Raw genomic sequence first — 72,089 nt, 5'->3', positions numbered from 1 at the left:
ATCAAATTTATCATTCCATAACACTATTTTTTGAGTTATGAAATTGTCAGTACTTTTTTTTTGAAATTCCAAGGTAGTTTTTGTACTGACAGATCTCAGATATATATCACTCATGTCAAGATGTCAGCTCCTCAGCTTTTTTCCTTAATATAGGACATGCAGGTTTTAAGGAGCTGTTGATGCTGTTCTGAAATGTGATACAATGGTAGGAGCTGCTGGTGGCTTGTGCCTCAGCTTGCACTATACTGGCTAGAAAATTAATCCATAAACCTTCAAGATCACTTGCACAGGGCTGTGTTAGTGGCTCAGACATATTCATGAACTTGAGCAGGTATATAAAATGGTACCCTTGTCCCTTGTTCTACAAACCCTGATTTGTCGCATAGCTTGCTCCTTAGTGATGGGTCCCTGCTGCCTTGAATCTTCAACAAGTGATGCTTTCCAGATGTGTTTTTTCCAAATATCCCTCCTGTATGTGAAGTTACTTTCTTTTCATTCTTCCCTTATCTGCTTGGTTCCAAAGGACGCCAGGCAAATGATTTATATATAAATTCTCGCTGCAGAGTCTCATTCCCTGAGTAATCTGGGAGGGATTAGCTATTTGATGATTTCAGGCACTGATTCTGATCAAAGACCTGCTAGTCATGGCCAGATGGGTCTCAGAGAAACTCTGACAAGCTGAGCAGTACGGCCTGATAGGAGATTGCAGGACTGTCCCCACAGCTTTCTCAAAGGACAAAACTTGAATAGATAATGCACACACACACACACACACACACACACACACACACAAATACTCTTCCAACTCACCTTCTGCAACTGCTCTACTGCTGAGCACATGGTCTGCAGCCAACCCTTCAGAAACTCCCATGTTAGCTGCTCTGTTTGCTGGGCTCAGGTGTTTCATTCTGCTTTTGATTCTGAGTAAAGTTACTTCAATGGCTAAACAGAAGGAATGATGCATGCAATGCCCTTCTGGATTATCCCAAGTTATGAGCTGTGAGTGATGGTGCAAACAGTAATATACATGTATCATGGCAAAGTGAAAGATGGCCCCAGTGATCACAACAGAATGGCAGAGGATAAACAATCACCAGAAGTAACCTTGCTGGCTGAAACAAACATCTGATTTTTACTAAAGCCGAAAGTAGAAAAAACGTTTTCAAGTTTGCTGAAAGACAGATGGAAATGTCTTAGGGAACTTGACGCAAAGCAATTATGGATGCTCAAACACAACAAAGATTTTGAACATGAAAAGAGAATACTAAAAGGATTTTTATACTTGACAGTTCATTTCATTGTATTCTCTTTTTATATTAAATTATTAAAGAAAGATATATCAATGTGTGTATTTTCAATCCCTCTTTGCTAGTTTATCTTACTGGAAAAGTTTAACATTTCCCAACAAACTATTTTTGTAATATTTCACAAATGTTACAATTTGCCAAGTTTTGCCCTCAGCCAATTAGCATTGGTCAGAGCCTCTGATGTGCTACTCTTCCTCTCTTAAATGAAACTTCCTTCTTAATTTAATAAAGTCCTGAGTGTTGGAAACTGATAAGAGAAGTTGCTAATCATCTTTGAAATATCTTTGAACCCTCATCTGTATTATACCACTGAATTCAACAGTACCATAATTTTCAGAAGGTTTAAACCTCCAAGAGCTTTAATAGTGTATTAGAATAAAGTAGACATCTAATTCCATTACTTATGATTCTTCCCTGCTGCTGAAGGTAGTTAGAAGTGTGCTGTGACTTGGGGGTTACAAATCAATTTTCACACTGCTTAATGATTGCCATGTTTTTAAATTCTTCTGTCTCACTTTATGTCATATATCATGTAGATTACAGGCATCTGTTCTGAGCTGTTCACATGGGCCACTGCTATAATGTATTGTGAAGGATCTCTTGAGAGAAAACAAGTTATCCCACCTCAAGATGTCTAAGAACACTAACATTTAACTGGAAATATCTATCTCTGCATTGAATGCAGAAGGAGCTTGGAGATCAGCTTAGCCAAAAGCTAAACATTTGGATTGCTAAAATTAGGTGAGATAAATCCCACTGTAGGATCTCAGGCTTGCTGCACAATGAGAAGGCAGGAGACAAGAGCCTGTGTTAGGAGGTGGTGTCTCTCCTTCAGCTGTGGAGAGACTTCACCATTCTCATGTAAGCTTCTACATGAGACAGTGTAACTTAAATGCCCACATTTAATATGGATACCTGTGTGATCAAAGCACTTATTTGAGTCCTACCAGGACTCAAAAGGAGCATGCTGTGCTGAAGTTATACGATTCTACAGGAAATTGGGGTTGCCATGTGCTTACAAGACACTTTTGCTCTAGGTATACATACAGAGCAACAACAGAGTTAAAATCAGCTCAAGTTGTCATGTGATACTATTGGGAGAACTATTATGTGCTCTTCTCCACTCTACGAGTTATTACTTTCTGCCTAAATGCAGATTATGTGCAGGAACCAGAACTTTTATATGACTCAGAGGTGCTGTGTATTTTCCTGGCACTAGAATAATAAGCAAGGAATTGCATGCAGCCAAAATACATTGATACTGCTAACCAATATTTTAAATTCTCTGTTGGATGTCTGCATGGATCTTCTCACAGGCACTCCCATCCTTGTCACATGCATCTTCTCTGGTAATAAGGCTTTTAACAAGAGCAACAACAAAAAACCTTATTTCAAATTAATGTTTTTTTTCTCCTAGCATCTTGATCAGCTGCTGCTTCTGTTTACTGCTTGACAAACCCTTGGAGTACTGGAGGAGTTGCTGAGTTCTCCAGTAAGAGCTGGAAAGGTTGGACATTATTGCAACTCAGCACTTAATGTGTGTTTCTTGTGGGTAGCTGATCACCAAATAAAGTTTGGGTGAGATATGTACTATTTGCAGAAACCATACCATTAAGGAAAAAAATGAGGTTTAGAAGATGTGAATTAAAATCTCTCTGATTATCTTTACAAAGACATTTTTTTAGCTTTTCTAGGAATTAATTGCATTACTAAATGTGGAATTTTTTTTCTAAAGTAAACCATTTCCAAATAACTACTAGGTATGGGATCTACTTTGCAGTGAACCAACATAGATTAACTCGTCTCACTCATAAAAGAACTTTCTTCACCATTGAATGAAGGTGTTGGGAGACAATATGTGATGTACATTACTGCTGATCTTGGATTCTGTCACAAGCCTTTGCCCAGAATAATCTGAAGCACCGATGAAAATAAGGAGACACAAAGGAATTAAGGGAGGGTTAGTAAAGGACTGTGCTTGGGGACTGAGGTTCAGGTACATTCACACCTTCCATGGCTGTCAGTTTGGTAATCTTTCAGAAAGTATTTAATTTTCTTTTAACTCAAGTGTGTGAATTCTTATACTATATCACAGCTATCTGCAAAGGACGTTTTCTTCCCACCTGCTCCTCCTCCTTTTATGAGAACGGAGACTTCAAAACCTCTCTGAACACTATGTGCCAGTATTTGACCACCCTCACAAAACAAAATTGTCTTGTGTTCTGATGGACTTTCCTGTATTTCAGTTTGTCCCCATTGCCACTAGTCCTGTTACAGGGCACCACAGAGAAAAACTTGGCTCTGTCTTCATTACACCTGCTCTTCAGGTACTTGCAGACATTGATAAGATTCCTCCAGAACCTTCTTTTCTCCAGGTTAAACTGTCCAATCTCTCTCAGTCTCTCCTTATATTAGAGATGTTCAGACCCTTAGCCATAATTGCAACTCTTTTCTGGGCTCTCTCTATGTCCATGTCTCTTTTGCAGTGGGGAACCCAGGACTGTATTCAGCAATCCAGATGTGTCTCATCAATGCTGAGTAAAGGGGAAGGATCAGCCAGTTTTCAGTTTGCCTCACTGTCCATTTATCTTGCCTGTGCATTATCAGTTTGTCATTGATGATATTATGAAAGACTGTTAAATGCCTTGCTAAAGTCTACTTTTGCTCTCCACTCATGCAGATTAATAATTTCTTTGCACAAGGCTATCAGGTTGGTCAGACATGAATTACCCTTCATAAATCCATGCTGATTACTTCAAATCACCTTAATATTTTTTTGGAAATGGTTTCTGGGATTATTTGCTCCATCACCTTAACAAGAATTGAGGCCAGGCTGACTGGTCTTTAACTCCCTGGATCCTCCTTTTGCACATCTCAGTGTGTCATTTGAAATTTTCCAGTCCCTGGGAGCTCTCTTTTCCCCTTTCCCTTTCCCTTTCCCTTTCCCTTTCCCTTTCCCTTTCCCTTTCTCTTTCCTTTTCCCTTTCCCTTTCCCCAGCACAGAGCTTCTATTTAATCCAATGTTTATTAAATCTGTTTTATTGTTTTGCTTATATAATTTTTTCTCAAACTAAATGAACAATGGATCTTTTTGGCCTGAGGACGTTTCCAAGTGGGTCTTTACTAAGCAGACTCAAGTACCAGGGACTATAAAAACAGACTTTTTACAAATTGAATAGTTTATTAATCCATATTTACTATTATAATTTATGAATTTTGAAATCTGTATTTGTCTCTCATTCAGATAAATCTTCAGCTGAAGTGAATGTAAGTTTAGTCTGTGTAACAAATGGGTGATAAATGAGTAAGACCTTCAGGATCTGGCATGCTAATGATTATAATTTAACACTACTATAGCTCTTTCCATCTTCAGAGTGCTTCACGAACATTAACCATTCTAATTAATTTCATTTAGAGTTGTTCCTACTGTATCTTTTCCTCTGCTGAACGTTGTAGTACACTTACTGCTGTATTGTAATTCAAAGGTTGTTATGGTAAAGATTTTGACAAGAACAGAGAATCCCTTGTGAAAATTTGCAATTGTGCTAATTACATCAAAGATCAGATGTCAAGATTATCCTTGAAAAGGATCCTGGAACATACCACAGGTGTACCAATCCCTCAGTAGAAGAGCTAGGTTTGGTGGACCCACCACTTTTTGCCATGCATGTGCTGTAGGGGCAAACAGATTTAATAACTTGCAAAATTGATTGAAAGTCATGTTTATTTTCAGTCTTGGGTTTGAGAAGAGGCAGATGAGGAAACAAAGAACCCATATAACTATCACACTAGTCAATTTGTCAGAGGCAGTTGGACAGAAGAATGACATATGACTGTAAGACAGTGAGGCATCTGCGTTTTATAGTTTCCCTATCCTGAGATGCATTATTCAAAGTGTTATCTTGTTACTCCGTGTTTCTGGGACTTACAAAAGACAGTTTAATAGATGCATATCAGTCATTTGACAGATTGGTCCAACTTGCCCACCGTGGAGAAACTGACTGCTGGTTTTAGGACATATCTTTGCAATCCTCTAGCATGTAGTGGGGGTAGACTGTGAGTGTAACTGCTGGGCCACCCGGAGGTAGAGCAGGAGATGCCCTTCTGCTGAGCCTTGCTGTTGCCTGAACAGCTTTATTTCCTGCTATTTCCTCAGGCAAATCTGCATCCTTTGGAATCATCTTTTGGAAGCTGGCAGTCAGCATGTTGGCATTTTAAGTGTCTGTGATGCTAGGATGTTTGTGGAAGTGTCTGTGGGGAGGAACCCATCAGCCTTAGAGCAACTGTGTGAGCATCTTGCATATGGAGAATGTGATTTGGGTGTCTAACCAGAGCATCTAGAGAGGTCAGTACAGCTTTGCAGGTACAGCTAGTGAAAGTGAGTTTTACATACACTGTTTCTTGTCGGTATTGAAAATGAATAAGCTAAGCACGGATTCATAGAATCATTTAGGTTGAAATAGACCTCCAAGACCATTGATGGCGATGGTGACTCAACCACTTCCCTGGTAGTTGAGTCAAAGTGGGATATGTAGAAAATTCACCACCAAAAAGGACCCTTGGCCTATGGCAGCAGTACTAGTGGAAGGAAGCCAGGCCCCTGGGGCCAGCTGACACTGACTGCTGCCCAGGGCCACTGCTGATCACTAATGCCCTAATGCTCCTTGGAAAGCCTTGGTGGAGAGCTACAAAATCAATAGGAGGGACACTCTAACAGCTTGGGAGTGACCACAGAGCCTGTGTTCAGTCTGCATCCCAGATCTAGTTTCTAACAGTTTTAGCTGAATCCTACTGAATCCTCCTGAAATACATCTCTTTCTAGCAAGCCCAAATATTTTCCTGGAAATTGAGAACAACAAATGTTACAAGCTGGAGGATGGCTTGAACTTCTGAGAGAAATTAATTTCTCTACAGGAATTGTAGCCATGTTCTACACTGGTTTATTTCAACACTTTGTCATGCAGACACCTATTTATGTGGCATATATCTGGAATGATCAAATGCAGAATCATCTGATTAAGTATTTTTCTATGTGCTGGTGGACATCTACTGCTTAGTAGCACAAAGCTGTAGTTCACAGGGGCTCCTGAAACAGCCTTTCTGATTTCTCTTTGTAAGATGGGTAAAGAATCACCCAGCTGTTTTGTAAAACAAAAGCAAAAAAAAAAAACACCATTGTTTTTAAATAATACAGTGGCATTTAACAGATTAGTATGTCCCTGAAATGACCATTTCTCAATAAGGAATGATTCATTTAAGTATTGGTTATCATTGTTAAATCGTAGATGTTTCCGGGACAGCTCCTATAGAATCTTATTACATTTCTAGAGAATCTTATTATTTTAATTTCTGCTCCTTTCCTCTTTTTCCCATCACTGTTCAACTCCTTAACTAACAGTGGCCACTGTGGTCAAGGACCTCAGGCTCCTGCATTTAGGACCTGAATAATACATTGTTCATGATTTGACAAGACAGTAGATTTCTCCTTTTCTATGTACTGATACCTCTCAGTTTTCAGAACAAGACTGAGTACTAGTTGCTAATGTTTTATAGGTTTCTCATTATATCTACCCTGTCTTTTAAGTTCTTGGAACTCTTGGATGTTTCTACAGTGGAATTTTATATAAGTGTGGTTTTAAGCAGCAGTTTGTAGACCTTCTGCACTGCTACACACATTTTTCCAATGACCCCTGGCACATTTAGGACAACCAAATGACAGCATGGAGACTATTAAAGCACAGATACATGAATTTTTATGAGTTGCATGGCTTCCCTGCTTCATGGCAGCAATGAAGTGGGCTGGGACAAATGACAGGTAGGTCAGTGCAAGAGTGCAACTGTATGGTACCTAGTCCTGGATCTGGATAGTTTTATCCCCAGGACTCCCCAGAAGTCACTCAGTTCTTCTTTTACCTGGATTGCCTCTGGGGTCTGTGCTCCTGGAGTTCCTCTGTAAATTCTTTATTTTCCTTAGTTACAGGAATGGGCAGAAAATACATGCCTGGTGACTCATCCCTACAAATTGCACTGTCCTTTTCTGACTTACTGTTGGTGCTCACAATCAGCTGCTGTTGTTGGCACTATTTGGACACTTTTGATTCACAAATTTGAACCTTCTTGATTTTCAAAAGGTTGTACATGCAGCTTGACTATTTATTCTCATTGAATGAGCAAAATCCGTTCAAAGTTCTTTTTTTTTTTGTTTTTGGAACAGAGGATTCATCTATTTCTGAAACAGTAAATTAAAGCCCATGGACTTATGCTAACAGCTCTGCTAACTAGCACCAAATCATAACTGCTGCAAGCCCTCAGAACAAGACTTGCTGATGTCAACAAGTTGCTGACAAGTTGCATGGCTTGCAGAATAAAAAGGTTACAGAAATCTGGAACTTGAGGTTGATGTTCTGCAGTTCAGAAAGTACAGTGCAAATAAGGGAAAAGTTCCAAAAGGTTAAAATCTACCTGCATGCTCTGGGGATCCCACAACACTGGAGAAATTGTTGCTGCAGTATAAAATGGGGAGATCAGATTCTGTTCTGCAAGAGTGACTTTAAAGCACTGATTTTGATCCATGCTAGTATCTTCCACAGCTCACTCAATTTCCTTGCACCAAGAAATTACCCTCAGAATTTTAAGGGTTGTTTCAAACTCATCCTGAGCTAAGGAGGGACCATCCCCAAAGATCAATCAGTCCAGTTTTACTTGTACTAAGTGCACTTCCCACCTTTACCCCTTCAGGATCCTGAGATAATTGACATTTTAATGTTTCACTTTGATTCCTTTGAAGCTGTGATTTAGTGTGTAGAAAATATAGTGAGAAATTATGTTAAAACTGTAATAAAAGGTGTTTACTGCACTTAATTGTCATAAGTCATTCTATTAAACTGCTGAGGAATATTAACAAGGGATATGATAATATCACCATCTAAAATTCATATACATTTTTCAGCAGTTGTAAAATGTGTTATAATTATTTAATAGCTTTGCAACTGGTTGTGTTTGATAATTAACTGCTGTGGGTAAGGAACTGTGGTATTATTTTAACTATCTGGAAAACACAGAAGAGCCACAGTTTAACCTCAGTTAACAGAACAGCCTCAGTTTATCCAATTACCCACAAAAAAAGATCAAGAGGCAAAAAAAGAATTTGTATTGTTTTTTTTCCCCCCACAAAGTAATCATGAGGCAAAGGTAGCCTACCTCTTCCAAATGTGCTTGTTTATTTTGTCTCCACCAACATATGGATTAGATTACAGTAATGCTCTTTACTGCATCTAAAAAAATTCTTCAAAAACAGCAGAAACAGCAGAAACAGGTTTTATAATACTCATTATCTGCTACTTAATTGCAGGCTTTGTGTAGGAGAGAAGAAATGTGTGGAAGAGTCCTGTCATGACCTATAAATCACATTTTCCAAAGTATTTAGGCAGGTGTTTAGGTGTGAAGTCCCACCATGGGCAGTGAAGCTCCCTGCTCTTACATCCTGCAAATCAAAAAGATGCTGGTTCCTCCAAGGAGAAATATGAAGAATTCTGACATCAAAATGTGCAACCTGAAAATCCCTGCTCAGCTCTCATCCAAACCTTGAAAAGCCTCACAAACTGCCTCTAGAGATGCCCCAGTTTTTAACCTTTGAAATCCCTGAGAACCTCCTGCTCTGCTTCTGTGCCTACCCAGAAGTGCTCAGCCTGGGGAGGACGGATGAAAAGTGCTTCATTCTCACCAAAGTCCTCCCAGACAGTCCCTCCTGCCAAGAGGCTCAGCCTGATCAGGCATTCTTAGAAACTGCTTCTGGCATACCTCAGAGATATCTGTGACAAATGTGCAGCACTGGCTGCTGCTTTCCTTGAAAATGTGCACAGAGTGGCCTCACGTCTGAGTATTCACATAGCTATGGGAGACACATTCAACTCACTTCCCCAGCTAAAGCAGTTTAAGCTCACCTTCTTCCCTCACCCCTAAAAGAAATACAGAACTTCCTGGTATCTTATCTCCAGCCCTCAGATATATCTGAAATCCCATTTAAGATACCAAATTCTTATTTTTGAGTCAGGCTGAAATTTAAAATCAGTGATAAGTGAAGAGAGAGGGATGACTGATAATGTTTACTTGCATTTGGTGTCTAATTCATTTTCAGAGGCCATTTAAAACATCCTGTATGGAAGATCCTGCTTTGTGCAGTATTGCCATATTACTGCATGTGCCTTTGACTTCAAGTTCTCTCTGTCAAGCTAGTGGAGACTTTTTGGAGTGGATATCTTAGTAGTGGACTCATGGCTCCATCTGTATATGTTAGAAAAGATTACACTAAAAAACTCCACTTTTGGGTTGACTATGACAGGAAGGTATTCCAGAGAGAAAAGGGATATTTAGCTGCAGGCTTCCTGCTTCCTTTTCCTGTGAGGCCAACACAAAATGGCTGGACAAGATGGAAGCTCTATTTCCCCCTCACTTGACTGCATGGTTTTTCACCTTTTTGAATTATTTGAATGTCACCTAGTGTGGAAAGGGACCTATTTTTGCTTGCTATTTGGTATCAAGTAATAAATCAATTAAGCAATAATCGAGTATTGAATAAAAGTCAGGCAATAAACAGGATAAATCCCTGCTCAAGCTCTTTAAATATGGCCTTGCCACCAGTTACACCTTAAAATGGATCAAGTATCTAATAATTTGAGTTCATTCTTGCATCCAGGGCATTTTCTGAAAAGACAAAAGGACATTCCTTTGCTTGACACTTTTCTGGGAGTTGATTTCTGTAGCTGATCCTAGCACCATCTCCTTGTCTGTCTGCCTTCTTCTCTGACAGCTCAGCTGTGATTCAGCCCTCTCTCAGCTGTGGTTCAGCCCTGTAAACCAGAACTGAGACTTTAAATCTGCTGATAAAGCCATTTGTGACAGGAGAGGGAGCTCTCACAACACTTATGGAGAAATTTTGAGGGTGCTGTTTACCCAAGGCAAGTAAAGGACAGAAACCTGTCCTTGTTTTTATCAAGGAGGATGAGGTGCATGCTCATTTTCCTGTATTCCCTCCTTGTGGAGGCACTCAGAGTTTAGGTTGCCTACTGTACAAAAAAGACATTGGCATTTGAACAGATTCAGAAACTGTGGGTATCCACAAGAACAAAACCATAAGAACAGAAATTATTTGGCCCCTACCTGTGTTCTAACTCATGAAAAGGTTTCCACTCCTGAAAGAGGAAATTCCACGACTTTCCTCTTGCAGTCAGCTGTCCTGCTCCAGTAGTGGTGGTCAGCATGGCATAATGTGACATCCAGCACACGAGTGTTCCAAGAGAGGTCCAAGAGGGCAGTGAAACACAATTGAAGCTCTTAGCTCACTGGGCTTGTTTTGGGAAAACTTACTGAGTAGATATTAGCAGAACTATCACTTGCTTTCCCTCATCCCCTGTTTCCTCCAAAGCTCCCACCAAAACACTAATTTTGCCTTTGCAGAATTATCTCCTTTGTGCTTACAGAGACAGTTAATCTACATAGTTAATTAATGTCTCAAACAAATCCAAATATTCAAATCTACTCTTTTTAAAGAAAAATGAAGAAATATGTTCTTCTATTTAGTAAAAAAGTCTTAGGATAACATACATTAATCTTCTCATAGATTTTATTTCTAGAAATTCCAAGAAAACAAAAGTCTGTGTTGGGCTTTCAGCCACTTGCAGAACTTTCTCTTCAATTTGAAACTTCTGTGTCTTTAAAATACATGTCAGTTGTGAGCTATCTTTGATCTGCAAGAATTGCAGTACCTTTGGTTTAGTAAGAAACAGTATTTTTATCACTGTCTAAATTTTTTGAGAGTATTCACTAGTTGCAAGCCATATCTAGCTCTTTTTATAAAAGAGCTAGATATTATTTATAGAAAATAAAATCTCTCTGTAAAATCTTTATTTATTTTCTGAAGACATATATTAAAGCTCCTAGGTGCTTTGTTAACCTGTAAGAAAATGTGCACCTCTTCCCTGCTCTTTGCCTACATCCCTTCTACAGAAGTTTTCTTGTGCAGTATAGACACAACTCCTTTTGGCTTTTTATTTGTGTGCTCAAATGAATCAGGCAATATGACAGCACAGCTACCAGGGGAAATGAGAACATAAAAATATCTAAGAACCAATCCTGCTCTCAATGCGATGATGTTAACCCCAAGATTCTCCATTTGCTGCAATGAACATATTGCTGACTTAGGCTATAAGATTGCACCACAAACAGTGCATGTTTAAGACTGTGCCAAAGGACATAATTGTTAATGTCAATGAGGCTTTCCTTGGATACCAATGATTTTTCATAGAGAATCTCAGTATAATTTCCAGAGGACAAGGAATGTGTCACCAGAAATAGAATGAAACTGAAAGACTTGATATGTTAATTTCAAACTAACCCTTTTCACTTGTCTTTCTAGATGACAGGAAGAGCAGGGAGTCATAATCTGTCATAAATCTGAGGAACAATGAGTGAAGTCAGAGGGATTCTTCAAAAGGAGATCAAGAAGAGAAATTTATTTTAGATTTACAGTGTACACAGCAATGTGAGGAAAATGGTATGTGACCTGATGAAACACACCCCCATATTTCAAAAAGAGCCCAATGCAACAGAAAATCATTGTCCTAATGGCACAGATGAATTGGGAAACTGTTTTGACTTCATGTTTAAAATCTAAAAATGAATTACAAATTCTCATTTGCTAGGGCAGCAGGAAGCAGAGTGGTTGGCTAAAATGCAGAAAAAAAGTGCTATCTCTTCCTTGTTCTATCTGGAGTGTTTAAATCCTTACCAGAAGTTCATAAATGCCACTCTACTAGGGATTTCCTGATACTGTTTCATCCTGCAAAAATATTTAGATACAAGTGGAGTAAAGATTGAACTCTGTCTCCTGTGCTGTGAGCTGCTCTCTGGCCAGAGATCCAGACTCATTGTTCTGCTATTTCTCTTAGTAAGTGTCTATATGTGGTATATGAAGCAGAAAAGCTCCAATAAAAGAGAGAGCTGAAACCTTTTTTTTCAAAGAATAGTTCATTCTAGCAGTCAAGGACTTTCCCATGGAAAAGCCTGACCTGGATCATCTCTGTTCAGGGAGAGACTCTTGATCAAAGGGCTGTCTTTATTGCTGGGTACTGAAGACATAGCTCTGTAAAATACATCACTAGTTATGTGGTAGAACTTTTTAGTCAGGATAGGAAAACACTCCTGGTTATGGGGTGACAGTCCCTACTCCCTACTTACATGGATCTGTAAGGATACCAAGGTAGCCCAGCATTTGTCCAGTCTCATGGATGGTGGATTAATGTGTCGCCAGTCCACCTAGAAGGGAGCTAAATCTGTATCACCCACACACTTGACCTATGCTCACAGAACTTAAGTTTTGGGTAAAAGAGAGATGGTGATATTTTCTGATAATTTTCTAAATCTAGGTCATTATCATATTTGTTTCTTTCAAGCTCTAGGAATGAGATGCATGGTGTCAGAAAAACAACAAATCGTCCCCGAAAAACATAACATTTTAAGTCTCTTTCTTTGGACTATTCCTTCCAACTCTTGAACTTGCCACCCAATTGAAAAGTCAGTGATTTCCATGTCTTTAATTTTAGTTAGATGTTACAATTCTTCCACACAGAGTCTTCTTCAAAAAGAGAGTTTAGCCTGTTATCCTGTTGTAAAATTGATGTCTCAAAGTAGAGTACAGAGCAACAAAACTGATTGAGGAACTGAGAAGGTAAAATGTAGAGCAGGAGAAAGATTAGAATTTATGTGGGCTTAACTCTGATGGTTAAGAAGGAATTTATTGAACCTTATAAAATCCTCAATTGCATGCATAATATCCCTGTGGTTTACTGTTTTCTTTAATATAAACTAAGGAATTATAAATATGGAACAGATGGTATGAAACACTTGCCATACTGAGAATCATAAGTGCATCTTACTGCAAAAAGGTTGCCGGAGCAGTTTCTAGGGGGAATAAAAAAAGTCTAACTTGTATTTTATCTGGGTGGAAAACACATGTGGGAAGTTTTACCACTGAATTTTGTATGAATTTTGAAAATCAAAAGCCACCTCTGTCTACTAGATCACTAGGTGAGATAGAAACATAAAATGGTTTGGCTTGGAAGGGATGCTAAAGATCACCTGGTTCCCAGCCTGCTGCTGTGGGCAGGAACACCTTCTATAGACCAGGCTGCTCAAAGTTTCATCCAAGCTGTCCTTCAACATTTCCAGGTATCAGACACCCACAGCTTCTCTGGGCAACCTGTTCCAGTGCTTCACCACCCTCACAGTCAAAATTTCATCCTGATATCTAATCTAAACCTGCCCTCTTTCTGTTTAAAACTATTGCCCTTGTCTTGTCACTCTGCCTCTATAAAAAGCTCATCCTACTCCTTTTTATAAGACACCCTAAGGTACTGGAAAACTGCTATAGTCTCCCTGGAGCCTTCACTTCTACATGCTGAAAAACCCCATCTCTCTCTCTTTGTAGGAGAGGTTCACCATCCCTCTGATCATCCTTGTGGTCTTCCCCTGGATCCCCTCTAATGGGTCAGTATCCTTCTTGTGTCGGAGGGCCCCAGACCTGGACTCAGCACTGGTGCTAGTTGTGGCCAGGACAGAGTTGTTTTTTAGAGTAGCAGGGTGTAGTGGCACATACCTGTATCCCACCTTTGTGGGAAGCTGAGTCTGCAGGATGGCTTGAGCCCAGGAGTTCTGGGCTGCAGTGCCCAGTGGGTGAGGCCAACCCCCCAATGTCATTGATAACATCTTGGGTCATTGCCAGGGGGTAGGGGGAAGGCACTCTTTCTCTTGTTTCCAGGAAGAAAGGAGTTCCTTTTCCTGGTCAGGAAAAAAGGCTTCTGTTCTGTCAGGCTCTGCAGTGAGCATTTTTGCCTGTGAATCATTCTCTCTTTTGAATACATTTGTTATTAATATTGTTGCTGTTACTGTTCATTTTCTTATCTCATTGCTGTTCACAGTAAATTGTGCTTATTTCAACCTGTAATTTTCACCTTTTTGTGCCTCCAATTCTCAAATCCATCCCTCAAGAAGGAAGAGGGATTGGAACTTGGGGGGAGAGAATGAGTGGTGTCTGGTTTGGGAGAGTCTTGGTGCCAGGAAAGGTGGCATTAAACTGGGGGGTGCTGTTCCTAAACCAGGAGAGCAATCCAGGTGAGATCTCTTGGCAGAATGGAGGAGGAGGATCACCTCCCTCGACCTGCTTGTCACACAGTTTTGGATACAGCCCAGGCTTTCTGGGCTGTGGGTGCTCACTGTTGGCTCAAGTTGAGCTTTTCATCCATGAGACCCCTGAGCCCTTATCTCAGTTGAAATTCTTATCTATGCTCCTGACTGGATGCAGCACCTTGCATTTGGACTTGTTGAACTTCACAAGATTGCTCACTTCTCAAGCATGTCCAGGTTCCTCTGGATGGTATCACTTTCTTCTGTCATGTCAAATGCTCAGTTTCACCTCATCTGCAAACTAGATGTAGATGTCCAGTTCAGGAAGAAATAATGAGTTGTTCTAGGATTAGAGCAGAACTGGACTGTGGTGAATGCTTGACATGCCTGGTCCCTGTAAAAACAGGAATCCAATGTTCAAGCTTTGAAAGACAGCCTTTTTTGTTTCTCATTTTGTTTTTGTTTTTAACTACATAATTTCTTTTCTAGTGTGTTTGAAATCCATCTTTAATTATCCCCTACAATTTGCATTTGCAGATCCTGTTAGTATTCCTTGAAATGGCATTTTCTGCACATGAAAGATTGATTGTCTCTGAATTGCCTATCTAAACCTCTCATTCAAAAACATTGTTCAGACCTATCTCTGGGGAGATTCACTACAGATTTCTGCTGTGATTGTAGGTTATAGTAAGAGGAAGGACTTTTGAGGCAGTTTTGCAATATGAAAATGAAGTTACTCCCAAAAAACTGCATAGCTAGTGAGGTAAGTGCCCCTTCAGGTTCATTCACTTCCTTTCAGAGTTAAATTCTTCCCTGGAATTATCCTCCTTCCTTCACCATGGGAAAAAAAAAGTCAAAAATCCTAATTCTGAGCTCATTTACACTGAATTTAATTCCAATTTATGTTATTGTAACTGAAAAATGAAATGGTGATAATCAATCATAGTGTTTCCTAATGAGATTAGTCTACTTCTGCTTCCTGTTATGCCAGAGTAAATCAGAAGGGTTTTGATAGTGATTTTTCTGGCATTACTGTAGATAGTTTAGTTGAGACTAATTTGAGCCTGTGCTTCAGGAACTGATGTTATATGTACATTTTAAATAAAGATGAAGAAGTCATATCCATGCTGGGGATTGAATGACCATGTAGTTAGACTTTGATATCACATTCCCTTTGCTTAAACCATTCTTTACTGAATAATTTAGTCTTTATCGTTATTATTTTCATATTGTTTTCACATTATTTTATAATTAGCATGAGATTATTTTCCAGAAGACTGCTTTCTAGAGTGTGTCCAGTGCTAGACACTCTACAAGCACTCAACAGATCTGCTTCTGTGAAAAATATATTGCTTGAGACAAAAAATTGGTGAAATCTCTGTGTCTGTAGAAGTCAGTCACAGGTAGACATGATTTTCTCTTTTCATCATTTGAACTGGTTTAATGTAACACTGTCTCAGAAATACATAACAATTCTAAAATGACTCTGTGCCTGGGAATGTGTTGATGGACATAGTCCTTTGGACACAGTGCTGTCCGAACATGCTCGTGTCTCGCATGGCATCCTGCCAGTTTGGAGCACACGCAAAAGAAACTGGATCTATGTATGCATCAATAAGAGGCAGGCACAACCCTGCAAAAGCACTCAGCACAGAAGCCAAATAATGCTCCCCACCTCTGTGAGACTGTGGGAGAAAGGAATCATGCTTGCAGAGAAGGAAGACTGAGTGGTGTCATTATGAATGATCCATAAAGTATCATCAAAAAGCAAAATTTCTTATATTTATCTGCTTCAATTTACAGCACTTTTTATATTTTGTCTCCCTTAATGCAAGTGCCTTTTGCTTTCATGATATATTCCTGGTTTTAGTCCCACTCCTTGTATTTATTAACCAGATAATCCATCTTTACCCTATAGCCAGTGCCATGATTGCAAATCCTACAGGTTCTCAAAATGGCTATAAAGTAAAACTTTTTTAAGAGCCTCAGGATGGTGACTGGTTGCATAAAGCAGATTATGCCTGTCTAGGGTTTCCAGGAAATTGTTGTATTCCACTTATTACCTGTCTTTGAAATGAAAACATCAAGATAGTTTATCTCTGAAATGCTACACTCCACAATATACGAGACCAAAAACTTAATAGCATCATGAATTTCATATAAAATAACAATACATTTTTCCAAGACAGCTTTCTCCCTATTCCACATCATGAAATCACAGTCAATAAACTTATACACTATTGTGCCATATAAATGTATTAAAATCCTTGATTGACTGAACTAATCTTTTTTCAAAATAGGCCGTAAATAAATAAACACGGTGCAGGGTAAAAACCTTGCCTATATGCCTCTCATAAAAAAAATAGTCCAGTCAGGTTCTGACATTCAAGAGCAGCAGAAGTGAAGCGTTAATGGGCAGAAAGCACTCTTGAAGAGCCCAGCAAAATACAAGTAATCCAAGCAGTCCTTAATGGTCCTCCTATCTATTGACTATCTCTTGCTGTCACATATCTCAGCAATTACTTGGTCTGCAGCAGAGCTACAAGGAGGTGTAGATTTAAATTATGCATAGGCATAGAGATGTGGGTTCATTCTACTCAATTTAGGCATCTCACTGATATTGCAGGAGTTAGGAATTTGGTCACTCTAAACTCCATAGTGAATGGAGACAGACAGAAACCTCCAGAAGACAATGCAGCTCCTAGGTGGGCAGAATTATGCTCTGGAGGTCATTGCCTCTCTATATTTAAGGCAGAGAGCTCTTTGGGCAAAGCTGCCCTTCTGTTAGGAACCTCAGGTTGGATTAAACCAGAGACAGCATTTTTCTCATGTAGTGAAATAAGTAAGTTCTCTAAAGTCACTGAGTTTGCACTGAGTTAAAATACATGTAAGTGAGAGAAAAATAGTTCTATCTATTTTAGGAAGTGGACATAACAGTGAATAAAGTGCTCCTTTAAAGTACTAGGGGCCGGACAGAGGAGAAAAATAGTACATGCATAGGACATAATAAATTGTGTTTTCCACCAATTAACTGCCAACTACTTCCTCAAGCTCATCTTCATGTCCTTCCAATAGTTTATTTCTTCCGATTTTTATGCCTGGGACCCCGATGCCTTGAAATGTTTCTTCTCATTTCACTGAGCTGATGCTGCAGTGGCATCTGAAGATAAAATTGAAATCCCCAACTCTCCCCCCAAATCAGCAACAAGAGAAGCAAAACTAAGCAGCAAGCTCCTCAGCCTGTGGGATCAACAGCAAAGTTCCTGTGGACTCCACTGAGCCCAGGGTTTTACTCAGTGACCCTGCAACAAACATAATCACTTCTGTCATTTTGTCTCTCTCCCACGCTTGTTTGTCTGTAATGCTGTTTGTAATTTTCATGTTTTAGATTTTAAACATTTCATGTAGGGACCCTGCCTGAATATGTCTGTAAATCACCTATCACACAGCTGGTGCAGTAATACAATAATAATAATAATTAATTAATAATGGGCCTCTTCCTTAGAAGTGTCAAGATCTGGCAACTGACATTGATGTCGACCCCTCTCAGAGGAATCAAGTCATTAATAATAAATAATAGCAGGAAAATAATAATATCACATTCTGTTTTTTCTCAATGCTGTGATGATCAAATCTTTCTTCCCATTTGTTAACTCTGCTTGTATAGATCCAGTTACATATAGGACACACGTCTGCAGTCATACCAGCTGGCTGCCCTGCACAGGCTCTGGGCTGCCTGCAGCTCTTTGGCAACTTAGTGACATTTGCAGTCTCCACAGCCTGAAAGGCATATATCTGAGGGGCCAGAAATCCGAGTGTCCTGCAAAGCAGTGATATGAAGGTTAGTTAAGAGCATAGCTCATTATATAGAATCGTAGGAATGCAGAGTAATTTAGGTTGGGAGAGACCCTGGAGCTCACTGAGTCAAACCATTAACCTAACATTGCCAAATCCACCATTAAACCATGTCTCTAAGCACCACATCTAAACATCTGAACCTGAGAAAATACCCCATCTGTGATTTTGTAGAGGGGTCTTCCAGTTCGTTTCTGCTGGCATTTGCAAGGTGTCTGCCAAGGCAATGCTACATGTGAAATATGCATCCTTTGACCTGGATTTGGAAGAGTGCTGTGCAATTCATCAAGCCACATAAAATTAAGATCATTGGCATTTGCATTATCCAGCCCCTCCAGTCTCTCCATGCAACTCAAAAAGTCCCCAAACATTCCTACAACAAAGATTTCAAAATGCAGTCCAGTATTTACACTAAAGAATTTCAAAACTCTCATGAACAAGAGGGAAGCAGTCTGTGACATGCCAGCTTTTCCTCTGTGAGTCTGTAACGCGTCTTACTATGGGTCAAACTAAGCCTCTTCTGCTGCCTTAGCATGTACTGATCCAATGACACATTGGTTTACTGGGCTTGCAGATAAAGGTGATTTTTAGATTGGGACAAGCTGAGGATTTCCTAGGACTTTCTGCCCTTTTAGGCGTTCATGTTCCATATCCCATTTGGTTTAGATTGATCAATGGTGAATAAATATTATTATAAAGGTAAGTAATAATCATTATGATAGTGAAAATTTTTATTATAAATAAGATCATATTACTGTAAGTAAATTACATTTTAATTAAACAGATTTATTTTTAAACTCATTTCATTTAAATCTTAAGTAAACTAATATCCCTACCACCATCATCTGTTAGAATTTGCCTACTTTCCCCTGCCATAGAGCTTCCCCCAGGAAAACCTGTGCATCCAGCCTGCCTACAGATAACCTTGCAATCTAATCTAAGGCACTGGTGTCATAGGGAGAGTATTTGTTTCACTGCTGGCCGGGGTGAGCTTTCTCTGCTGCTACACAGAGGACTTCATTTGAGGCTGTCAATCATCTTTCAGTCATAAAAAGCACTTTTAAAACAAAGGGGTTATTATTCACATAATTTCCTGCTTTTTGCAGCTTCTGTTTTTCTGAGCTCCTCATACTACATTATTACATCAAAGTTGATTGAAAGGAGTTAAATGGCAATCACTTGATTTTTAACATTGCTGGAATCTCCGAGGACTGTTACTTGTAGTTACAGCATTTTTCCTCACTTCGCTTTGAATCCTTGTAGACAATGCTTTCGCCAGTATTGCTGCTTAATCTGCCTTTGTTTCTTCAGCTCATCAATTTTTGCAATGCTGGTGGATAAAACACACAACAGGGAAAATGCACAATAGTAGTGTTGTCTACTGTCCAACAGTACATACATTTTTACACACATCTCTATATATATAGATATTGCCAAACTGTCTAAAATCTTGGGGGATATCTGCATCTTGTTTACAAACACATGTGTGAATGAGGTTTCTTTTGCCTAAATGTTTAGAAGAATTGACATTGTTATACCTTGACATTATTGAGCACAATTATGAGAAGAACAAAGAAAGGGAGAACAAGAGGAAGCCACATATATTAGAAAGGACACATTACAATTACCATCACTGAATTAAATTTTGGGTTCTGTTGTGCCTTACACTGCTTTTGTTGTGTTTTTTCGTGTAGCAAGGCCACTTTATTAATAACCTGGCATCCAGAAGAGAAGCAAGGCAGAGACAGCTGCACCAAGTCACACAGAGAAGGGAGAATATGATGGGATCCGTGCTTGTTCTTGGTAGCTATACAGAATTCAATCCAAATTAACTTACTTCAAAGTTGGAGTGCTGCATCTTTGATAGAAGGAAAAAAATTATAATTTTTTAAGCAGCATGTATTTTCTGTGGTAGCAAGGCTCAACTGGAATGCCTAAACACAGACACCTATTGTCACTTCAGATATTTCCTGTGCTTTGCTGCACCCCCTGTAGCCCTGAAAGCTCTGGTAATTCCTATATTACCTTGGCTCTCTCCTTATCACCTTTTTGGTTACAACAGGCTTTTCAAGAGGAATGGCAGCCCATTTTACCTATAACAGAGTCTTAAGCTTTTTTCATGTCACTTCAATCAAGAAATAATGCCATTTCAATTTCAAGATAAATTTTCACAGAGCAGGGGTATGACATAATTTTTGGGATCTGTATGAATTCTAGATAATGTAGTGACTCTATGGGTGCTATTAGAGGTTTTAGAAAGGCTGTTGTGCTTTGTGGCCATTGTTATATCCCTGTGCTTGCAGATGTCACGTGCCAAAGTGGAAACTCCATTGCTCAACTTGAACTGAGGGTACACATACAGAGTTTCTATTTAAAACAGAAATTATATTTTTTGGGTTTGATATTCATTAGCATGAGGACATTGAAACGTGGTCATGAAATCATGAAATACCTGAAATAATGATTTGCTTGTAGAACAGAAGTGTTGGTTTAAAGCTTTTAATTACTTTCTGACAGCATGAAAACCCACTGTTATTGACAGCAGTTGTGGGCTGAAATTGATTAATTTAAGACATATTTGAGAAGACTTGTGAACCTTATGTTGGTCCCACATTAACAGTCACAAATTTTAACCTAGCAGAAAAATTAAATTCTCACATAAATTTAGGACTCTGCCAGCTCAATCTTTCCTAATTATGGTTTGCTTACATTTTTCACCACTTACACAAGGTGCTATTTGAGAATTAAAGAAAGGTGTCTGACTATTGATGTTCTCAGAGCATTTTTTCACATTTGAAATGTGAATTTTCACATGAATTTGAACATTTTATATTAAGCAGGTATTTGAATAGAGATGTAGACATCTCTTGGAGTGGGAGCCAGAATTCCATCTACCTATCCCCCAAATAATTCAATTCTACCCAGCAAAGCTTGGATCTTTCCTTAGGTCATCTACTCTTTATAGGGCTTAGATAAGGCTTACTTCTGAAAAAGAGTTTTAAACTCCTGCCTTTGGAGTATTGCTTTTTATAACTGAGAAAATAAATTGTTCTTTGAATTTCTTCAAAAGAGTGTCAGTATTGTAGAATACATTAAAAAAATAAATGTCCCACATCTTAACCTATACTAGTAAACAGAAAACCAATTTAATATTGAAATTATATTTTTATAATTTATTTTCTTACACTTCATGTTTTCAAGTGGCTTTGGTATTCACTGCAGTAGAACTGTTTCTTATCATCTGGTAGATATTTTCAGTAGATATGAGATGAAAATTCATAATCAATTTCAGCTAACATCCCTGACAGCAGCATTTCTAGGGATGTCTATCTAGACATGATTTATCAGTATCAGTCTGTTTTAGGGTGCTATTTGATGTATCTTTGATCCCCACAAACAGATCCATTCCCAAGAGTCAGCTGCTTGTATACACGTTTGGCTGTGTAGATTTGTAGGGGAGGCAAAAGACTGAAGTAGCTTAATATAAAAATGGGAGGAATTATAATACATTTTTTTTTCCAATGGATCTTTTGTAATAATTTGGTTATTGTTATTCCCTGGGTTGTCATTGGGCCAAGCTGTAAATCTGTTTCCCTGAATGAGATTGTACCTGGCTCACTTCTACCCACAGAGACCGACAGTAAAAAGCTTCAGCCTTCTCTGGTGTGCTACAGCCAGTGTCACAGCTGAAGAAGAGAGTTGTCACTGGTGTCAAGCTGGTCTTTGAATGTCTTGTAGGCACATCACAAGCGAGCTGTGAAACCTGCACTGCCTTCCTGATTATACTGGATATAGAGTGCAAGTGCAGACCAGTTGGACTAAGGGCAACACCAGAATTTGTGACTTTTTCCAGAGACTTTGCTATGGAATAAATCCCTCCCCAGAGCAAAGGTGTGATGTCCCACCCTTAAAGGGAAGGAAGCACTCAACATTAACAAATACTCATGGTTGAAAGAAAAAACAAAAGTCAGAGGGTCTGCAAAAAAACCACAAAGTTTTATTAGTAAATTACATACTTGCCATGGAAATGGATGTTAGTCCCTGACCTAAGGAAGAAGGAAAGAAAGAAGAAGAGAAAAAGAGATCACCAGTCCTGATTCCAGCATTCATCCAGCTGATGGGATGTCCAGGGTCCTGGGGTACCACCTGGGCCTGGTGGGGGTACCTTTTTATAAATAGGGTTCCCCATCCTGAAGACAGGTTTCTCACCATCTATGCAGATTAGTTCTCATGCAGTATCTACTCTTTCAGATCTTTCTGGAAATGGGTTGGAGAACTTCAGGGGTCTTGGGTGGTCTTGATACCTCCTTACAGTCCATGCCCACTTCCTGGCCATGTTCCTGCACTTGTGCTGTGCTATGTTTACCTCCAGGAACTAGAACAAAGATGTTTGTTCTGGAAAAGTGCTGCCCTATTTCTTCATGGCTCCCTTCTCCAGTCATATATTGCTCCTGCCTGTTATTACAAATAATCTTTAGTTATTACCCAAAATTCCTATCTGTTGTTACCAACACCCCTTTGCTGGCTCCACAGACATCCAGCTATACGTGCTTGGGACATACACATTAACCTTGTGTCTTCTGGGATTATACAAAAGGTTTCCCTCTAAACCCCTGGCTCTGACACTGAATATGAAGTGTTTGCCCATGAAATATTACTGAATTACATATTTTTAATATTATTATGTTATATTCTTTTCCCAAAATGCAGTTGTCCATGAAAGAAAGAGATTCTGATTGTGGTATGCTACATTCTCTTCTCTTTCAGACATTTCTACACAAAATGCTATTTAAGTTTTCTTACCCAGTGCTTCAGTGAGATTTGTGGAGGGACTGAGGACAACTTGCAGAGGTAAGAGCTCTTAGGATCAAAGTCTTTAAAATATTCTGTGCTTGTTAAGTCGTTGATGGAAGTTGAGTAGCACACACACATACAAAAAACCCCAAAAAAGACACAAAGAACTGATTATGAGCAAACCTCATTTGAAAGCAGGTGCTGTTGTAGTTATCCAGCAGAAGACTCGGTTCACAAGTTGTCCACAGACTGCAGAGAAAAGAAGTTTTAATTCAAAAAGATTGTCTCATTGACCCAGCTTGATCTGTGTTTCAAAGGGAAAGTTGTAAGAGCACTACAATAGGCTTCACATATTGATCAGTACAAGGAAAGAATGACATAGCTCAGCCCATAACATTGTCCTTTTTTTTTTACCTTTTATCTCCTGCCCCTACTTCTTTTCAAGGTAAGAGAAATGTTAAGAGTTAGTTCATCTTAAAGAGATTAGACTTCCTACTCAAAATCTGGAAAAGATGCTAAGAAATCACTGGTAACCTGTAAGCATTTATTTTTGCTTTATGTGTGTTTGATTTCACACAACTAATACATGTTTCTAAATGAGAAGGAGGCCATTAAAGCAAGAATTAGAAATGCCTCTCTCTTCCCTTTTTTCTTTCTCTCATGACATACAGAGACACACATTAGTTTTGCAAACTGAAATGAATATGGACATCACTGCAAATAATCTCTCAGTTCCTCATTTTCCATTTTTGTGAGGAGAATGAAATCAATTTAAAAAGACTAACAACAGACTGTTCTCCCATGAGTCAAAACTAATTTTCTGATATGAATGAAGGAATTCTATATAGTGAATAGTGTGGCGTATTGGAAAGATTTTAATGACCTAGTTTGGGTGTTTGTATGTGGCAATGTATGAATTATATAGTCAGCCTCAGCAAAATCAGATAGCTAAGTTTGGTCTTAGCTACCAAAGGTCCTATTTGCAGAGATCAGAGAGAGGAAATGTAAAATTATTTTGTAAGAAATCTCTAATGAAGCTGTTGCCTTGCTACTAAAATGACTGAATGTTGAATGCTGACTTAACTAACCTGTACTTATTCATTCACTCTGTAGAATTTGCAACATTAGGTCCCTTAGACAATGAAGAAGAATGATCAATTAAGCATGGGTTGCACCAAAGACAGCATGACTTGTTACTAGAAAACTCAGACAGTTAATTACTAGAAAAGTCACATAGTTATTGCAGCTTCATTAGCTTCACCCAGGAAGAAAAACAAAACAAAACAAAACAACTCAACTAAACAGTTTTAAGCCTTACTTGCATTTACCAAGCTTCTCTGACCCTCTCAGACCTCTTTCTTACTGTGGAGGATGGCCAGGTCTTTATCCTGCTTGTGAGTTTGACAGCATATCGTTGAAGGATCAAAAGCAACTCAGGCCTTTACCACTGCAGTGCAGGAAAAGAAAGAGATGCCATTTCATTTCTATGTTCCAAAAGGACAGTATGACCATCCTAATAAACTTTTGGAATAGATTCAGGTTTTCTTAGATGGTGGCAGAAATTGAATAAAAGTCTCCAATGTTTGAAGGAGTGCTCCTGGTAGAATTTGTGGATCCTTATAAAGCTGGGAAGGCAGGTAGGCAGTATTGGGATACTGGATGGATTTTGGATCTGGTTTAGCATAAGAGATTTTATAACAGGATGCCTTGGCAATAGCAAACAGAACTTTGAGGATTAAATAAAGATTAAAAGAAGATTCGCTCAGACTGACTTACCAGAAAAAGAAAATGACATCAAGACTTCTGGAAGAAAGAGAGGCTTAAAATGTGTAAGTTTGTTTATGTGATCTTTAACCCAATCATTGTAGTAAAACATTACTAGTCTTCCTAGAATAAGTATATAGCAGTTGTACTCTGCAGTGAATTCATATTCTTTGACCACCTCAAAGTCTTCCCTGTCTCTCCTCATCACTGATAGAAAGAAAACTCTTCAGTGTTGTTGAGGCCAAGCCATACTGGGCTTGTTTAAAAGCAGAACTGCATGTGTCAAAGGAGCTTTGTGTGTGAAATCATGGATGGTTCAAAAGCCTGAAGACTGTGTGTACATCCCTGCCTACGTACCAACTAGGTAATGGCTGGAGGACTTGTACTTGGACAGGAAACATGCCAGTGGCCATGACATGATTATATCTTTTTAAAATTTCTTTGTGAAACTACTACCTGGTCAAAAATTACCCCAAGACTCTATAGAAAGACATCTGCATACGTGAAAATACTGTTCTTTCCATCTGTATTTTCATGTGGAATAAATATTGCCATCTGTGACAAATAGTCTTTTCCATAAAGAAGTCTTTTCTGTGGAACCAAGCGCATGAATTAAATAATTATTCATTTGGGACTTTAGGATCCTCCCCCCCACACCCAGCTCCTTTTTTTTCCCAGTGGCATATAGCTTGGTTTCAAGGTCTGCAGGTCCATCAGACTTTTGACATCAAAGCTGTTATGTTTCCATTCCTAATAGCTTTATTTGACTTATTGTTTGCAAGAAAAAACAAAGCTATGCAATTCAGTCATTATAAAAGGTCATTATTAATTTATTCCTGTTGTGCTAGAACTTGATAGTCTGTCTCTGTGCTTAAAATGCCTTTGTATCTTGTACTTTGTTATCTCCTAGGCATGTAATTTAATTAACACATGTACACTGCTTTGAAGATGAAAGCAGTATATAAATGCTTAAAGAATCAAATTAAGGCTTTTACAGGTGAAACAGTGGGGCAGCAGGTGGGAAGTACAACATACAAGCAGCAGTGCTTGAAGGTAATTACTTCTGCAAAGGATGGGAGCAAGTATAATCCCCCCAAATTGCTGTGGGGAACAAAAGAAACTGTGTCAGCCCTTGAAAATGCACCTGGCTTTTGCTACCATCCAGTGATGAAGAGTCAGGTGCTTGCTGCTATTCAATCTTCTTAAATACAATGGATGATTTCTCATGGTGACTTTGTCATGTAATCCTTGGAATGAAGAAGGAAAGTAACACAGGGGAGTGTAATACTTGTGCATTTAGGCCTATATTGTGACAACTATTAAAACAGGAAGAAAACGGATTCATTAAGTTCATGTGAATAAACACATTCATGCCTGTCAATAACAGATACACTGAGTAAGGGATAGGTGACATTATATAATCTCTCTTAGTGAGCTGTACCTCTTGTCAGAGTTATTTTACAAAGAAAGCTTTTAAATAGCAAAACTACTTTAGAACTTCAGCTGGTCAGAAGCATTAATCCCATAGTGCCACCATAATATGTCTTACATGTGGCATCCAAAGAGCTCAGATGAGAAAAACCTGAAAGAAATTCATTGGCTTGGGACTCAGTAGCTTTGAGAGTTTACAGTTAGGGGACAGTTTTAATCAGCTCCGCAAGGGCAGAGTCAGCTGCCTAAAAACAGACATCTACTTCCATTTGAAATTCTTTATCTGAACCTGGGCTGGCAGACATGGTGCAGGCCCAATGAGGAACATGTGCCCTTCCAGAGCAGCAGTTACAAGTTCAGGAGAGCATTGGTCTGCCAGTCTTGCCTGCCAGCCCTAAATGTGTGCTAGATGATGTAAGGATGTTTCAGAGGGCGTTGGCTGACTATGTTTATGCAACTGAATCCCTTCTATTCAATTTACAGGTCACTAATCTCTCTTCTTCTGGAATATTTACATGCAGCATACATCAACTGAGTGCCACAAATGTTAGTTACAGACTGCATAAAAAAAAGAGATTTCAACTAAATGAAAATGAAATTGCTCCAGTTTATATTTCAGGTGGCATTCCTTGCCAATGAACAGGTTAATGTCATTTTGGCTTTGACAAGCACCTTGTAGTTGTCATGACTTCTTATGACATCCCACTAAAAGTTCAGCCAATTAACACTGATGCCAGATTGTATATATAATACAGAAAAAGATTTTTATTTTTCATCTGTAAACACTTCCTGTACATTTTATTGTGATCTCAAAATTTGTTAACTTGTGTGGGAACATTTTCATTTTTCTGTATTTGCTTTGTCTTGTTTTGGATGGCAGTGAGGAGGAATCAACAAATCAGAATATTTATCACTCTGACTGACACGTTCACTTCTGATGGGTTTTATCTTGCACATGCTTATTATATTATTCACAATGGGAACCTTATTATGAAGTGGATGAATGTGACTATTCATTCAAAACAGATGCACATTAAGTGACAGTCACTGAGTCATTGCCTTTTATATGACAAGGAAATCAGTACAAAGTTGGCTTTCCTTTGACACAGTTACATCAGTCAGTTTGCAAAGGATAGCTATCCCTTAGTACCAACAATATAATCCTATTTCTACTGCACAGGTTGCTGTTGCTGTGATGTCCTACCTTGGTTTTGTTGTTGCTGTTGTTATTTGTACAAGAACCACCAGATATCATGAAGCAAAACTCATTATCAGCTTTCTTGGGCTGCAGTGCTGTATCTCTCTCTCTTTCCTTTTCTGATAAACAGTGAACAGACAGAAGAGTTCATCTTTTATACAAATATGTAAAGCTCTGTTGCCACTAGTCTTCCAGCTTTGACTTTCATTCTAATTGCCACAGGAAAACAATTTACAGATTTTATCTTTTTTTTCCCTCTAGGAATGTGTAAATTTTCAAATTCAATTGTTATAATGATGAACATGTGTTGAAGAAACATACTAAAAGAAGCATATACCTGTCAGGGATTTTTTTTTTCAGTATATCTGAGCAAAACCTATTGTAATCACTGTATCTATTTTTCAAAGGCAACAGAACAACGAGACATTTCTAGAATTGCAGTTAATGATGACAGTTGAAAGATATAAAAGTGTGTGAAAAAGCCTATATGTAGAGTCACATTTTTCTTTTTATTGCTAGCTCAGTGTATCTTGCATATTCTCTTGATGAGCCTGTGTAGTTTTAGTTCCTGTAGAGGTTTGAGTGAAATTAAGGAGGCACTGTTATGTTGTTTTCATCAAAAAATTGAGATTTCTCTAGAAGAAAGTCCCCCCATGCCAACATACCAGCTTTTACAAAGCTATGTTTGCTGTCATGTACACAAATGAAATTCAATTCTAGCAGTTCACAGAATTTCCTTTCTTTCTCACTTCTGTAGAAATAAAAAGATCAGATGTATGTACATGATCTACAAGCAATCCATCTATATTGCCTGCTGCCTGAATAGGTTGACTAATGATTACTGATGATTATCTGCTTGGAAAATAATGGGCAGATTTCCCTTGCTGTAACTTCTGTGACTTCAGGCTGCACTGTTTTAATTATAACACATTCAGACCAGGCTCAGCAAAGAACTAGTAGATGTGCTGAAGGGAGAAATCCTCCTTTCGTCAGGTGTCAGACTATTACTATTATTTATTTAAGTAGTTCTAACGTGATAGTCTCGACCTACTTGGTCTTTTCTTCTGCTAATGGCTGAGAAATTGAAACAATTCACTTGGCATTTTAGACTGTCATTTAAAAAATGCCCAAGAATGCCAGAATGGATGACTTTCTTGCCTGTTTATGTCTCTGCAAGCTGATTAAGCGTTGCTTTGCTGCACTGTTCACAGCGAAAAGCCCATAAAGTCCTCTTGCAACAAGTTATTGTACTCAGAGAACAAAACCAAGGTAAATTCATTTCAGCCACTCCATCATTGGTTTTGAGGATATCAGACAAAATCTTTATCAGAGGATAATCTGGAAATCAGAGGAGATTTCTTGTTTGAGGGGATTGTACTTGAACTTATAGTGCCCCTTCACCTTTCTTTAAAACATCGTGAATTGACAGTTCCCACAGTGAGAAACTCAACTGATGCAATGCAAACATTGAATATCACTGGAGTGTCTTGTGTTGCAAAGGTGTGCTTGGGGTGCTGAACACAGCAGTAGAGGAAGGAGCTGCAGGTCCTGACCCTGACGTGGGTTTCATTTGTGAGCTTTTAAAGGTAATTTCTCCTGCATCCCTCTTCTTTCTTTTTTCTCCTTTGTTCTTTTTTGCTTTTAAATGTAATTAATTTATACTTGTAAATTTTCTCTTTTCAGCATAAGTGATGCTATTTTGGGGCTTAATCAAGCATTTGTCAAGTGCTTTATTGATGAAAGACGACAAAAATGCTTTCTGAAGCGAGTGCAGATCCACAGAAGTAAACATTTAACAAGCAAACAGTCTTTAAGGATACTGATGTAAGACAGGGACAGTAGCATGGGTGTTGAAATCTGCCCAGCAGTGCAAGGAACCATTTGGGAGGCATCTGAACACAAAGACAGTAAGGACAGACCCCTTAAGCTGCTACTCTCAGTTTCCCATTTGGTCTTAGAATCTCATCAAACCTTCCCACCTTCCTCCTATCCCTTTTCTCCCACCTCACCCCCTGTGTTAACCAGGGTCCTGCTAAGCAGTACAGCTCCAGCCTTTCTCAGACTGCAGGCTTTCAGCTGGCCTTGGCTCCTCCATAATTCCATACCTCTTTCTCCAGCCTGCTTGGAAAAGCTTTCTGAGAGAGATTTATGCTTTTGACCAAAGAGCAGAGACAACAAGAATAGAAGTGCTATGCTACCGGAAAATGGACCAAGAGACCTCTCCTCAGTTACAACCTTTCCTCTCTTGTCCCTCCAGTGGCAGTCACAGCTTTCCTTTTATAAGACACAACTGCTCACTTTGAAAATTTAAAGAGGTTTATTAAACCTTAACAAAAATACTACAAAGGACTATATAAGGAAAAAAGCTGCAGTGCTCAGAACTGCCCCTCATGAATACCACATGGCCAGTTCATCTTCAAGGTGGATGTTCAGTCTTTTATACCTCTGGGGGTTGCATCAGCTAACCCTGGCCCCTCCCAAAGTCTGTCAGTCAGCTCTTCTTTGCCATTTATCAGTGGAAACTGCTTTCTTGTAACTTGATTGGAGGTCAGGTGTTGCCATGCCACACCCCCTAAGCAACAAGCTTTTCCATTCCCAACTGCCCCATGCAGGGACATGTGTGCGTGCCTTCTGTCCTAGACAACCCTGGTTGTCTGATGGTCACAATAAAGGGAGGGAAAAGAGGAACTATGGGGAGAACAGAGGACATCTAAACCGCAATAACATAACTATACATCAATAAAGCTTTTCTTAATATTCACACAATAGTTATCTTTTAATTGCGAGATCCAATCATCCATTATCCATCTATAATGCTTTCCTCCCTCTAGCTGCAAAACCTTGTATCTTGTACCCCAGGTCTCCAGAAGCCACCTCACTTTCTGTTGCAGCCCATGAGTAGGTGGAGAAGCATGAGACCAGTTTGAGGCTTACACAGTTTTTCCTCATTTGGTCCCTGGGCCTGTGGACTACCAAATGGACTACAGTGACTCACATCCTCACGTATTCACATGTCAAGCAGGGTTGAAGAATTTAGCACAAGGTGCAGAGGGCTGAGCATTATTCTTTTAACAACCTGGAATAATTTTTCAATTTATTCAAGCTGTCCTCTCTGAAAGTAAACTGAACAATTAAAGGGCATTCACTTATTTTTCATGCACTGAAAGTATGAATTTTTCATTACGTTCCAATTCACATTTTTTTCTCAGCTTCATTAACTGTCTAGTGTGAACTTTATTGTCGACACATTCGTATGCTTTAACTAGCTGGTGTGTTTGGGGGAATATATTTTGCAGACTCTGTCTTCTCTTCCTCTCTGCACAAATCTTGTTATTCTCTGAAAGGGAAAAGAGAAAGAAAGGGAAGAAGAAATAATGATCAAAAAACATGTTTCTTTTCAGGCAGCAACGCTCAGCACTCCACTGCAAACCATGCTGTGTAGGATCTTGTAAAGCTTGATTGGAAACATGTTATCATATTAAAAATGTGTATATCTCTTCCATCCCCCACTCCTCCCAGCTCCTACAATTAACCAAATCATGGGTTTCAAGGGGATTTTCCCCTGAAAAAAACAGCTGTGTTCTCTGCTAAGGTTGCTTTTTCTGTAGAGCCTCAAAGACAGGAGTTTTTAAGACCTTATTAAAGACAGAGTCAGAGCAAATAGACTGGCAGCGTTATGGCTGTTTCAGGTGAAAACGACAGGTCCTTTCAGAGACTCCTCTGGGGGTATGTAATGAAAACTATTTGGGAGATGTTCCTGTCGTGAATGGCCTGCTGCCTAACTCAGATCTATTGCAGCAGTTCGGGGATGAGATAGAGGGAGACCTGACCCGATTAAGCCCTGGCAGCGCCACGCCACCACCAATGCGCGTCCCAAGCGCTGCCCCCGCGCACAGGCGTGCCTGCGCACCGCTGATGCCGAGGGCTCTGTTTACAAAGTCACTGAAGTCACCCTGCTGTTGGACACGGGCTGGAACAGTCTATTCCAATCTAATGCACAAAAAGGCTGCCACACAAGAGGAGAAAGATTACATTCAGTTGCGGTGTAGCTGTGAAAGTGGACTATTAACTTCTAATACAGTCTTTTTTTTTCTTCTCTTTAGGAAAGCTACAGAGACATGGCATTAAACCTGTGAGTGTCAGAGAAAGTGGGAGCAAGCAGGGGAGGGTTGGTGAGATCTCGGGTCAGGGTGTTGTGCTGTGAGTGCAGCCCTCCCTCTGGAGTTGGCAGCTGCTGCCCTCTGTCCTTCTCCACCTTTTAATGTTAATGTTGTAGGGGCTCCTCTCACTCAGACACGTATGTACTCTTGCAAGTCTAGTTCTGTGTGCTAGCAAGTGGGGAGGGAGAAAAAAGGAGGTTTCTGAAATACAGCCAGATGATAGTGCTGAGATTTTGGCATCAAATACTTTTCTTTTGGCTGTTTATGATGATGGCATCTGGCTAATTAGGAAACATCAATGCTACAAGGACCTGAACTTTTAGCACACTCAGTCTGGGACTGCTTAAATCTTAGTCTGGGGTTGCTTGGTCTTCTGATAAGTGCCTGTCACTGATTGCATTTTAACGTTTGCGCCTTTGTATTTTGCTCGGGTAAGCATTTCTGAAGTTTGGCAAAAACCTGAAGAGTTCACAGGACTGGTTCCTCAAATTGTCCCTTCCTTTGCCATTTCTTAGATATTTCCTTGTACTGATTCAAGCTTTAATGTCTGCCAAGAGGGAGATTGAGTGAGGGTTAATGACCAAAGAAAACCCATCCTTAAAACACTGGATTTGTTTTGGACTTCCTAATTCAAAAAAATGCAAACTTCATCAGACTTAAAGCACCTGTCTCTGGTGGCACTTCTGAACAGCAGTTTGGATTTGCATGCCAAACCCCAAGGTCAACCCTGCTCATTTGGGACATGCATTTTGAAACACAAAGTTTCCTGGCATCTGAAACTTAGCCTGAAATGAAATTACTTGAGTGCTATTTAAAAGTGTATAAAATTTTGATGAAAAAAAATTGTGATTAATTTTTCTGTCATAGAAGTGTTCTCAGAGGTCTCTGACTCAAGCCCTCCTCCTAATCTAAGGTCCACCAAGTAAGAGAGGGCAGAAGGTGACAGTCACATAGCAGAGTTCCTGGCTCTTCAGGTATTTATACTGGTATTAACTTTTCTTTCTTTTTTAAGTATCACTTGCTGTTTTAGATGGGGTCTCTGGAATTTAAAAGGGGTCTCAAATTTGCCAGGATTTAATCACATTTTATGAAGATTATATTTCCCACTATACATTTTGGAATAGTTCAATGGAGCTTTGGAGATAGGTCTATTACAAAGTACTCACTTGTTAACTTTAATATTTATATTGCCCCCTAGAGACATCATCTGAATTAAGGATCTGCAGTGACAGCTTAAGCTTATCTATCTATCTATTGGAAGAGACATGTTTTAATTATTAAAGTTTTTTTATGAAACTTAAGTGTTATTGTTACCATTTCATAGCAAAATACTAAGCCCATGGAAGTTAGAACTAGGCCTGAATTCAGATCTTTGGAGTTTTGCTTTGCAGAAATAATCCTGTTCAGATGTATAAATAGATACTTTACAGTTGATGTGTAAGTTCCCTGAGAGCCTTAAAAAACTTGACATTTCAAAATCAGATTCCACATTTCAGCATGAATGTGTGATAAAGAAGTGGGAAGAGCAAGAAAAAACATGTCACATTAACTGGAAGAGTTTACCTCTGACATTTGTGGAACCTGTATCTGACTCAAATGCTGTCGTGAATGAATGAATTTACATTTTAGGCAAATGTTGGGAAGCGTACTTGTATCACAGCATATGGTGAAATGAGCAGTTTCTTACATGTGCTCAGGATGGGGAAGAAGAGGTTTCTGAGAGCTTCATTTCAGGCAGCACTGAATGGTCAAGGCTGTGCCTGCTGCAGGGCTGAGCATGTGCTCTCTTGGGATCTCCCTGTGCAACCCTCACAGGACAATATCTTTTTTGTCTTGCTTTCAGTTGGGTTGCTCAGTTGTAACTAAGGGCAAAAATTGGGCTGCAGTATTTTTATGACTGGAAATTATGCATGTTGTGAAAAGAGGACTTTTTTTTTGTAGCACAGGTTGAATCTGCATACTGGAAGTTGGAAAAAAAGCCATCCTTGTGTGAGAAAACAGGAAATCTTCCTTGGGTGTCTCTGAAGGAAAAGAAGCACAGAGCCCACTGAAGTTGTTTTTACAAAGTCAGTTTTCAGCACAGAAACACACTTTAACCCCAAATTGGTACAAAAGGCTGTGCCAAATTACATGTACACTATCTGAATGGGGAAGTTGTACTCCAATTGTTGGATATAAGCTTGGCTGCCTTTGAATTAACAGTTAAAGCTATATTCATTAATCTGAACAGGGAAGAGTGGGCAGACTGTCACAACATACCTCAGTTCAGTAGTCATGCAGAGCAGGTGAGAGGATGCTAACCACTCACAAAGGGAAGCAGCTGATCTCCATCAGCCCCATCACTTAATGATGAAGAGAAAGACAACCAACTGCAAAATCCAGAGAAAGATTTACCATATATCTGAAGGTTCAGAGGCCCAACAGGCAGTGTATGACCTACAGTTACCAGAATGATTTGTCTTAATGCTTTTCAATGTTTTACTAACTGAAGAACTACAAAGGACAGAATTCATAAATGTATTAAAGTCCATTTGTTGTACACACAGCTTCTGGGGAAAAAAAAATCCTTTGTGAAATAACCATGAAATTCACTAATTTTGGAGAAAACTTTGGGAATGGCAGTGCTAATTCAGAAAGACACAAAACTATGGATGAGGTAAGGTGAGATAAAAAATTTTTGGCAAACAGGAGTTGATTAAGGTTTATAAAACTGGATTAAATCCAATTTCAGTGCCTACTGATATTTTCACTTCCTCTTTGTATTTTTTTCTTTTTTTCCCTCAGGAGATAGGTTAAGGGTTAACAGATTCACCCCTGAGAGGATGAATATTTAACTTTTAAATGGTATTGGTTTTGAATAGAAGCTGCTGTAGTGTATGAACTGTGGCACAAAATCTCTGGGAAGTCTTGCTGGGATAACATAAGATGTTACAGTCTTCAGTTGTCTGTCCTGTCTCTTTCCAGAGGATACTGCCCTCATGGAAGTTGGTTTAAAGGAAGTGCCAGCAGTCCACCTACACGGCTTTATGTTCTTGCATGTTAGTTAAATCCAAGTTCACCAGCAGAGAGAGCTAAAACCAGTCAGGCTAGAATACTTAAGCTGTGCCTTTTGCAGACTTTATTACTGAGATGATATCTGCCAGCAGAGATGTAGGTGTTTGAGTTATTTGAGTCAACAACATTTTAAACACCGCCAGACTTATAAAAGGTAGCACATAACAACCCTGAGCTCTTTTTTTGTTGTTGTTTTTGGTTTTGTTATTTTTGTTTTTGCCTTAGTCTTCTCTACTGACAATGTTGTGGAGTGGGACACAGCAGAGGCAGTAATTCTGTAGATAATCATTGTGAGGAGCATTCACCTGAAAGAAATTAAATGGTTTCTGCAAGCGTATCTCAACTGGAAGTGTAGTCACAATCGGAAACAACTTGGAAATTGCTGATCATAACAGTCTTTGAAACATTACTTCTGAGAGTTGTGTGCTGGTGTGAATGCTTGTGCAAATCACCAGGGACAGATCTTCAAATGACTATTTCTTTGTGCTATCACTGATTCGCCAAGCTGAAGCAACAACCTTCAAGAGTGATACATAAAATGAACCTTAATAAGACACATAATTGTTTTCAGGTTTCCCACCTTAATGTTGCTGGTTACCTAATCAGGGACCAGCTGTACCATGCCTCTCCTATTTTTGTGTGAAGCTCACCTGGGAAGAAGCCAGAATATTGGGGGAAATTATGTGTATTAAAAGACAGCTCTTGGCAATGAGATGAGGAATGAGAGATCTCACACAGGGCAAAGTCAGTGGGATCAGCCATGTGGAATCACCATCTTTTCAGTACAAATTGAATATTTTCTGTCTTCATTTTCCTTTACAAGAGAGGCTTTGTAAAATTTCCTCTCTCTGACAGAACTTGGTTTATGGTTTCTCACTGTAGCTGGATCTGGATAGCCTGGAGATAAACATTATATGAAAGAAAGGAGGTTTTCCAATCTATCTGAATAAAGCACTGGTGAAACTTTCATGAGAAAACATATGCTCCTTTATAAGGAATTTGTATATATCTCTGAAAGACTGCCTGCTTCTGAATGTGGAAATAACGCAAGTAATATACACTATGCCATTTCCTGGTTTGAGATTAATAGCCCACAGTCAACATGTAGTCTAGGACCTATTTTTGTACACAGAAAATAATGCCCCCTTGCATGAAGCATGAGGCATGAAAAATCTTGCTTCTTATTGAGATTTTTTTTTTCCACCATAGAATTCTCTTCCCTCGCTGTACAAAGAAATTGAGCTGTGAAGGAAATTTGTTATTATTGCTTTGCCATACTAAGTCTGGAATATAGAGACTCCCATATCAGATTTTGTGGACTTTGTATCTATCTGATCACAGATATGTTCGTATCTTCTTGATTAATTTCCATAAATATCCATTAAAACATTAAATATACATTAAAACAAGACTTATCTGCACTTGTGATGGAACACAGTTCTGTGGTGTGCAGAGGACTGTGCTGCCTGAACTGCATTTCACAGCAGCAGCTCCTTGGCTCCTTACACACTGCCACCAAAAAGTACTGCTTATCCTGATACTCAGCCAAGCTGAGTGTTGTATACCTTGAGATGCCTGTGAGAAAGGTGCATCCATCTTTTAAATATCCATTAGGTAGTTTGGGATCTCAATACTTAGGCACTATGGACTCCTTAAACAGAAATGAGTAATTTCACTTGTAAACATTCATACAAAATAAAGCAAAGGAGGAAGAAAGTGTTGTCTATTTGAACTTGAAAATAGTGTTTATATTTTCTTCATACTTGTTTAAATTTCTGGTTTATTTCTTGTTACAGAGCATGGAATTTATAAATCCTTGTGCATTTTCTGACTTTTTCTCAACCAGCGACCACCACTAATATTTCAGGCCTTTGAGAAGTCATTATGTCCAAAGTGTGCTGACTAAGCAATGTTCACACCGGAAAACAAAATAGTGAGGTTATTATGATAAAAATAGACTGATACGTTTTCTTATCTTGTGAAATAGACTTTTTTTCCTGTGTGTATCTGTCTTGGCCTCCATTATGTTTTTCCTCTACAGGTACCTATATAGAATCACAGAATGGTTTGGTTTGCAGAGGACCTCAAACCACAGATCATCTAGCTCCAACACCTTCCATCAGACTAGGTTACTCAGAGCCCCATTAGCACATAGGTAATCCCAATAGCTATCTTGCCTATGAATTGGCACCATGAAGCAGAATAGAGAAAGCAGCACATGTGTTTATTCCTTCTGAAAGTAAAAGAGAAGAGTTAATTTCTGAAGTCAAAGCCTAGGTGCTCAGCTGTGCATTGTGTATTATCTTCATTAATCTACCGTAACGGAGCAGGAGCGGAGTGGTGAAGCATCCTTATTCAAACCTCAGATACACTTCTTGAGCATAATGAGTGAACACAGCATCCAGTACTCCTATTTGTATTCCTGCCTGCTAGTTGGAAAGTAGGGAAAAGGAATGGGTGTGCATACATGAAGACAGATGTGTAAGCACGCATCTGTATTAGGCATTGAGTGATTTAGAAAAATGGCAAAATATGCCAGTTGTATTACTCATGTCTTTACATATATCCCCATGTAATTTTTAGAGATCTAGAAGCAACATGTTGGTATAGATTTTGATTTTCAAACTGAATGTTGAGTGGATGATGGATTCCATGCTGTGCTTGGACACATTTCCCAGCTCCCTCCTACTCTGTGAGAAATGACTGCAATCATAAACCCATCATGTAATGAAGACTTCAGTAGGAGCAGGAAACACTACCACACCAGGAATTTGCAGGACATCTGGTAAATCAACAACATTATCACAAACATCATGGCCAACAGCCTGAGCTGTAGCAACAGTATATTCATTTTCCAAATGTTCCAACTGAGAAAGATACTCAGACCATTCCCACTATACACCAGATGGTTGATTGGGAAGCCAATATTTTCTCTATGCACAGAAGCTTACTCTTCCATCATTTTGCATGGGGACCAGATATTTTATTAGATACAGGATTTTCTCTGGCCCATGTTCTGCTGAAGAAATATATATATAGTGTACATCATACACACCACAGTATGGGCAACTGCAAGATACTGGAAGAAGTGTCCTGGCAGGCCACAAACATGAGAAACCTCTGAGGCAAACTGCCTCCCTTTTCATTTTTATTGATGTTGAACATATTTAAAGTGAACTAAAATGCATTAAATTGTATTAAATATGACATAATAACAAAGCCACATGAAAATGAATCAATCTGTCATGCAGTGGTGTCAGAGAGTCACAAAACAAGTCTAGAGATGTAGCAGCTCTAGTGCATAGTGGGATGATAACTTAGGCTCCAAGTAATTAGCATAACACAATTTCTAGTGCCTTAGTCAAGAAAAGTCAGTGGAAATTTTCTGCAAAAGTCAGTGGAAATTTTCCCTTATTGAATATGTACTTCAGATAAAACCTGGAAACAGAAAGCTGAATTGACTTTGAGTGTTGACTTTGCAAAGTGCTCTCAAATCATAATAGTGAATTTGCCTACAGAGAGAAAACAACTCCTTGTATTACTAAAACTTCCAGACTTGCTTTCAGTCTGATAATAAAGGTTTTGATGTAAGCCTTTTGTCTTTCTTCTCTTTATCTCTGTTTTAGCTGTAGTTGCAAATCACTGGATGGGTTCCTAGCTTCATTAATCCACACTTTGTCAAATGCCCTAAAAAGACGGGAATTTTCTGAAACCTGTTGCAGTCTTCTGTGAAACCAAAGAGAAATATAACATTTTTATATGATGGACATACTCCTATACTTTTTAAAACACTGAGTTATTCTTTCCTTGCAAGTTCACCACATTCTTATTGCTTGACCCCAGTATTTCCATTACTAGTTTTTATGTCAGACTGTTGTTTTTCAGGAATCATCATCAGCAATGGTTAAACCTCTGCAAGGGGCTAGGAAAATACATTGTCCTATCATTTTTAAATTCTCCTAGAGTTTATCAGGTGAATTCTAGTGCTATATTTCAACAAACATTTGAATTAAAACAGTGGTTTTAGCCTATGTGTTGAGAACATGCCATCTGCTTGATTCAACATCCCTAAGAAAAATCGAGCAGCTTGGTAGAGTTTAAAAGCTACATTCTCTGAAGTGTCCATGCCTTGTGAACAATACTGGTCAAGAGGCACAGAGGATGGGTTGGATTTTTCCTGAAACTGCTCTTGTTAGCAGTTAGATGAATCAGGCTGGCTATTAGGGTTGGATCATGGAATGACATATTTCATCCAGCACTTGTACACTTGTGCATGCTCACTCAAAAAAATCCAAATGGACACCTATGTACTTACACATTTTACTAAGAACCTCTGCTTCCTTTCATCTTCTCAAATTTTTCAATTTCACTTCATCTCTTTAAACCCTGACTGTATAAAGCCACAATGATATGCTTAACTTAAGAACGGTAAAGCCACTGAAGCAACAGAACTGACAGTTGTAAAATTCTAAGTATGTTTGCAGGATTTAGCACTAAACTTCAAGTCTGAGATCTCTAAATTTGGAAGCCTAAGAGTTTCATGACCTTCCAAGCATGGATTATCCTTATTTTCTGCAGAAGTGGTTCTAAACCTACTGCTTGTGCATAGGAATAACAGAAGCTCCTTAGGAGTGTGCTGGCATCTTTTGGAAGGAATTGTGGTATTTGGTTGTGAAAGGTGAATAACAGAGACAACAGAGAAGACTCCAGGCTGGATCAGTCCAGTCAAAGCAGTTCAAATCCTGGTCTGAGTAACGTATATGGCAGCTATGTCCTGTGACTTTAACTGTCAGTGAAGAGAAATGACTGTGCAATTGCTAAAATCTGATACTAGGCTGGTAGCAAAGAGACTGCATTTTACAGCTACAGATACGTTTTGTTTTTTTTTTTGTAAAAACACAACCAAGCAACAGAAAAAGCCAGGCCAATGCATTAAAACAATGCATTAACTGAAAGAGTTAATTCCGGTCATACTTTGCTTAAAAAGAAAAAAGGAAAAAAAAAAGAAAAGAAGAGATTTAATATATTTTCAATCATGTCAACTGAAATGCAACTTTCCCCAATGATAGACTTGCCTACATCTATCACAAGGTAAACAATCTGTGCTAAAAGCATAAAGACTTATTTTTCCTTTATTCTTATCTCAGTGAAACAGTCCACTGACAGAAACACCTTTTGTTTGGAAGAGATTTGGTCATGTTTCACCTTAAACTAATGCAGAAATAGAAGTCTATTAGGGAAGTTTTGACTGCCGGCAGCAGTGGAATTCATTGCCCATTATTTTTGCTCTCTAAAATATAAACACAATTTGATTATGTTGCCAAATAACCACATGCAGATTTGCAGTTCCTTAAAAGTAACTGACTTATCAATTTTGTCAAGAGCAAAAAAGTCATTTATGACAGGTGCTTGCAGAAAGAAAAGAAAAAAAGGAAAAAAGGTGTCAATCTGGGTGGTTTAATTTTGACAAAACTGAGTGATAGCAAGCAGTATTCTTGTAGGCATGATCATCCAGCTATTGAAACTCTAAGACAAGAAGTATTTGGAAATTGTTAAGGTGTAACATCACTCTGAAATTAGCAGGGTGTTTTTTTAAGTTGGAGAATGTAATATTTTTGTTTTGCTTTAGTCTCTTGCAAAATTTGTCCTCTTCATACCAGATTTCCAAGGGTTCAGGCAGGTCATGTGTAAAGAATACCCAAGGCAAAGCTGTCACATCTTCACATCTGACAGATGGGATCTCTTTCTGATAACTGAAGCCTATGAGAATCAGGATGGAGCTGAACAACCAAGGTTCTCTTGCAAGCCCTTCTAAGAGTGTGATTTGCTCACAGCAGCATGTCTGGGGACATCCTTAATTATGGCACACATTCTTTTGACTTGTGTCAGTCATCTGCAAAATCAGATACATTTTCAGTATTCTTCAGGCCTTTTCATCCTCTTATAAAACATCATCTGTTGGGAGGAAACAGTTAAAAGTGCAAGAATGGTGAGGAGGATGGTAGATTGTGACCTTGCAGCTGGGAATGCTGAAGCCTGGAGAGTAAGAGTGTGGGGAACCCCATGTATTATGCCTACTGCTGTTAATTCTCTGTCTGTTTTGTGAAGTAGAGTCCCTGTCTGGAGATAACACAGGTATTTACAGAGACTTGGAGGTGCTCTCACAGACATGTTTGAGCTCCCTGTTGGGAGAGTGATCAAAGATCATAAAAAGCACAGAGGAGATCAGGGCATGGTGGCAAACTACATGTGTGCAGGACCTTGGTAAATGGGTGCAAACAGCAGCCCTAGAGTCTGCCATGAGCCTGGTGTTACTTGTGCTCCCCTTCTTGTCTCTGCTGCCCAGGTGTTTCTTTGGGGATCCTCCAGCTGGCAAGGTAATGAAATAAATTTATTCTTTGCATTTCAGCAATGGCTTTGGGGTTGTTCTGACCACCTGCCTGTGTTGAGTCACACATCATCTGAATTTGAAATCTCATTTTGGTACAAATGTCAATAGTCCCCTCTGTTTCTCACCTTGCATGGTAACTTTTAATTGTACACGGTTACTTAGTGAAGCAAAAGGAGCAAAAATTCCAGTTTGGTATCCAGTTTGGTAGTTCTTCTACTCCATTCCATCAGTATTAAATTATTACTGTAGGCATGTAAGCTATAATGTCACAACCATACAAAGTTTTAGAAGACTGAAGTATTAACATATCATCTGCCTGACAGATTTGGCTAAATCATCTGAATATATTTAAGTAAATATGATGTACTCTGCACTAGAAAAAGCAGAATAAATTTAATGGAGCTACTACTACTTCTTAAATTTAAAAAGTAAATTGTGTTGGTAGTAGGGTAATAAAAAAAAATTCAATCGCCTTGCCACTGCCTGTAACCAGAATATCATGAAATCAAGTTATATGCCTACCTTTGTCCTTAGCTTAATTACAGCATTTGACACCTTCTTAAAACACTCCTGTTTTCCAGCCTTTTACCTCCATGGAATATCTTAATTACTCTTTCAAAAAAGAAGATTAAGTATGACTGCTTTGACCTCCCTTTTTTGTCCCCATTCCTCACACTTTCTAAAGCTTCATTACATTTCAGATCACATTTTCCTTTGTGTTATTCTATCCTTTAGTAGGATATTTTATTATTCACTGTTGGTTTCCCACGTACTTTCTCTTGCTGCTTTTCCATTCTCTCAGTGAAAAGAACACACCCTTCTTTCCTTTGTTAGATGCAGGATTTTGTTAAGGTCTAATATCTCTTTAAGAAGCCAGCTAAAGACGAAATTTCATTTGCTATTTTTATATAATTCCCTCTCATATCAACATCTTCATTGCCATCTCTCCTTTCATCAAACTTGCATTGTCTTCATAAGATTTTCTGTATGTTCCCCCTCCCTTGAAGTGTAACAGAATTAAAAGCAAATTCCTTCCTCATTTTCTGAAGCTGTGTGAGCTGCTAAGTCCCTGCCAGTGCTACTAAGAAAACCCATTGATGGATTCTGTAACTTTGGAGGTCATTTTAGACCCTCCTTTTCTCTTGCTTTTGCTTTGCACATGAGAATGCATTTCTCTCTGTATATTGATACCACTGTTTTACACCCACATTCAAATACAGTAAACAGTTTGGGGTCTTGTTATATCTTTCTTGCTATATTCTTTAGGAATTAATTATTTTTTTTTTTCTGTGAAACATGCAATCACAACATTTTCCCCAACAATTTTCTTCATTTGGCTCTTATTGACTCACATAATTGCTTTTCTGATTCTCTGTCTGCTTCAGATGTCTGTTCTCTTAATTCTTCCTGAATCTAATCTTATCCCAGCTTTTAGGTGAATGGTGGAGAATGAGTAAACTCTTTGTCTACAGGAATAGTAGCTTTGCATGAGTTGCTGAGATCCTAGCACCCACTTCTCCCAGTTTAAGGGTGGGTGGTGTGAGCACCTGATGAAAGACAGCAACCAAACACTGGGAGAATAAGAAACGTTTTAAATGTCATTTTTGCAGAGGTGTTATTTCAAAAACCAGATAGGTAGGACTAAAGGAGCAAACTAAACTAAAGGAGCAAATCTAATGTAAACAGAAGTTTTCTTCCTCTACTTCAGTAAGTTTTCTTACTGAATTAATCCAGTAATTCCCAACTGGATAAGTAAATTTACTCCATTTTATGTATTAATCCCCAGGCATCTTATTTGGCTTTATGTGTTACACTGCCAGAACAAGAAATCCGAACCATTCTGCTTAAATGTCTGAGTTAATCATGCTAGATTTGCATTCTTAACCTTCAGATATTTAGAAAGAAACACTTTTACCCTTAAAGGACTTTCTTGGATACCAGCCTAACAGCCTAGATTTTGAAGCTATGGAACCAGACTGATTCCATTCTCTTCTTCTCATCTTTTCAGAACCATTTCTTTCCCCATGTCTCTTCCCATTTCAGCTACTTTTTATTGTCTGAAAGTCAGTGTCTAGATAATGGCCAGAAATGGACACAGATATCCAGAGATGCTTTCCAGACAGAAAAGTAGTAGCTAAATTAGGCAGGAAGAATTCACAGAGTGACAAAGTAAACTTGACAATTAGTTTGGAGCAAACCCCTGTGTATTTTAGACAGGTGGCTGTCTAGTTAGTCAAGTGAATTAGAAGGACATCATTATGAGGCACTACAATTATTTCAAAAGGATATTGCCTAAAATACTATAACCAAGAAGAAATGCAACTCTGCTATTATGGTAACGCTTCCAACTCTGCTAATGCAGTTGCAGAGGCACAAGCACTGGCAAATGATTCTCTATAGTGTATATCAGGTTTTGGCTTAGGGCCAAAGAGGGTGTGATTCCTTTCAGACACTGCTGTATCTTGTGTTTGGGACCAGAAAATGTGGCTGGATGTAATTTCCTTAATTATATCTTGAACTCTGAGGCTAGCCTAGCTAACCCTTCGCATCATAACATTCAGTGGTCACACTTCAGTAACCTTGTAAAATTTCATTGCTGGGAACTCCTGAATGCGTTACTGACTTTGACAATTGACAGACACCTTTAGCATTGAGATTCACAGCCAAAACAAGATCTTGATATTCCATTCTGGTATCAAAAGCCACATAACATAACAGCAGATAGGATCATAGATCACAGAATTGTTTACATTGCAAAAGACCTCTAAGATCATCCATTTGGCAGCAACTGCCAAATCTACCACTAAGCCATGTCCCTAAGTGCCACATTAACATTATCTTTTAAATGCCTCCAAGGCTGGTGACTCAACCACTTCCCTGGGCAGCCTGTTCCAGAGCTTGACAACAATTTCAGTGATGAAATCTTTCCTAATATGGGAATGAAATATCAACTGTATAACAGCTGCAGCCACACTATCAGCTCATAAGTTTGAGATGGAGATCATGGAAATGGTATAAGCCATTTCCCTGAGACTCTGGGATTCCTGTTGAAAATTTTATGCCAGCTAGGTCTGACAGTTTTCACAGGCTGAGATAAAAACCCCATGATGGATAACTAGGAGAGTACATGGAGAAGGATGACCAAATCATCATTATGTGACCTTACGTCAGCTATTGCTGTCATTAGAAAACAAGGAATTTTGTATCTAATTGTCACTTTTTTTGTTTGTTTGTTTGTTTGTTTGTTTGTGAGGGAATGTGTTTTGAGAAGATTATTTTGTCACAAAACTGCATAGCAGATGAGGGAGTAGTGATAAGAAGAAATAATATTCCTTGGAAACCAAGAGAGAACTACAGGTTTCCTTTACTTAGGATTGAGGCAAAAAGGCAAAATTGATCCCCAATCTCTCTCTAAGTGTTACAGTCTAACCTGATAAGGAGTTGTAGAAAGTCTCATTAGCTCAGTGTTCCTTCAACTACTAAATTTTCTTGCAAATAGCTTAGCTTGTTTTGCTAAACCAAACATGAATAACCTCCAATAGAGCCATTTGGAAGGTAATTCTAACTGTCTTTATTTATATTTGTATAGATTGGCTTCATGGCAGGGTCTCTTACAATAAAGTGCAGCATAATAACTATCTACTAATGATACTTTGGCTTGAAATATTGCCAGGAAGTTTAAATTGGTATCCACCTATTTTTAGCAGAAATAGCTGCAAACAGTTCATAAAATAAGCTCCAGCTGTAATAACAAGAAAAAATTGACATAAACCAAATGCTCACCATGGGTGAATTTCCACCTACTCTTCACAAATAGAATGAGATCATAAACAGTGGGAGGCTGTCCTTTCTCTAATTTTAATTGTTTTATTTTTCAGTTCACAGCCTGATTTGATTGAGAATGGTAGGCAGGTATAATTTAATTTTAGCACTGACCCCCTACAGGATGGATTACGAATGTGATGAGCCTAGTATGAATAGACTGTTTAGTTGTTCATGTGCATGCAAAGAACTAGTTATACAATTTATCTTCCGAAACTTCGTTTTGGAGTGAAACTTCAGTTTGAAGTTCACCATGTACCCTAGCATAAACTGACCACTATTATGAGCATACACACATATTTTGTGGAGTTCACAAAGTGATCCAATGAAATTTTCCCTTACGTACTTCTCTATTTATTTAATTGGCACCATCTTATAAGCAGATGATTGACTCGTTTTATGGATTGGTAGGGGAAATAAAATATGGACAACCATAGTGATTCCAGAATTGAAACTGAATTGTGACCTCCATTGTAAATCTGATACAGAAGTTTCATTCCATTTTATAATCAAAGGCCTAGCTATCTGAAAATGAAGCTCACCTAGGATTTTTCTACTAAATTTCAAAATTATTTTCTTAAGTATTCCTAAAGCTAATACTGCAAAACCAATTGCTCCTATTAACTTAGAAGTAGGAAGCAAAACAAGCTGCTTCTGTTTAAAATGCAGCATTAACCTCAATGCTCATCTTAAGGTTCAAGTCTTCCCCTGTTTTTTCTTTGACAGTTCAACAGACATATGTCTGTGCTTTTACTGGCTTCTCATCAATGATGATACAATATTTGCTGTTCTGATCCACTCAGTGCCATCTCTATCTGGTAAACTCCAAGGATCACTTCTGAAACTTAGTAAACCTATTGATAGGCAAGGGACCAGTGAAGAACATGAACTCTTACAGAGGTAATAAAAAAAGAAATTGTGGAGCATCATTTTACCAGCAGCACTTTAAGCTCCTGCTATTTATGTAAATTATTTTTACATTTGAAAACAGGATAAAACTGTACTGAGCATAATAACTAATATTAAAATTTTTGATTTCCCTCCACTTTTGGCTTGCTGAGATCTAGATTTGAGCACATGAATGATCTCACATCTGCCATCCATACAGAATCTGTCTGTAGAGAATGGCTGAAATATTGCCTAGAATTGCTTTAAAATTAGAATTCTTTGAATTAGAATTAATTACAAATCCCCAAGACATCTAAGTAAAATTCAAATAGATAATTAGGTACGTAATATTTTCACAACAGAACAACTTATCTGTGTGTGCTCAAGAGTGAATACTGATGGAAGTGAAGACCCCAATATTCTCCATGTGCATGCAGCACAGCATGACATATTGTGCATATGAACTGGAAACAATTTCTGATGGTGCCAGGGATCTGCAGCACAAACACACACTACAGTTTTACTAATCTGCCAATGTCTCAAATAAAACCTTTGGCAGAGTTCTTGCACAGGGCACAGATACAGAGAAAAAGTGTTCTGGAATAAGCATCTGCTGTTTTATTTTCTACATTTACAAGTCACTAAAGAGTTTTCTTTCCTTTAGACCACAAATTTTATTAACTTGCTTATATACCACTGTGTGACTTCAAGCTCAGGTTGAAATTTTCTTCCACCATTATTTCCTCTTGTATGCCTTGGGTTTGCATTTATACAATAAACAACTCCGTTCTCACCTCACAGATTATTTGGCAGAGAGAAATGAGAGTTATGTTATGCAGTAGCCAAGTGAACTTCTGTAAACATTTGGTTTCCTCTGAGACATTTCCATATCCCAAATACACAGCTATCAGAGCTGTGCTAAAGGTAGAATACATTGCACAAGAGGTGAAATGTAAAGATGAAGTTGACAGTATGTTTAAACTGGTACCTTTGGGGAAATAAGGTCCAACACCATAAATTACAGACAGATTCAGGCTACATCTTGAATCTCGTTGGAGACATGCCTTCAGCAGAGAAATACAGCAAGGCCTGCATGAAAGCCTTAGAGGAAACAAGGCTAGGAAAAACTGAAAGCTAAAAGAAAAAAATGAGGCCTAAAATATGCTTATAAGTTAAAGCAGTTTAGATTCCTTTACACCCAACTTCTAACAATTTCTCCACTGTTAGGTAGATGTATCCCTATGGGTTTCCCTGGCATCCTGAAGAACTGGTGGCTGCATCATGTTTGTAATTTCTAATTATGTATCACTTTGGATTTGGCTTACATTCTTAGTATTTTCAACTCATCCTTCTTCTCACTGTGTATTTTGTTAGAACCAAGGTCTTTGTCTCCTTGTCATCTGGAAAGCCTTTGAAGATGAATATTGGTGAACATGGGCATCTCCATCCAGGTTGCAAGACTGGCTTTCCTCTGGGTGGTGAGATCAAGGGCTGACCTAGTAATGACTCTCCTGGTACCCTTCACCTGCAACCTGGGCTCAGCTGCTGCCCAGTCCTGGCTGCCCAAACATGCTCAGACTGTGAGGACACAGCCTGTGAAAGGACAGCAGCAGCAGACAGATGCATTGATATTAGCAGGGCAGAAGGGAACTTAACTGAGAATCAGCAGCTGTGAAAGCTCTGGAGGAGACTGAGCCTAGCTTTATTGTCTGAGTGCTGCTAGATGGTGGTTATTATTCACATGTGGCATTGAACTTGCACAGCCCCACTGGGGCAGTACCACACTGGGGCCTCCTGGGGTTAGTCTTACACATGTGTCAAGCCAAGACTGGTTCTGGGCTTCAAGGAGGAGGCAGTGAGCTACCAAGCCAAGCAGCAGGCTTTCTGGGGCTCAGCTGACCTATGAGAGAAGCTGGCAGACCACCACCACTATTCAGAATGGCTTACATCTTGTTGCAAAAACATTCCTTCCCCTCCAGGAAAAGATAACTACTACCATAGGACACCATAGCAGCCTCTGCTCCAGTCATCAGCCTTCACTCAGCTTTTGTTTGTGAGAGTGCTATAGACATGCAAAAAATAGTCTTTGGAACTGAGGAAACAATGCTGGTAATATCCTTCTTGTTTTATGGGGAAAAATTTAAATTGAAATGATTAATAATCTCAAGTAATGAAGAATGCTTTATCGTCCTTTTACTTAAATGCAAGATTTTAAGTCCTTGCTTGCCCTAGTTCTGCTAAAGGATACTTTCTACAGGATTTTATTTATCCTATTTGTCAGGAGCTATTTTTCTAACGGGTTTTACAAATCTGTTTAAAACCACAAATTTCTTCTTATTTAGGTGCTGCTACTGGAGATATTTCCCTGCTATAACCGAACTGGTGGTGAATCCACCCTTGCTACCCTTGCTTCCCTTGCTTCCCCCTATGAAGACTTTGTTCAAGCTGAATTGCATGACTGACAATCTCAGCACATCTCTGCGTTTTTTAATGCTGCAATATGCTGTTTAAGAGAGATATTCTTTCTGCTGCACAGCCACATTTAATAAGGGCATGGGAGACATTTGGAAATGGGCAGCAATGTTGATTCCTAGACTTTTTGGCAAAGAAGCACGGTGTACCTAAAGCATTGCTGATTAATTCCAACAGATACCATTTTCTACAGAGGTACCCTGCACCCAGTGGGCATCCTAATAATAGCAGGAAGAGATGACCCTTGCCAAAAGGTGAGGGAAAAATTCAATCCATTCAGCAGTTGGACAGATGTTCTCATTTGGTTTTACATGTCTCCTTTGTAATTTCTCAGAAATACAACTTTACAGAGAAAGGCAGTGCACACTCTACATGTTGCATTATATCAGCTTTTTGACTGAAAGTAGCCTACACTTGTTTCATCCCAGATGAAAAGCATTATATTTTCAAAAGAGAAGCTGATTTTGAGTGAGTTCATTCTGCCGGAGAAGTTTTTATAAAGCCACGCTGTACAACTTGCAAATGTGAACTAAGTTTCCTGTCTTTGGAACACAGCAGGCAAAGTCTGAAACACATTTTTTCTGTAAATGATAGCTTTGAAAGAAAAGCATATGGGCTTCCTGTTTTACTGTTTCTTTGTCCCATTGCTAGAGAGATCTTCAACCTTTGTGACACAGCAGTAAGAGGGAGGTGAGGTGCAGTGGTGTCGACACGAGACGGGGGCCTTGAACGCCATCTTTCTAATTCTGTCTGAGAGAAATCAAACCAAATTAAAAACATCTCTGGGCTAGGTAGTGCATAACGTCACTGCTTTGGCTCAGAAGCAGTGCTGAGGTGTGCAGCCCAGCAGGAGGCAATGTGCTGTCATTCAAACCAGCACTGATGGGGTGGGGGTCTGACAGTGGGGCTCTGAGGACAGTATTCCCTGTCTCCAGCAGCAAAGCTGCAGCTTTGGAGAACCAACAGCATGGTTTTGTCCTAAAATATTGCATTATGCATAGTCCTTTCAATCCTTTTTCTGTTCCCTTTTCCTTTTCCCTACCTTTGTTTCCCACTGACCCACAGTCAGCAACTCCCACACACAGGCTTACAACAGTGCTTACATTGCCCTGGAGTTTCTGCTTCTGACTCAGTACTTCTGCCATTGTCAGAAAGCACAAAGTACAGCTGAGGATTTGGACTGAGAAGGAGGAATCAAGCTAATCTCTTCCTTGATCTGCGGTTGGTTGAGTGCCTGACTGATACCCTTGGGTAGATGAGAGTGGCCTGCAGGCAAACAGCCTTAACTAACTTGTAACAAGATGCCAAGGGAAGCAAGGGCATCTGGACGTGGCTGGTGCATGAGGAGATGTTGGATGCCACTCAACAAGAATTTACCTCCCAGCTGTATGCCACTGGAGGAGCCCCATCACTCTGGGTGATTCCTCTGCATGACGCTGCAGTAGCAGTGGGTTCTGAAGCAGCACCATAAGCTCTTCTTTTCATGATTATAATGCATTAGACTGAACAGCTCTAAGACCCAATTCTAAGATGCAAAAACATTATGCTTAGGTTATATGTTTAATTCATGTGTGTACTTGCAAATGTGACTGGCAGGTTTCATCGTCAAAAGGACAATGATGGTGTGCTCTGAGCTCTAATTGGAGAGCAATAACCTGAAATGCTCATGTATGTTGCATATTTACCTTCAAATTTCAAAGGCTATGGGTGCTTCCTTCTACTTACAAAGGTTTAATTGGCCACTACTTAAATAGAAATCAGGGTATGTAAACAGATATTTGCAAGAGTAGGTTCATCTCTGTACTCCTCTGAGTTGAGTTGCTGTGCAAAGTAAATAACTCTAATCACTTCTAAATATAGAAAGTGTGGTGTGGTAGAGTGCAGGAGGGAATAAAAATATTTAGGAATATATTTTCTGTATCACCTTAGAGAGTAATGAATGTGTGTCCCACCTTGAGGCTCTGCTCTAAAGTAAAAAACCCCAAAATAACAACAACAAAAAAAACCTACCCCAACCCCAACAACAAAAAACTACGGTCATGAATTAAAACCATTAAATCTGGGATAAAACTTAAATACCAGCATTTCATATTTCTAATGCTGACTGTAAGAGCATAGGCTGCATTTTTACCCTTTGTTTTCCTTGTATTTGAATGCAAGTTTTGGCAGGATTTATTGCTGAGCATTTCTCAGCAATAGAGAGTGAAATTATCAGAATCTGGCCTACTGAAACTACCTCTAATCTAAGTGGAGTCAGAAGGTCTTCATGACATTTCAAGAACAAATTTGTAAAACCTTAGAGACCTGTTTTGTTCATGAGATAGAAATGAGAATCTAGCACTGAGTGATTGAAACTGAAAATTGCCTGTTAATCACTAATGTTGATATAGAATCAGTGGGTGGGAAAGTGATTGTTAATACTTCTTTTTCTTTATTTCTTTATTTTCCACACACAATTATTTAGATGAATCTGTTCTAGAAGGCTGTTGTGCCTCCTTGGCTCCTGCTTTCCTTGAGAGCTTGCACTGGCCTGGTATATATATTCTTTACATTTGGAGCCTGACATATAAGTGGAGATTGAATTAAAAACAACGTGACAGAATGGAGATTAACTAAAGTGATTTGAAAGATAAATGGGTACAACTTCAAAGTCTACAGTTCTGGGCCACTTTGTCTCAGCAGCGTTTTCCTGGTTCCCAGGCTTGTCCTCAGGGGCTTTTCCTATCAGCTGCTATGACTGAAGCTGGATGCTGAACAGGGACAACGCCCTGAGAATGCTCTATTAAAGGCCAGTGTAAAACAGCTTCCCTTTCACTTTCTGGATATAGCAGCTATCCTGAATGGAAAGAAATTAGGGCCTTGCTTTCTGCTGCTATATTTATGTCAGAGATATAAATTTTCCACATTTTTTGGTGTTTGGAGAATTCTCTTTAAACTCAGAAATTTCCAGGGGATCACTCTGATGCATCTAAGGTCAGAATTAATTTGGTATCAGCTATTTCTACTGGGGGAGAAATTTATTCTTGAATCAAGGGGGCATGAGGCACGGTTTTTTGCTTACTAAAATGATTTCTATCACATGAAGGGTCTTTTTATCCCTTTCTTCTTCTTCATCTTCATAAAAATTTGAAGTAATTTACTCATGGACTCAGGTTCCTTCAATTCCTACCTCAGATCTAAGAAACATTGTTTTTCCAAGCAGGGTCTGTGAAAAGAAACATACATTTCATCATGCATCTTTGACTCTATTTTCAAAGCAGACTTCCGGGGAGAAGTTGGTATTTCAAAACCTGCTTTGTTAAAAAGACTTGCTAATAAGGAGAGGGTATGTGCTGCTTGACTGAAAAGCAGAGCTCTTCATATTTAATAATGGACAAACTTCATCATAAGTTCATGAAGATAGATTTAACCATTAGAATAACAATATGGAAGTTTTAGAAGCAAATGGCTTTAAAAATTCAAACTTAGTCAAATTTGTTTGGCTATTCTATATACGAATGAAGGTTTCCACTTTAGGATGATAAATTATTATGCCTTCTGTGACACTATCCAGACATTTAGAATGAGGCTGGCACTTGAGGAGCCTGCTGAATCAGGGTAAGAAATAGAAAGTGGGTTGCCATGTATTGCATTAAGTATCTTTTGGGTCTGTGGCCCTACTGAGAATGTTCCCTAATAGGATTAAACACTTCTTCCCCTCATTCCCTCATTAAAGACAGAGGGAGTGTTAACATCCTTCAGTCTAATTTTTCAATACCCTTCACAAAACATTTTAGTGATGTGGTTTTTACTATTTCAAACTCTCTGAGCACAATGGGTACCACAGTTGCCCTCCTGTAAAAATCTTACTAGCATTAAACATACAAAGACGACTAATTCGTGTCACTTCTCAAGAAACAAACATAAGAAGCTACTGAAATACATTTATACACTCTCAATTAGCACACTTATTAAGAATCATTTTGAGCAAAATAATGAACTTTTTTCTTCTTGGACAAGATAAAATTTACAATGGAAAATGAGTAAGTAGAGATGGTATATGCCATTGAATTATAGAGCTGTGTGAATGGCTCTAATAAAAACCATTTTCCCCTGCTCAGAAATGATGGATTTTGTTCTGCTGAACTTGAATAATAGTGTTCGTTGTAATGCACTCCTTAGCCCTCTAAGTGGCTAGTAAAAATTAATCTTCAACAGCAATGAGCAGTACTGGGGTAATTCTTCTGCTCTGAGATTAAATCGCTCAGACTTTGAGTTCTTGTAAAAGGGAATGGAATATGCTACATCCTGTTTACCAGGTGTTTTAGGAGCAATCAGCATGAAGACATGGAAATTAAGTCATCAAAAAATATGAAGGCATGCTGTGAAAAACCAGGGGGACTTTTAATTCATAGCATTAATTTGCAAAGTTTCAATGTTTATTTTTTAAAAATTATTATCCTTTTGTTTTATTTTAGAAATAGAATGAAATTGAATGTGAAATAATATGAAATAATCACTCTCAGACATTTCTCTGCTTCAGTTGTTCATATAGTCTAATAATTAAGGGGCTTTCACATTTTCTCTTAAAAAAAGTTGAGGGTGACCTTAATCTCACGGACCTGTACTGTAATGATAATTTAGAATTTCTTACCTTTTGAGTACATGGAACCTAGGAGAATTATGCTCCTAGGTGTTGTAGGTGCTTGTGTTGATGTTAGATGAGATAAATATGACTTTATGTATAAACTATTATTTTGGGTGACATCCTGCCGTGACACAGCAACATAATGGTGACTAGACACTATCAGGTGTATACCCCGAAAATCTGAGAGCAATTCATCCTGGAGCTAATGGGATGGTGAAATTATTTGCATGGATTTTTTACTGTTAAGGTCAGGGCTGTCTTACCTGGCATTCACCAGTTAGAAAGAAAAAGGGACCAGCTGTAAGAGGTTTTCTTTAATTCAGAACAGTCTTCAGAGCTGTATGTCCAGATTCATAACCTGGTTGCATCATGGCTGGTTGTGTGGAGATTTCCTGCTCAGATCACAACACTAAGTGTGAGTGAGCAAATCTTAGCTGACTGGTAGGCAGCTAAGGAGGGCAGAAAAGGAGTAATAAGAGGGAGGAAAAAGGTTGCAACGGAGCTATGCAAATGATAACATGATTTTTTAAAAACTGCTGTATAAGGGGGCACAGGACATAAGGAGCCGTTAGTTGAACAAATTCCTCTGGGAATGTGTATCTGAAAGAGGTAGAAATTGCCATTGCTTTTTGCAGGTGATTTTTTTAGCTCTATTCTGCTTTAATAAAAATAACCTTTGCAATGTATTCATGAGCATGAAGAAAAAGGAAACATGGATTTCTTACTGATTGAATTGTTTTTAATAATAAAGAAAATAAACCAGATTTAGAGGTACATAGAATGACACACATGCTGCCAAAATATCCTGCCCTTGTTGCTGTATTATGACCGCTGGGTTGTTAGCTTTGCTCTATATTAAGGTATAAATACCAATATACCAGTCTCATGTCTCATTAGTAGTATCTGATTCAGAATTTCCAGTGATTCTATTTTCAGCAATATTTTTTCAGTTCTACAAAACCTCTCTCATTCTCATTTCTTCTGGAAAAATATGGGGAGGAAAGTCTGTTTGTATGGATTTTCTCAATTCTGCTAAAAACTCCATCTTTCCTGTGATCACTGATACAGTTATTGTGAAATGTTCTGTAGTTATAAAGGATTTGTTCCAGAAGTTTTGCTGAGATGGTCCAATCCCTAATCCTTGCTCTAAATTGTTTCTTTTGGTGCCACATCACGAAATTAATCTTTCCATTTGCTTTACACTGAATCGTTTAACAGTGTGTGAATCCATATAAAGAGCCATGAGGCAAAGTTTTTGATAAAAGCTAGCTGCAGCTAAACCAACCTGCATATCTTATTTGGGAATAAGAAAATAAAAATTTTAGGAATGACAGGTTTGGCTGCAGGTTTTAGTTTTTCTCCTTCCTTTCTGCCAGAATACACAGTCCATTTAATAGTTTCTTTTTATTTTGAATGTATTTTCAGTGTAATCAGGTGGCTTTGAGACATGACCTGAACACCGGTCATTCTGGTCACTTGTTTATTCCAATGTTTGAAGTAACATTATGGTTGCAATGTCTGACATGCAGAAAAGCAATGCCAGCAGCAAGATTTCCACTGAAAATCTGGGGGTGGATTTAAATATCATGTTATGGTCATTAAAGTACTCTGGATAGTAGATTGGTTTTTGGGTAAATGTTAATACTGCAAGTAAAGAATTCTGATCACACTATGATGGTAATATGAATGATGAAATCTGTTGATTTCATGCAGCCAATCAATGGACTGTATAAAATTACTAGAGATAGTATTTGTTGAACTCTTGCACTGTTGGAGCCTGTCTTGGAATTGATGCTGAAGTCAGACAAAGAGACTGAAAATATTGTCAGTTGGAGAAACTGAAGGAGTGCTGGAAATGCACTGTTCTGACAAAGTGAGACTAAAGAAGATTGGCTGGCCTGTAATTTGAATACAATGCAGTAAAATGTCTTAAATGCTGGAAAGTTACTTTATATTAACTAGTCTTGTATTAGCTAGCTTGGCTTTAAATACAGAAGAAAAGGAGAAATCAGTTGCAGTTAAATTTAATATCTGAAGTGGGAATCATCTTGTCTAACTTTCAGGATGTGATTCGCTGCAGGGGTAGTCACCTGGAGTCAGTTGCCCATTTTTTATCTATATGTCAGAAATATGTTTAAAATCCCACTCCAGTCAGTGCTGCACATATACCCCCTGCAAAATTTCACTTTTTGTTTTTTTCCCAAGACCTCCTCACTCTCATGCTTAGGTCTAATCCTGATCTTTCTTTTCTTCCCTGGGATTTGTAGCTGGAAAACATCATTAGATCTTCATCCAGATCATATAAAATGTTTTGAAATGTTGAATTTTGTTTGGCTCTAGCAAAGTGCAAGTGAAAGATTATTGCAATCAAGATCCATTTTTTTTTCTCAGTTAGTCCAGTTCAGGAAGTCTTTATGTAGTTCATTTTGGAATAAAGTACAAAGTAAGAGGAAGAACTAAATATTTATTGAAAATATTTAAAAATGATGATGATGTTGGCAAAATTGAATGCTCCTGTAACAAAACCAAAGAACAAACATAGTATATTATAGGTTGTAGAATCCTAACTAAATGACAAGATTTCCCTGCTTGCAGGAAATCATGCTGAGGGAAATCATGTAGAGTGGAGTGAATTCACACTTAAGCTGACACTCTTGGTTACCTGCAGCCAGTTATCCTCATGGCTGGGTTATTACAAGACTGGGGCCCATCACATTAGTTTACAAGCTTCTCACTGCACTAAATGGAGCTAGAAACTAATCATAAGATGCAATTGTCCTCCTGTGACGGAATAACTCAGGATGAATTTAATCATCATTGCAGTCAAATGGGTGTGGGTGTTCTAACACCAAGAAAATAGTTAAACATCTGTTTTGTGTAGAGCAGTAGGGTTCATCCCGTTGACTGCATCTATTCATTTCTTCAACAGCAGTCTCAGGAGCATGAGAGTACAGGGTGGGTGTGACCTTTTTTCTCTTTTTTCTTTCTCTTCCATTATGTCTTTATAAACCCACTGGAGCTGACAGATTTTTTTTTTTGTTTGTTTGTATTCTGATGTGTCTCATGATATAGTCACCTAATTTGGTAATTACAGCAGATGAGATAAGCAGAAATTCCCAGACAACCTAGGGCTCTCCTCTTGGGGTTGCTCTTACAAGTTCTGATTTTGGAAGAAAAGGAAATTTGGTATTAAGAGCATGGCTTGGGGGATGTGGGGCTGGAGACTGTTTATGACAACACATCTGAGCTACGTTTAATGACTTGATTTTTATAGCACAGTTGGTTTATTTTTCTAAAGTGTTATCTCCTAATAGGGTAGCTATATACTTTAAAATGATGAAATTTTCCTATTCAGTTCCAAAACTGCGACCCCTGGATATTATGATGAAACCTACTGTTATGAGCCTAGCTAGAATTTGAAGAAATACTGCTACATGGAGATAGGAAGACTTGAAGTAAATTGGAGAAGAACTTTATATTAATGTTGTGATTCATGCCAAAACTTGTTTGATCTAATTTAGGATTAAGCATCCTTCACTAGTAAAAGTCTTAAGCTAGTAGGAGAAATTTCAGCCCCATAGATAATCTGCATGGAAAAGAAGGTATCAATTCTTCGAGCCTTTTTAGCTCTTTCCCTTATGGGTGCTAAAGTACCTGTGAGAGATTGTCTGGAAAGTGTTACATTATATTATTTTCTATTTAGAAATGAATTTACGTAGTTAAATTCTTGTCTGTTGAGCAGAAAAGGAACTCCTTGGGGCATACATCTGATGCCAGCAGGAATGAGTAATTTAGAGCTTGAAGCCTGTACTTCCTCCCCAGAGGATGTGGGAGATATATAAAAGTGTTTTAAAAATTATCCTTCACATTTGCATCTAGAGGAAAATACAGCAGCTCCAATTTATTTGATTTTTTCATTAATTGCTCAGCTAATGCTTGGAAAAAAAGACAACAGGAACAAAATGTAACCAGGCAACTCACCAGGCGGCATTGTGAAGAATTTTGAGCTACTAGGAGAGTGGATGTAACACAGAAAATGTTTTGCATACTAATTCACAATAAACATGAAAGAAAAATCAATTCGTATTTAGGTCTGTAATCTTTAGCAGTCTTACCCCATAGCATATGGGAAAGAACAAGAAAAAGTGTGCCTCTGTGGTACTGGAATGGAAAAGCAATTTTCTGAAAGCAACCCCTATGTCATAAGATGCATTTGATCCAACAGCAGTTTATACCTAACAGATTTCAGATGAAATTTTTGTATCAGACAGACACGTGAGTTCAAAAGTGTGGCAACCCTACTGAGACCTGTAAGGTGGATTACTTGCTGGAGATCACCAAACAATCTATTTTATTTAAAAGAGTAAGTTTTCTTCTAGAAATCTCATGTCTGTTTTCAAGTCATGCCGTCTGTTACTTGACTTGTTTCCGCAATAACATTCCTATTCAACTTGCATGTATAATTATAATAGCATAATTCGGGATCACAACCAGTTAGTTTAAAGACCTTTTACATAAAGCTATGTCACACAAGTTTGTGAGTTGTTACTTGCAAAAAACCAAAACACCAAAACCTGAGAAACTCCAGCCTTTTCTAGTTACATTTTTTTTGTTGTTGATGAAGAGCTCTATCTCAGATTGCTCATATTATCATAATCCATTGGCATTCCTGGCTCCACCAGACTAGATTTACTTACTTACCTCTTTATTACTTAGGCTGGGATGTCTTTGCCTGTAAATATTATAGAATATTGTAAGAATTGCACATATAAAAATTCTCTTTCGGAAAACTTCTACACACTGGGGTAGATGTGTCAAAGGAAGTTGTGACTCCATGTACTTGTCATATGCAACAACCTGACTGTGTCTCAACTTTCCAGGCATTGGTCATGGCAAGTGGATTGTACCTGATGAGTTAATAGCAGGTTTCTGTGAGTTTTTATCATTAAGGTTTTTTTGCTTTATGCCAGTTACAATCCCAGTCTGCGCTGTCTTTGATCTGGAAACCAAACTACTTTCCAACTTATTATTTACTTATTTTCATTTATTAAAATCTATCTTATATATTTAATTTAAGGTGTGGGGTTTTGTTTTTTTGTTTTGATTGGTTGGGTTTTTACTACTATAATGCAAATGTCTTTCAATTTAGAGAATTTTCTACAATATTTATAGCCATCCAACTCTTAGTCAGAGAGACTAGGGACAGATTGAAAATAAAGAAAAGGTAGCATCCTCATGCTGTATGCCCATGGAGAGGAAAAATTAGTTTCAGTATCAGAAATATATTGTACCTGATTTGTATAGCAGTGAAATAATGCAGGTATATCCAGGCTTCAGCTGTCTGTCTGCAAGGACTGAGATGAATAGCTCTTCTCTCACTTTCTTTCTCAGGAAGACCAGAAACTGGATGTTTCTACAGACAGTGGCTATCCTGATTACAAGAAAGACATCTTTCACTTTAAAAGTTTTTATTACCTCCTTCATGTCAAATATTTTGTGAAATTTTAAGTCAAGAAGAAAACTTATCCTAGTTCCAGTCACAGCTTAGGAGGTTTTCACTCTCCTCTGTAGGGTGGACTGGGGTCCACACTTGTCCTCTGGATATTGTCTTGTTACACTCTGTTGTAGGAAGGGGCTTTGACATTAGTGGCACATATAATGTTTACCTTTTCTCCCTGTAGCATACACTGGATTCAAGGCTTTTCATCCCTTTTACTCAGTCCTTAGCTGTGGTGGTTTGGGGTGGTTGGGGTTTTGTGAATTATGTTATGGAAACTGACTGAAGTTGTGATGTTTGCCACCCTGTGTTACTATTTTCTGAGAAGTCAGAAGAGCTTGTTATGTTCTATTGAGGATGAGAGTTGTCTGACTAAATGGCTGTATCTACAGTGGAGATGCTTAAAAGAGAAACCCTGGACTTCATTTAGAGTCAGTGAAGAAATCTAGTTGTGTACTGAATGACACAATTCATTCCACGCTGGACACTTGAAATTGCTCAAATGAATTATTCTCTATGAGTGCCTCATAACTGTAAAGGAAACATAGGGCAACTAGCTGAGATGTAGACATACAGGATGGGATTCTGTTCCTCATATGTAGGCTCTTAGTACCACTGACAGTTTTTATTATCCAGAATATCCACATAGGCTGTAAATTTGTCACAGATGGCAGATCCATATCTCTTTGATGGAAGCTAAAGGGCAGAAATGATACTTTTTGGAACTTAAAGCAACAGAAAATAGCACTGTTTAGATGATTTAATTATACATTTAGTGCGCTCTTTCTGAATTTTGCTTTTACTGTCTCCTTTCCTTTCAGCTGCAGCTGACTGGTTAAAAAATAAAGATATTTTGTCTGTTGTTTTGGAGTATTAGTGTTACTATTTTCTAGGAAAGAAGTGCTTTTACTACCAATTGTTAGAAACCGTGGAAGCACCTGAGAATGATCTTGTAGGAATTAAGGTTTTCCTCCCAAAACTGTTGCAGGATCAATAGCTTTACTGAAGTACACCTACACCAAAACACACAAAACCCAGGAGGAAATGGAAGCCACTGTGCAGCAGGAAAACTGTGATATAGTCACGATTACAGAATCATGGAGCGATGACTCAGACAACTGGAGTGCTGCAATGGATGGCTGTTAATCCTGCAGAAGGGATAGGCAAGGAGGGAGAGCCCTGTGTGTGGGGGAGTGTTTTGACTCTCTAGGGCTTGATGATGGTGATGAGAGGGTTGAGTGTTTATGTGTCAAAATCAGGGGTAATGCCAACAAGGCAGATATCTTGGTGGGAGTCTGTTATAGCTACCCAACATGGATGAAGATGCTGATGAAATATTCTGTTAGTTGGGGGTTTCAACTTACCAGCAAATTACAGAGTTAGAGTCAACAAATATTAGATCAGGGGAGATTTAGATTGTATATTAGGAAAAGTTTGCTCACAGAAAGGGCTGTAAAGCATTGGAGCAGGGTGCTCAGGAAAGTGGTGGGGTCACCATCGCTGGAGGTGTTTAAAAGTCATGTAGATGTGGTAGTTTGGGAAATGGCTTAGTATTGGTCTTGGCAGTGATAGGGTTATGGCTGACTCAATGCACTTTAAGGTCCTGTCCAACCTTAATGACATAGCTCAATCTGGTGTACTACCCAATAGCTCAGAAACAAAAATTCATTGACAATCCAGAGTTTTACTACTTCAGTGTGAATATGCTTGAGTCTAGCAGTTAAAGATTGAGGCCTGGCAAAATTTTACTGTATGCCATTTTATGCCCAGAAATTACATGGGTGAGTTTTTAGAATGAAGTCTTGCTGTCTACAATCTTCTTTATCTCAAACTTAATCATCCAGACCAAATCTTTGATATTAATGGGAGAGACAAGAGACAAGTCTTGTTTGAAAGATGATTCAGTTTATCAGGATTTTGGGAGCTAAGTGTGAGGAAACACCTATGCTAACATGTATGACTTGAAACTGGATGTGCAAGTCTGATCAAAGCACTCAATATTTTCCTTGCTAGAGACCAAGAAATGTGCCTAAAGTGCAATTAATTTTATCCTAAAGTATGTCTGTAAGATAAATCAGATGATTCATCTGATGATTCATCTTCTAAAAAATGATTCTTTCTAGCTGTTTACTAAGAAGGATGCTTTAAGGCACTGCTAGAACTTCAATACAAAGTATTAAAAGCCTGAGGTTGGTTGGGATGAATCTCACTCTAAAATACATAGGCTGAGTTATTCTTAAAGTTATTGTTTTTCTGTTGACTCTTCAAATGGCTTTAAAGAATTAGCTTTACAGGGTTACTTAATGTCTAGGTGACCAAATTTGGTGATTATTATTTTCAAAATGAAGATCAGATTTTAAATGCATGCATGATCTTTGCTACACATAGAAAAAGAAAGGGGAAAAAAACCCCATAGATTAAACAAGTTCCATAATGTGCCATACTGTCCAGTCAGAGTTCACATTATCTCTTCCTATAATAAGAATATAAATCCCAAACAACAGTAATTTTGCCTGAAGTGGGAAATTTCCTCTCCGCAGTATCCTGTACAAGGCATTGTTAAAAAGAAAATCCTCATTAAAAAGTACTGAAATAATGCATCCCTTGTATCAGGGTTTTCATGCCTATGACACCTTTAATAGTAGGTGCTTGGCATCAAGACAAAAGAGATCAGCATTACTTATGTCTGACAGGAACTGTGTAACATATATTAAGTTCAGTAACTCAGCCAAAGAAACTGGAACATTTTTTTTTTCATTAAAAAGGAATTAAATCTTCATTCATGAATTCATGAATTATAGCTTGTCATGATGCATCTAATGTATTTTAAGTTGTGCTCAGGGAGCAACATTAGAGCCTCTATTTTCAAATGACAGCCTGCTGCTGTATCTACAGTCTTCCCAGCTTCCACCAGGGTTTCAAGAGAGTGTTGCTGGCTTTCTTTTTCTCTTTCTTTCTCCCCTTTCTTCTTTCTTTCCTTCTTTTCTTATCTTTGGGGTTGAGGGAGGGGAATCTGCCACAATAAACTAGAAAAATCCATTCTGTCAAATTGCATGCCCTGCTGCTTCATCACCATTATTATACTGAGGTTTTACATTAAAGTACCCTGGATTTTAAATTGAAAGTCAAATATAATTTGCCACAAGAAGCATGAAGTGAGTGACTAGAAAAGCTGATAGCTAGGCACAGCATGACAAATTGGTATCTATCTAATAATGAGCCTTACAAGGTCATGGATCACTACGAAACTCTCACTTCTGTGTAAGTAGAACTGGACTACATTGTGTCAATTGTTGTTTCGGGGGAAAGGGCAATATATTTTAGATTGGCCCATACATTTTCAGAGCTAAAGCTAGACAGGTACAATAAGTCCCTTTTGGATAGAAAAGAAAACCAAGGAAGGTGACAGAGAAAGAAAGGGTGAGAAATTTTGTAGTTCCACAAACCCACTTTCAGGATAAATTGTGGACAAGCAAACTGTTTTGGCATGTAGGTTTAGGCTTTAGAGAGGCAAAACCCCACAGATTTATAAATTATTTTTAAAAGTCTTTAAGTAAGTTGTAATTTAATGCAATTTTAGGGTAAATCATGACATTGATTTTGTGTCAACAAAAAAGGAGAGAAACATCTGTGTTCCTAAACAAGAAGTAATGTTATTAATAAAGACCATTACCACATGTGAAACATGCAAATCACTTCTCAGCAAGTATTAATCAATAGAGACCTAGTGGAACAGATAAAGGTATGACTATTTATACCACAAAATAGATAATTTGATAGCATTATCCCTTAATGACATATCCACAAAATTTGTGCAGCTGGCAAATGTTGTCATTTGAGACTTACACTCAGCTGAGATCATTTACTCGGAGCAGCTCTTCTGAGACACAAAGACCTTTATCAGTTTATCTTATGACATTATTTTTATGTGCCTTTATGAGACATTGTGTAGGATTCATGCACCATAACTTTGGCATCTAAAATGTAGTTCATTGTGTTCATTGTTCTAAGTTCCTTTGCATCACTGTAGTGAAATAGATAGATATCATCTTTTGGATAAGTTGAATTCTAGGCAGAGATTATTTTAGTACAAAATAGGCTTCTGGGACAGATCACATTGGCTGCTAAAAACTAGAAGGACTTTTGGCAATAAGAGTAGCTTAGAGCGGAAATTTGGGCTTCTTCATGTGTCCTTTAGATGTCTGAAGCTAGATAAGATGATTCTCAGAAAACCTGCCTCTCTTCTCATCTGTCTCACCTAAAAGGAAAACTGAAAACCAGTTGAGAACTGGAAACTCACTGTAGAAATAAATATATATTTGTGAAGGACAGAGCTGGAAGATACATGGTGAGGGAAGAAGTGGAACACTGGGGACAGATATATTTTAAGAACCTATGGAGCTGGTGGGTAGCTGAAGGGCCCTGTCTGGTGACTGCTATTCTGAGACAAACAGAAAATGAAATTCAACAGAGATAACCCAAAATGCCCATGCCTCATTCAACCAGACCAGTGACCACATGACTTTTGTACAGAGAACATAGAAATTTTTCTGGGACATTAGCTGTGATTTTCTGTTTCTCTGTTGTCTAAGAAATAGGATAGTTTTAGTATTGCCAAAGTAACAGTGAAGATGTCTCCCTGTAAGTGTGCTGTGTATTGAAAATCAAAATGCACAAGTTGTAATTATGTTAACAGTTCTAACTACAGAGTTTAGCTTTATAAAGTATCTTGTTTAATCTATTTCCATGTTGGAGGTCTCTTGTTTAATCTCTGCTGTGTCAGGTAAAAGGGAGGCAACTGTAAAAGCAGTGGCTGTGAACAACCCTTGGTATTTGAAATGATTGTGATTTTATTTCCTGGGCAATGAACCTTTCAAATGCTAGGAGTCTTAGCTGGAAATGGCTGATGTGTTTTCTGTAATTCGCAAAAGGGACACATTGTTCTTTGCCTCTTGAAAAAATTCTACCAGTTTTGCTGGTTTTCTTTAACCCACAATAAACCCCACATAATACGTGGGAGAAATAACCCAGCCTTTGGTGCAATGATGTAACCTAAAATTCACTGAAATAAATATAAAATGCTGTTGCTGATTAGTGCTGAAATAGATCTCTAACCTAGTGTTGGGCATCAAGAATAGCCTGCTGATCAATGAATTTGCTTTTTGAGGAGTAAATAGTAAAATCAGAGTCAATGTGTTGACTCTGATTTTACTATTTACTGAGCTGAACCAGCTCTTACTGGCACAGAACAGCCGATGGAGGATAAGATAACCATGAAAAATAAGCAGCATGATTTATGAAAATAAATCTTATCAGACAAATTTGATTACTTCTTCTGATAGCATTACCAAATAAGCAAATGAGAGGAAAATGGCAGACCTAATATAGTTTGACTTCAGTGAAGCATTTGGTACAGCATCCATGAAAGCTCATGCAATTAATTCAAATTGACAAATATGTGGACTGTCACATGGATTGAAGATTAGCTCAAAGGCCATAAACAAAGAATATTGATGGATCAAGTTGAAGGGAGATACACAGTCATTTGTTGCAATGCTGGTAGTAAATCAAGGCTTATTTAACATCTTCATTCCTGATTTGGAGAGAAGAATACATCAACTCATTGACAACATTTACGCATGGCATAAATTAGGAGGAGGTTTAAATGCCCTTACGGGGAAAAAAAATTACAGTGGGTCAGAGACTGATGTGATAAAATAATAAATAAATTATAAAAGTGCAAGGCACCATTGATGGTATAATTTGAGGCAAATATTGAATGAGGATTTAACAATCTGGAAAAGATGAGAGAATAAAATATAATAGTTGCAGATAATGGGCACAACTTGAAAGGGCAAGAAAAAGGGCAAGTGAAGTTATAGGTGCATATATATTATTGTCTCATGGAATAAGGTGATGCAGTCATATATGAGAATAGGATTTTAATTTTGAGCATAGAAACCGTCCTGGTCTACACAGCACTGGCACTCAAAGCATAAAATTGGATTTTTGGAATGATTAATGAAAGGAACTATAAGAAACAGAAGTGATAGACAAATGGTCAGATGCAGTGAAGAAAGATTAAATGGATAAACTGCACAGGGCTAGATTAAAAACATTGGTACAAGTATTGAAATACCTTTTTGCCATGAATTTAGAAATCAGTATCAAAAAGCTTAGACTATCTGAAAATTTAGCTCTCCGTGTATGCTTAATTAACAAGTAGAAGGGTAGATGGTAGTCTCCAAACATCAAAGAAGTACAAATCTCAAGAATGGAAAGGAATTTTGTGTGATGCAAAAAAGTATAATCAAGAACAAAGGGAGAAAGTTGAGAAAAAATACTATTAGGTGATTACAATCCATATTTATTTGTCATATTAGAAGTGTATCATGAAGGAGCGATACTGCATGAGTAGAAAAACACTGTACATATTTCTTTGGCTTTCTTTTCATGGCAGCACAGTACACTTGCAGTGAATTTTGCTTCTTTAAGTGAATGTTCCTTTAGTGGGAAGGGTGTTAGAGAGATAAAATACTTGGGACTATACCATCTCCCATATGCAGAGTCTTTACCACCCCAGATGGCACGCCAAATGCCAAGTCCTAGAAATACTACTGAATTATTACCTTCCAAACATGAAGCAGACTAAACCAGCACAGCATATAATAGATCCTCCTGCAAATGATTCCAAAATTAAGGCTAGGTGCCTCATTTTATATACAAAGCCCAGATGGTACATACAAACCAACTGTGAACTACATTGCTGGTGGGATATTTAAACCTTACAAAAATGTATGCTGGTATAACAAATGGCCTCTATTTACAAATGGAAGACTGAATAAATGAAATAAATGCAAAGTTTTACAGCTTACACTGAAGATCTTCAGTTAGATAGACTTTGGCTATCACTCTGTATGGCTGTTCTTATCCTAAAATTAGGTGCGGAAAATGTTTTACCTAATTAGGAATACTTAAAATTAAACTACAGAATCTAAAGTCTAAATTTGTGGAAGGCTAACTTAAATTCTTTCAGCAAAACCCCAACAGTGGAGTAACCACCCAATACGCTTGAGATCAATGCCTCGGTTGACTAAGTAGAGGAAAAAAATGAAGGATAGAAACATGAGAATTATTTTCAACTTAATATTTGAAGAAAATGAGGGCTTTGTGTTTGCACTAGTTTCTCAGACTCTTATCTCTTCAGTATCTATTAAATGCATTATCTAGTTTCAAGCAAAGAAGTGAGGAGGTTTAGAGACTAATAGCAAACAAAAGAGGAGCTAGGCAGATCCATGGTTTCACCACAAGTGGCACCAGCTGGTTTCATGGTAACAGGACTGAGCAGAGGAGGAAACTCCACACACAAATTTGGCAGAAGGAAAGTCTGCATTGTGCATGTCTCACTCTGGAAATAAGCAATATTAACTAAAAAGCAATACTAGTCAATAAGTTCTATTAATTGAAACAAAAGTTTTGTGAACTAATGGGGAGTTAAGCTGGATACCAGCATATTTAGACAGAAGTGGGTTTTTTGTGGAAATACTTTATAACTGTCCATGTCCATGTGAAGCTTTTTGTGTGGCATTTTTAAGCTGTTTCTCAACCTCTCTATTTTTCTTTCTGATTCTCTTTTCCCTTTCCTTTTCTTTCTTTTTCCTTCTCACAGTTGCTCTTGTGGACACTCTGATGCCTATTAGTGTGTGCAGTCAGGCTGTGTCCATAATGCAATTAATTAAAAAAGTCAGTTAGAGATAAGGCAGTAATTCAAAGACAGCACAATAGTCAGGAGGCTGGATTGGGTGGTTCTCTTATGGCCCCAGGAGAAAACCATGAAGAAAAATCAGGTGTTATCTGAGCTATAGTAGAATTCAGCAAAAAGTCAGCATTCAATGCCACATCACTGCTCTGCCTCTGACATTAGATATGTGAATATATCAAAGTCAGGACAGCCTGTCCTCTAAAAGAGTGAGTGTTGAATTAGTAGCATTTGCTGTGTGGTAGCAACCTGATGATGACAAAGACATACATATTGCTGATACTGTATCAAAAAAGTATGGCAAGTTATGATTATCAAATTGTATTTTTAAGCTCATTAAGGCATATTTTCAACAGAAAGAAGATGTAACAGCATAGTATGGTCATCAAACTGTCACTATATGAGAGGCTGCTAAGGGTGGCTGTAGAAAAGAAGACTAGATTTGTTCTCTGAGTCAGCATTTTTAAAATTACATATATTCAGACATTTGGCAGCATATTGTTGACTTGTTCTGCTGTGACAGGTCTAAATAAGTATGAAAATTGCCCCATCTGATATACATTCAAAATTTTCTGTACCTTTAAGTATATCAGCTTAAATAACTTCAGCTTCTCTGAGCAAATTTGAGCCATGTGTCATAATATCCAGTGTTACCAGAGAACTGTCTGCTTACCTAATTGCTGAATGTTTTGGGTCTTTTGAGTATAAAGGTCATATCTTCATGCAGTGACTTCAGTGGATGTACAACAATTTAAACCAATTGAAGAAATGGTCTATAAGATTTTGTGGCCAGGATTTCTTATAATAAAACTCTTGGCAAATCTGAAAGTCATTATTTTAATGGCACTGCAGACAGCTATTGTTAAACATGAGGCACAGTTCTAGGGTAATTATGGTCTTATAACATTACTTTATAATTTGGCTCTTCCCAGCTTAAATTACCATCATTTAAATGTGTTTGCCTTACTCCCATCTAGCCAAGTATCCTGCAGAGAGTGCAGAACAGGAAGAAAACTTCTGCTAGTCCAGACACCTAGAGTGGGTACCTTTCGTTTTTAAGAGTCTCACCTAGGAACAAGGCAGTAGACAACTCTATGCAGACACATAGTGATATCTTTGCCTATGTGTAAAATTGACAATTGGCTGTAGTTGAGGTTGAAACTGATGGATGGAGTGGGAGAAAACTTGGAAAACTGGAATCCCTAAACCAGTTTCTAGTATCTGGTCCAATAGGGAGTGTTGTAGCACATATGTAGAATTCTTGAGACTCGTGTTCTGAACACCAGTCATGCATCAGCTGGCATGGTGTCTCATGGCCTGCACACTGCATTTTACAGGACACAACTACCCAGCTCACACAAGGGATGTGCCCAGCAATGAGACACAGGCATGTTTCTCGCCATCTAAGGGCTCTGGCCACATCTCCTCTGCCAACAGGAGTTCCATTCAGATGAGAGCACCGTTCAGGACAGAGTGCTTCTCCTTTTCAGGACTGGTGGTTTTCAGAGGTGTATAACAGCAGAGCTCCTCCCTGGGCTCTGTAGTTCTAGTGTGTGGAATGAAAGGGTAAAATCGTGGTCATGTAATCCCTTGTGATGGGACTGGCTAGAATTGCCTCTGTCACTTTTGTCACCACTTTAGGTGTGATGCTCAAGGATTATCTGAAAGAGCAACTAAAGCCATAACCACTACACCACTATGATATAAAAAAGGCTCAGAAGGTGCAATGTATTTCTTGGAAAATATGAGAAAGACAGATTTTGAGTTTTGCAGAAAAGCCTTCAGGCTTGGTTTATCTGAACTAATGGACTCAAAAATAGTCAGGTTTGGGTTTTGAGGGGTAGGTTGTTTGTTTGTTTTGCCTTTTTTGTTTGTTTTTGGTTTTAGGTTTTTTTGTGGAGGAGTGTTATAGTGTGTTTTTATATTTTGTAATACTTTGAAGTAGTTTTGTTTTGTATTCCCATATTTTTCCCAAATGGCTTATCCCAAATTGTACCCCCCTCCCTTTACCTGTGTTATTTCTCTCCTGGGATGAGATCATCCCCAAACCCCCACCCTGGCTCTCTGTCAATCACTCAGCATCCACTCCCCTCCATCCAGAAGTTTTGGTCCAAGTCGTCGAGTGATCAGCCAGAGGCTGGGAGTTGGTCCCCAAGCCTTGCCCCATACACTGTCCTAAATGTCTATCCCCCAGTACCCATCCCTTAGGGTCACTCATTGATTGGTAAAATGTTATCTACTTTTGGTTTCCACCTCCCTTTAAATGTGACCTTGGCACATCTCCCCGGGCTCTCGGCAGGAGGCCCCATGAGGTGCGGGAGCTCGCTTGGGACTCCTAATAAAACCTTGGATTGACCCCTGCTAAGAGTCGGCCCTTTCTCTTCTACCGATGTCTCTGGTGTCTCTTCTGCAGCAAAGGCGACCAGCCCAGGTGCCCTCAGTACCCTCGGGGCACACACAGAGAGTGTCTCCCTGCCAGCCCAGGTGCCCTCAGTACCCTCGGGGCACACACAGACAGTGTCTCCCCCCAGCCCAGGTGCCCTCAGCACCCTCGGGGCACACACAGTGAGTGTCTCCCTGCTGCCAGCCCAGGTGCCCTCAGTACCCTCGGGGCACACACAGAGAGTGTCTCCCTGCCAGCCCAGGTGCCCTCAGCACCCTCGGGGCACACACAGACAGTGTCTCCCTGCTAGCCCAGGTGCCCTCAGCACCCTCGGGGCACACACAGACAGTGTCTCCCTGCCAGCCCAGGTGCCCTCAGCACCCTCGGGGCACACACAGAGAGTGTCTCCCTGCTGTCGGCCATGTCGGGGCTGCCCCTCGGTGTCTGCCGACTCGGGAGTGGCCCAGGGCTCCTGAGAGGCTCGCAGAGAGACAGAGACAGAGGAGATTCTTTTTAGCTCAGCTCCTGTAGCTTTAAGGGAAGATTTATTTGTCCCAGCACAGGTTTGCAAGAGTAAACTGAATTGTTGCTTGTTCATGCATCCTGATTAAGGAGCTCACCGTCAGTTCTGTTTCTCTCTGCTGAGGCTTGAAATGTTGGTATTGAGTACTTGCTATATCATCATGGTACTGTTTGTCTGAAATTGAGCTTGGAAAATGCGGAAGAAACTGTCAGGCTTTCTGGCAAGTCCTGAATTGCTTTTCAATTCTGCAGTATTTATGGCCAAAGGCAGTAGTCCTTGAGGGGAGACATGATTAACAGCAAAATATCCTGGCTTGTCTTACACACAAGAAGAAGGGCTGTAGATCTGTGACAATGTGGGATTCGGGTGCCTCACTGGACTAAAGAAACTTGTGTTAAACCTGCTAAAATGACACATGTCAAATCTGCACTGAACATTTGGCCAGTATTCCTGTTAGCAGGGTAATTTGGGACTGGATCTTCTCTATTCATTAACCAATAAGCCTGCAAACCCAAACCCATCTGCTTATGAATGCAGATATCTCTTATTTACCCCAGCTATTCTTCTACTCCATTTATGAACATTTAGAAATTCAGGCAAATAGTCAGGGCAACTGCCATGAAACTGAAGTTGCCAATCCCACCCTTTGAATAAGAAATAATGCATGCTGAATAGTCAAGGACATAATTAAATGAATAGTTTACAACAGGAAGACTGATTGAAAAATGTTTTTTCAAAACACTTCCATTCTTTAAAGAAGATGAACACATTTAGAGGGATTATAAATTTTTCCTAATAATCTTCCAGCAAAAAAAAGGGTATAATTTATTAGCTAAAATATTTCCCAAGAATAGTTTTCACAGGCCTAGCTTGAAGTAACATACTGAATTCAATTCCATTCTGAACCTTTCCTATGAAATAAAATAGCTTGCAGCTAGTAAAATATCCCTGGATAATCACAGAGGTCAGAAACTGTGACCTTGCTGTGTTGCATGCCTATTTACAGTTCACTCCCACTGCAGGTTTTCAGGGCTTCAAGTACCTGCTCTACTTTAAGTACAAAAAAGGAAGCCTACATATTTGACACTGTGAAAAACCCAACCACCTCCTTTTTCTCCTAATTATGTCAATTTTTCTTCTTAACAAGAGAAAATATCCTAGGCCATTCAATGATTCACGTACCTTCTACAGTGCTAAACTCTTAATGATACCTAACAGTGTCACTTGTCACATTGTTGCACCAAACTTTACTCATATTCTATATATTTATTCCTATTTACAGTACTTGTCATAGTTCCAGTTCAGAAGTACTGAACTGGAACTAAGCATAAAAAAATGCTTAAGTTACTTTGGGAGAATGCATTCTGGTCATTTCTCTCTTCCAGTCCTCCCAAATGTCCTCAGAGGTGGTAAATCTTTTATTTTTTTATTGAATGTGTTTTTCTTTCCTGCTCCTCCATTTAATCTGCGCAAATTTGATAGCCATGGGCATTTTATTTTATTTTTACCATCTGTTTTCCATTTTTATTAAATAGTTATATTTTAATTGTTAATTGAAATTGCAAATTGGCCATAATATGTTTATGCTATAATAATAGCATCTGGATTTAAAACTGTGGGAAAGATTGCTTCCCAACTGTTCTCATGATGCATGGGCCTAGAGCCTTAAAATTGCACTTGTCCTATGGGGGATTTCCTGCCCTTCAGGTTGATCTCTTGAACAGCCAAGGTTCTGTTTGAGAAATAAAAGCTCTCCCTTTCTGTTTGAGAAGAGGCAGGTCGAGGTTGCAGGATAGAAGTCTCAAACATTCTTAAATAATAAAAGTCCCTTGCACTAAGGGAGGTTCTATTAGGGCCTGTTCCAAAACTCATTTCTGTAAAAAGCCAGCTCTACAAAAAAAAATATACTGAATTGTAAATATCTTCAACCAGGCTTGAGAGACATTTTATTCCGTACTCTTTGGCAGTCCAGCATACTATTTCTAGAGACATTAGAGATGTATTAGTAAGTCTTGAGGGGATATTGAACACTGCACACTTCCTCAATGTATCACAATTACAGAAACACCTGTTCTAAGTAACATTTTGCTGAGCCACCATGAGAATTCAGTGCTCAATAGCCCTCAAAATTTCTCATTTCTTTCCTGTGGTGAGGTACTTTAGCAACTTCTCTCCAGACAGGAATAAAAAAACTCTTAAGATCAATGGTTCAATACCTTTTAAAGGACAACCTCCCTTTTCCCTTCCTTTTCCCCATTCTTTCTTATAGTACTTTCTCGACACACATGTGATTCTTTGTTTAGCAGTGGCTATTTCTTCATCTCTGTATTTTTGTTGTGTAGAGTTGAGGAAGAAAAGAAGTAAGTAGCAGATTAATTACTGGTTTAGTCTGCATTAACATATACAGGTGCTATATGGAAGAAGGAAACATTTCATACATTTGTTCTCTCCTGAACAGGAGAGAACAAATGTATGAAGAATGTTAAAATAAATACTATGAAGTAGGACCTCAGTCCAGAAAAACTTGGAATCATGCTGTGATTGAGGGCCTTGATTCTGTATGAAGTTTGTGGGAGACACACCAATTCCTTGCACATAAGTGGCCAAAATTAAGCCCTGTATTCTAGAGAAATTTCATAGTGCTTCATGTCTCATTTATGTCTCAAAACAAAAGGCCAAGAGTTTAGAAAGCTGGATGTTAATTGCAGAGTGATATTGAAAATTTCAGTCACTGTTTCACACAACTCAGGCATTTAAATACTCTGGAGTTTTCTGAATGGAATAAAAAAGAGAAAACTGGTACAAATACATTAATCAAAGGCACTAGTAAAAAAGTCACCATAAAGCTGTCTATAAAGAGTATATAGGATGGAGGAGATTGGTCTCTCTTCTTATGTAATTTTGTACAAGACATTATGCTGCTTTTTTCCCATCCTTTGTCTTGAACTTGTCTATTTGTGATAAAATATTTGAGGATAAAGACTG

Source organism: Agelaius phoeniceus, chromosome 2, assembly GCF_051311805.1.
Source record: "Agelaius phoeniceus isolate bAgePho1 chromosome 2, bAgePho1.hap1, whole genome shotgun sequence".
Classification (NCBI taxonomy): Eukaryota; Metazoa; Chordata; class Aves; order Passeriformes; family Icteridae; genus Agelaius; species Agelaius phoeniceus.
This window is presented reverse-complemented; position numbering follows the sequence as displayed.